The following is a 72,089-nucleotide window of genomic DNA, read 5'->3' as shown; positions in this document are numbered from 1 at the left end:
CTGTGAATTTGCCAAGCAAGTGAAGATCGCACTCTTCACAGGTATTTTGCAACAGAAACAAAGATTCAATTTCTTGGATAAATGACCTTTGTGGGTTATTCATCTAGGTCTCATCAGAGCAGGTGCTTTAGGTTTCCTGTCTTGATATTCCTCAGAAGAAATTTGCTTTGTTTTTCCTCTACCTGATTGCTATATTCCTTTAGAGGATATTTATTGTTAAGCCACGGCCTCTGTTATTTCCTCTGCTGCACGAGCTTACTCAGAACTCTGTGTTTCAGACATGCAATAAAGCCCAGTAGCAGAGGAAATAACAGTGCAATTAACCTTCTTAACATTGATAATAAATAAGCACTAATAAGATATGTACCAGGGTAGCAATTGCCTTGACATAATGAAATGCACTAGCTTAAATAAGTGGTAGCTGGTGTCATCATGCTTTTCAGTTAAGAAATCTATGCAGGCACTATATTTTCTAGGTAATTTATGTGTCAGATTTTCAGGCATCTCAGCTGCTGTTCAGACATTTAGTCCAAGTGTCCCACTTTTCATAAATTCCTGACACCGAGCAGAACCCTTTGTTTTTACAGGTGCCTATCTTGGATCTGAGCTGTTTCTTTAAAAATAATACCTCAGCTGGGGGTGCTGAGCATCCTTGGAAATCTGGTCTTTGTCTTCTCCCTCTTTGTTTAAACTGCATTTCACTGGAATAAAGCCAGCTTGATTGAGAATTTTGATTTCCAGTTGCTACAGTGACTCTTGATGGAGCATGGTATCTCTGCTATCAATTTACATCCCTGCAGATCAAATAGCACTCTTCATCTCACCCTACTGACTAGCTATCATGACAACCCTTTGGTGAATATACACACTCCAGAACAGGATGAGAGGTTTTCTATGTTGCAAAGTAGTTCTTCAGGGTGGCTTAGTGGCATATTTTGAGGGAAAGACTAAGGTTCCCTTTGCAGCAGGCCTAAATCAGGAAAATGCAAAATTCCCCCCCTCTTCCCATTCCCACCCCCATGTTGAATGCATTTCACTATCTCATACCTTGGCCACTGCGTAGAACAACTCATTGAATTTCAATACCTACAAAAAAAAAAAAAAAAAAAGACAAAAATGTAGTACTGAATAAGCAGGAGATGTTTATAAGTACCAATATTAATTAGACAACCATGGCTTATAAAAACCACATGAGGGTATGGTTTGCGAATCATAACTAAGTCTGAGTGATTGTGCTAATTTATTGTGATTTGGAAACAGAAATGTAAATTTGTAAGCCTTGTGCCTCATTATTATGGTGATTATTTTTTTTACTCCAGGGTTGTCCTGACACTTATTGTGTTACTAAAGACAGGAATAATAACACCAGAAAATGGTCATGTTTTATCTCTGTAATGTTGCTGGCAAATTGAGACAGCGTGGTAGCAAAATCATAGAGGAAGTTTTCTCTGAAGTGCCCACATCTTTGGTTTATGGAGCTTGTCAGATTTTCGTCATTGCTCGGTCGCAACAAAACATCTGTTCCTGCTTTTGGGAAATATTTGTAGCAGTTTTACAGCAGGATTTAATTACTGCCAGTGAATGGTGGTTGGGTGCTGTACAGTACTAACAGATTTTTATCTATACTCCTTTATATCTATGAAGTGTAAACGACAAATAGGAGCACTATTTAACTGTGACTTTAGTAACAAAGACTATTTGCTGAAGAACTATGTGGTGAGAGAGTTCAAACGGTAGGCAATGCTCAAAGGATTTGGTTTCAGAGTTGCTCACAAAGTAATGTGATTTGTTTCTTTTTGAGCTCCAAATCAGAACGTAGCTTGCTAAAGCCTAAAACTCCGTTAGCCATAGGAGAATCTCTACTATGAACCTTGAGTGAATCTGAGATACTGGGAACCTTCTGAGCAGCTGCAGTTATTGTTGCTTATGTTTATTTAAAGTGTTGAATTGGTTTTGGCCCTGAATGCTATGCTTCTGATGGAGCTTGTTTTTAATAAATTATTTTGTCAGGTTTTAGTCATCCATATGCTGTTTGGGAAACAACTTCTTAGACATTTATATTCTTGTGAAGATAACAGTCTGATTTTTACACTGTCCAGAAAGGGGGCTATCTTGGACAGCTAGAGATATCAACTCACAAACATGACCGATGGCATTCGATGATAACATTTTCTCTGGTGACTGGAGGGCAATACAATACCTGAGGCAGCAGTGATGCCAGCTTTGCCTCTGTCCCATTTCTCCAACAGGTTATGCCAATCTGATTTCTGGAAGCCTGCTTTCTTCCTGTTCTACTAGAAAAATAAGCCTTTTCCCACATCTGATGGCTTCCCTCATTTCACTTGAACTCCTTATCTTTGTCAATTGTATTACCTTTAGGAAGAGAACCAAAAGCAGGTCCTGCATTCTTTTACACAATGTGTATCTTCAGCTTAATAGCGAAGCGGATGGCTTTACAGGCACAAAACCAGGGGTTGTCACAGATGTTAGTGAAGCTTCAGTTTGGCCTGGGGAACCTTCCTACTGTGACTCTCTGCTATACTCACACACTGTGTTTTGCATTAGAAGGAAAGAGCCCAGCTCGGCTGGTAGGGGCAGGCCTGGGAATTTGTGGAGGAACACTTCAGTGCTTATATATGGGACATTATATATGGAAATCATGATCTTATTACAGGTTATAAGACACTTTTATATTAGGGTGGCACCCACATGTTCTGCTTTACATTTATGTATGCAAATAAATGACAAATCATTTGCAGTTTGCAACTGAGAATCTTTTTTTTCCCCTTTAATCTGAGTCCTTGTTCAGTTCCTACAGTGACCTACCTGTGGCAAAGGTTCAGACTGTGGTATTAGAAAATAGTTTCAAGCACTTTCGATGTGTTTTAGCAATACTGGCATGCTTGCACAGGCAAACAGACACAGACTTGGACCTTCTTTATACTAGCAAAAAAGTGCATTTGCTAGTTAATCTTGTCTACATTTCTGGGCTTGAAACAACCAACAGCCCTAGGGATATCTTATATGGTGTTCATATGGGGCTCTTGGTACACAAAATCAGAACCCCAGCAGACACTGTTATGCTGGCAAAAGTTTCATGTATCAACCTTTATTTTCTTTAAAAATTCTTGGAATTCAGTAAGTAGTCATCCTGTCTTTTTCCTTGCTTTTGGCTGCTAATGCTTTGCAGAAGGTTGGGTGATGGATTGGTTTGTCTGGGTGTTTGTTACACACTGACATGCAATAGTGTATGCAGGGTTAATGCTATGCGTTTCAGTGAGATGGAGAAATTCTCCTTCAGCTTTCTCCTGAGCCCTGAGAACTCATTTCACATCTCATTCATTAGACAAACTAGCTGATCTGAAAACAGCATGCAAAACATTCCAGATTACTCCGATGCAAAAGTTTAGTAGCTTGATCCCCTGAGGAGTGCCAATAATTCAAATTTAGACCTCAAAGAAAACCTGATTTTGAGGTCCCAATTTATAATGGCTTGAAAATGAATGTAGGGTAGTGTTTGTGAAGAACTGTAAGCTAAAGACAACATGCATTTTGTTAGTTTAATATGGCAGGCCTGCCCCCTCACCTGTAATCTCTGAAGATTACCGGCTCCTGCTACACTCACAACATTGACAATGTGTTGTTCATAGCGTGCTGGCCTGGGGCAGATTCATAACAACTCACATTTCTGTTCAAGGTATATAATTTTATTGCTTTGACACTGGCAATATTTGTAATAGGAAAGGGCGAGCTTTTTGCCCTATCTCAAATGAGCGACAATTCTTGTATTCCCCTCTCTTTGCTGGGCCTGTTGCTATCAATTCTAACTTGATTTTCAGTTTCACATGCATCTGTTTTCAAAGTTAAAGAGAGATTTCCTTGTATGGGTGTAGGCTACCAATGAAGAGGTTTACTAGAGCAGTATTCAGCATAAACACCCTGAATTCAGACAGTTATACAAAATGTGAGTCACTGTCAGTCTACCAAGTGGAAAGGTAATTTTTTGTATTTTGGATTTTTTATTTTCCTACTTGGTGTCTGGAACTTCACCCAGGAATTAATTCCGGATTTCTGAAGTAAGAGGAGGCCTTCTTTAATGGGTGCCTGGCATTGTGCTGGTGTGGGTCAGAGCACCCAACCAAGCAATTTTGGCATGAGGACTACCACTTCAGTTTGAGTGATACTGAATCTGAAAAGATTTGTACATGGGGAAATGTATTGGAAACATATTCAACTGTAAGCAGCTCAAAGATCTAAGTGACTGAGAAACTAAACCATTCCTCTGGTAATGTCTTCTATTCACTTAGTTTCTTTATTTAAAAATATGCATTTTAGTTATACCCTAAATTAATTGAATTACTGATTTCTAGCTATTTAATTTCTCTACTTAATTTCTCTCTCTCCCCCTTCCCCAACTGTTATTACCACTAGATGTTTTTTTTTCCTGTAAGCCCTAGCTCGGGTATGTCTATGCATGCTTCAAACTCCTACATGTTTGTAGTGTAGACAAACAGTGTTTCCTCTCTAAAGCAGCACCAATCTTGGCAAGCAAACAAGTATCAGGCAGGTGGGGATCCAGATGCAGAGAGGTTAGAGACAGCACACATGTATCTTAAAAAAGCCTGGAGCCAAACCAGGCTCTATGCTCTCACCCTGAGAGCTTTGCTTTTGCACAAGTAATTTTGATCTGTTCTAACACAGCGGTCTCTTACAGATGAGATTCCTTGCCTCTTCCTTTCTCCTCCACTATTGCCTCTGATGTTTTTTACGCATCTTTTTCTTCATTTTCTTGTCAGGTTTTTCAGGGAGTAGTCACACAAATTCCTAAATTGTGCATTTCCTCTTCTAATTAGAAAAATACATACAAAACCAAACTAAATGAGAGTTTTGCGTTCTGTTAGTCCCACCCAAAGCCCTTGTTTTCTCCAACAGACTGAAGGAAAGATATTTTAAAAGCATGGTAAGTGATGCTTTACCCCTTTGGTCCCTCAGGTTAATCAAATGCTCCTAAGATTCATAAGATTTGTAGTATTTTTGGTGCATTTGAACCAATTTTCATAAAGCAAACAATCTAAAGTTCTTGACCAAAGAGACAGATAACATTTGCCGATGTCTGTAGTATTTAACTGCCTCATCCTGCACTTGCAAGAACTAGACATTGGTAAAAATGTTTCCCTGGTTCTGTGATACAAAAGGGCACTTGTATCAATGAAGGAAGCACTTAGCCAGCTGAAGATAATGCTGTAATTGAAGGATTTTTCCCCCTGAAATTCCTGCTGTAGAAGAAAGTGCAGTAAGATAAATATGCTAGTAACACACGAAGGGGCCTCTTTGAAAGATGTCATTAGATTAAAATAACAGAACCGCACGGTGCAGTCTGTCCACTGTTACCCCTGTGTAAATCTGGTACCCTTCACCTGGTTGTACAGAGAACTATTCCAACTTTTTGCCAAGAACCATGACAGGAATTTGCCTCCTGATTTCTTAGTATTACCTAAGAAGGATTTATTTTTTTTTTTAATAACTATATATTTATTGCAAGCAACTTCTTTTTTTGTGGGCAGAATGGGAACTCATTTATTGCCTTGAGAACTGTGATTTGAAGTTAAGGCAATCAAATTCCAAGCTTTTGATTTCCATGAGTCCAGGTATAACCTAAAATCTTTGGTCTGTGGCGTGTGAATGTGAAGGAGAGAAAGCGAAGAGGGGGAGAAATGCATGTGCGTGCAAGAGATGATTAGGGGAGGAGATAGTTGTATAAATGGAGTAACCTTGCTTGATCATCACAAGAGATCAAATTCTCCAGGGTCCAAGGGATCACTCTTCCTAAAAAGGTCCAATAAAGGGGAAGGCTGAGCTACTCATAATGTCATAGCAGCTGTAATTCTGAAGCCATAATAAAACCTGGGTATGTTATTGATTCAGCTGTTCTGGTTGCTGTAGAGGTGATACTTGAGTACTGCCATTAATTCATATTTTTACCCACTGACATATTATTTCCTACAGGTATCCATTGTTTTAACCATCAAAGTGAATTAGCCTGTGGTATATTTCAAAGGTTTCCTCCCAATTAAACCAGTCCAAGGACATCTACATTGCATCAGAGCCACTAGCATTACATTAGCAAAGATAAAAACCGCAGTCAAGAGGATAGAGTATTTTTAATGGGACTTTATCACTAATACTTGAAGTTACATGTATGAGAAGCAAAATGTGCTTGGGTATTCCCACAGAGATCATGCACTCTAAAATTGCCTTAAAATGCACAATCACTAACAGCAGTATTTGTAACACTCATTGCTCATTAGTTTAGACCAGAAAATTACTTCTGAATAAATGTTGATTTGCTGCAGAAAATATATAAAGCAGTAACATGTAACTGAAAATGATCATCCAACTCCAGCATTGCTGGGACTTGGTTTCTGCACTTGTGGGTGATGAAGGGTTTTTAGTTAAAAAGAAAACGAGCATGCATAGATAGACTGGAAAAAAAGCAAAGTGGAATGAACATATTAGAACAAGCTGAGCAGGAGCTAAGCAGCCTTGGTGGACCTGAGCATGTCTGGAGTCTCAACACCATGTTCTGAAGAATACAGCACGTATATCGTTCATGTTTTTACATTATCTACCATATCCAGGCTTCCTGCTGCTCTGGATTATGGAGAACTGTGTGTGTACAGCCCTGTCACTTAATTTTTGTGTTCCATGAACAGCAGTCTAAATGTTTGATTTTTGCTTTTATTACTTGCAGAAACTGGGATGAGAGTAAATGTAAGCTTTGTATACCTAAGCTATTTGCATGTCTATCCCCAGATTCTCAGTACACCTGTGTCTCAGTCTCTTACAGTTAAAATACATTCTGTTAGTGGTGGTTTATGCAGAATATCACCTATTATTATTGTTGTAGAAATTATGGAGCAACATTTCAGAATATCGTTTCTTTTCACAGTATTAGTACCTGTTTTTACTACACTGCCATTTGCAAGAATCTGACACTGCTTATCTGCAGAATTAAGTAGTATTGGAAAACAACAGTGTGGGACGTAAAGACAGGACAGATATTTAATAGGTGTTATACCACACTGGAAAGGCATTTAAAACACAAATAGGCAACGTAGCACAGGTACTTTTAAGCTTTTACAGGGCATTGTTCCACTCCAGGGATGCTTCTGGTGTGAAGACAGAGAAAAACAACACAGGATACAAAGAGCAAGACAGATCTTTATGGGGAATTATCCCACACTAGGGAGGCTGCTATTTTGAACAGAGGAAAGAAAAACAAGGCAGGAGATGAAGATGAAACATTTTATTGGCTTTAACTTTTGCCTCTGTGATCTAAAGCAAAACTGGTAGCAGCGGATGAAGAATGCACACTGGAAACTCATCCTAAGTTCTCAGTTTGTTTTCCTGTTTGGTAATTGTGAAGGTCAAACTTAGCAATTTTTTCCCCCACAGAAGCTGTTCCATGGAAATCTTTTGTCTCAGTCTATAGGACAAAACAGCCAGTGAGGCACCAGTGAATGTGCTGAGAACAGCTCTTCAAAACCAAGGTTGTTTGGATGCTGTGAAATAGAGCTGTACAAAAAAATAAAGGCCAATGGGATTTTGCTGAAAAAGGGAGTTCAAGGAGAACAAAAATAGTTGCTGAGTTAGGGTCAAAATAAGCAAATGGTTTCAGTCAAAAGAAAGTATCATCTCAAAATGCCATTTTTGTTGTCAATTTTGATGTGAATAAGAAAGCGTGTTCTCTTAAAATCAAAATGTTTATTCTCAGCTTGACACAAAATCTTTTGATACTAAATGGAATGTTTTATTTTGTTGGTGAGAACTACAAAAGAAAAACAAGCTACGATTTCAATTTTCGGTCATTCTGAACCAATTTTTAAAAAAAATCTTTACTTGTTCAGACAGCAGTGCTAGCAAAGTCTCATTCCTCATGCAGTGCGACCCTTCAGTTTCCTACACAAGTGTCTTGTGTTGCTCTTCATTCAGTATCTGAGAAACACGAACCCTTCTCGTGGCTAGGTATTTACAAAGTTTCTGTGCATTCCCTGGTGTCTAACAAGGAGTCACCATGATGTGGCCATTCTGAGAGTCAGGTCTCCTGACATCCTTCTGTTCTCAACTTAACTGAAACCTGCAGGATTTCTTTTCAGAAATCTTTCTGCTACAGCAAGTTTAGTTGAAATGACTGGCATAAAACTAAAACAGGGGACAAAGCAGACACAGCATGTTCTTGTAGCCCTTTCTTCCAGAGCAAACCAAATAAAGGCTGATCATTGAGTCAGCTTCAGTGGGTAGCATTCCCTACGCCTCTCTCCAGTGGTCCATTACACAGTCTGTGGGGAGATGGAGGTACCTTAGGAGCCCTGTCAAAGGCTGTCTGCCAGTAGGTACACAGGCCTGGCAAATAAGGTCACTGATCCACCTCCACAAAACCCAGAGTGACAAATAGTGACCCTTGCATTCCTAACAGCTGCTGCATCCTCTTTTATGTATATAGAGCTATATCTCTGTTGGCTGTAAAACAAGGCTATTTGCTTGCTATATGCCATGTTGCATGCTACAGGTACAGCTGTAATACTGATTATAAGATGCTCAGATATTATAGGAAAGAAGGTGATATAAATTGCTTTATATTATATAGCAGACAATGTGAATGTTTTAATAAGCATTCCAGGCCATTTGTAGCATTTAATAAGCTACTGTGTCCTTGTGAGTCTACAATTAAAAAATCTCAACAAAACAACAGGATCGTACCTAAACAAACCAACCATCTAAAAAGCAGACCTCAGGTTTTTTTTGTGTTAAATTCTGTGATCTAACAAATAGCTGGTTTGGTGCAATATCATGGCTGATAAGCTAACTCTAGAAAGCTTTTCCAAAGAAAGGGTGACTGCAGAAACAACTCTTTTTGAGAGCAAGGAGGAAAAACATTAAATACATGAATGTCACAAGGGTAGGAAAAGGTAAAAGATCAAAACAAAGAGAGGTCATAGAGAAGGTGACTTCTACAAAGAAGTTGGACAAAGTCCCCAGCAGTTAAGAGAATAGTAGCAATAGGATAAAGAAATATGAAGGAGGGTGGAAATGCAAAGGAAACCTGGAATGTAGGAAACATCCAGTGGGTGTGGAAAGAACAGTTGTTATGATTTATGTGCTTTGGCTGGCACAAGCTCACCAATATGCAGTGGCTAGTTTCTAAGACTCCAGTGATGCAGTTCCTTGTTTGTTTTTTGGGGGGTTTAGGGCTGGGGAAAGCCTTAATCATATCTGCACCTTGAACAGTGAAGGGGAATGGAATATGCTATGTATAGAAATGAGCCAAGAACTATATTTCAGTATTTATTTTTATTAATATAACCCCCCTCTGCCCAAGTGTTTATATGCTCAAGAGTCTTTCTGTTTAGGCCATGTTAATGTGCATATGATTTGTTCTGCTCTAAATGGATGCTGTTTGTCTCTAAGTATTTTTTCTTCTCCTATATATATATATATTATTTTTTTTCATGCGATCCATGAATGGATCCCAGGAATGAAACATATAATCTCTTTTCCTTCATACAGACCAGTAGAACTTCCTAAAGCAGCCTAGTCCTGAGAGGTCAGCAACAAAGAGTATATGCCATTGTCCTAACTAATAAATCAGATGAAACAAGGAACTGCATCTTGCATTATACCTTGTAAGTGGTACAATTTAAGCTCTGTCAGGATTTTTCTGGGTCAAGGTCCAAGGGACTGCTATTGAAAAAGAGAAGTCTTCCTTAGCCACCCCTGGCACTGCTCGTAGTCTGGGTAAGGACAATTAGAGAATTCCCACCTGACTTGTAGCAGCTACAGGGCAGATCCTGCCTTCGACACTGATAAATCCAAACTGCTGAGAGCTTTAGCTTGAGTTCTGGAATGATACAAAATGAATTGATTGCAGAGCTTTCTCCTAACTGTTCTGTTATTTCAAGTGTAAACAAGAATTTAGTAAGTTTTGCAGCTGAGTAAGTAACTACTCTTTGAGTAGACACATTGTCCGCAGTGGGACTACTCACAAAAGCAGCTAATTAATACTCTCATGGTCATGCTCTGCGAATTACATTTGCCCACGGAAATGCCAGAGTGTCTGACAGTCTTGCCTGCCTTCATCGATATGAGAGAGAGTGAGAGGCTGTCAGCAACCTCTGGGGGCAGCTGACGGCTAACAGAGGAAAGACACCTAAAAAGCTGTGGTTGTGAAAGCCCCTACAGTTTTCTTCTGTTGCTGCACGAAGGTGCTTTATGCTAGAAAGTGTGTTTGCTAGTGACAGTGAGATGTGTATAAAACCATTTGCCACTACATAGTCATATCTTCTGTTCATGCATAACTTGTCCATACAGCAACTGGTATTACTGCGGTTCTAAAATCCATGCTCCTTCTACTTAACACAGCCAGATGAAAAACCGTCACAGTGTGACTGAAGTATACCTGATGTCCAGCACAATCTTTCTACGTCTGCAACCGGCACAAACCAAATTTTGATTTTTGTAAACCATTCACTGTAATGAGTGATAAGATTTTTTCACATGTTGTAAATTGTCAGTCTGCTGGTGTTGTCTTTCTTTGAAGCAAATGCAAGTAGTATTTAGTTCTTAAGAAAGAAAGAAAAAAAAGCAAGCAAGCAAGCAAGCAAGACAGACCGCAAAGAATGGAAGACAGATTCTTTCTTCCTTGATTCCTTCCTTCGTTCCTTTCATTCTTTCTTTCTTTCTTCCTTTTTTTTTTTTTTTTTTGTTTTTTTCTTAAGAAAGAAAGCAAGCAAGAAAGATAGATTGGAAAGAAAGGAAGAAAGATTCTTTGCTGTTCCTCTTCCTTTCCACCTGTCTTTCCACCTGTCTTTCTTCTTTTCTGACTTTCTGTATTTCTCAAGACAGAAAGAAAGAATGAAAAAAAAGGAAAACATCATTCTTTCTTTTCAAAGAAATGAAAGAAAGGAAAGAATATTTTTTAAGAAAGAAATAAAAGGATCTTGCTTCTGACAGAATGCAAAGGAAAAAGAAAAAAAAGAAAGCAAGGAAGAAATAAAAGTGTCTTAATAAAAGAAAAGAAAGAAAGGAAAGAATGTTTCTTAAGAAAGACAGGAAAGAATCTTATTTTTGAAAGAATGCAAAGAAAAAAGAAAGAAAAGAAAGAAGGAATGGAAAGAAAGTATGAAATAGAAAGTAAAGAAAGAATCTTAAAAAAGGAAAGATAGCAAGAAAGGAAATAAAAAAGAAATGAAAGAAATGAAAGAAAGAAAGGAATTAATATCAAGAAAGAAAGGAAAGAAATGAAAGAATTTTAAGAAAGAAATTAAAAAAAGGAAAATCTTTCTTTTGAAAGAAAGGAAACTAAAAAATGAAACAAAGGAAAAAGAAGGAAAGAAAGAATCGTAAGAAAGAAGACAAAGGAAGGAAAGGACAGAATCTCATAAAAAAAGAAAGAAAGTAAAGAAAGAAATGAAAGAAAAGCAAAAGGAAAGAATCTTAAAGAGAGAAAGAGAAGGAAAGAGAGAAAGACAGGAAAGAAAAGGAAGAAACAAAGAGAGAAAGAGAAGAAGGAAGGAAAGAAAGAAAGCAAACAAGCAAGTGAGAAAGACAGACAAGAAAGAAAGGGAGAAAGATTTTTGCTTCCTCGCTTGCTTCCTAGCTTGCTTTCATTCTTGTTTTCTTGCTTGCTTTCTTTTTTTTTTTTTTTTTCTTAAGAAAGAAAAGAAAGAAAAGATGAATGAAAGCAAGCAAGCAAGCAAGGCCAAAAAAAGAGATTTTCCTCTCCCTTTCTCCTTCCTCCCTCCCTCCCTCCCTTTCTTTTTCTCTTTCTTTATTCCTTTCTTTATTCTCTTCCCTTCTTTCTGTCCCTTCCTGTCTGTCTAAAGAAAGAAGGAATGGAAAAAAAATAAAGTATCATTCTTTTCAAAAGAAAGAAAGAAAGAGAGAAAGAGAGAGAGAGAGAGAGAGAGAGAGAAAGAAATAAATAAAGAAAGAAAGAAAGGAAGGAAATATTTTGTAAGAAAGATAGGAAAGATTATTACTTTTGAAAGAATGCGAATAAAAAAAGAAAGGAAAGGAAAATGAAAGAAAGGAAAGAAAGGAAGGAAGGAATCTGAAAGGAAAAAGAAAAGAATAAAGGAAAGAATGTTTCATAAGAAAGAAAGAAAGAAAGGAAATCTTACTTTTGAAAGAATGCAAAGAATAAGGGGAAGAAAGGAGGAATAAAAGAAAAGAAAGAAAGGAAAGAAACAAAAGAAGATGGAAAGAAAGAAAGGAAAGGAAGCAAAGAATCTTATGAAAAAAGAAAGAAAGGAAAGAGAGAAAGAAAAAAAGAAAGAGAAAAAAGAAAGAAAAAGAAAAATATAAAGAAATAGAAAATAATCTTTTAAAATTAAGAAAGGAACTAAGGAAAAGAAGAAAGAAAAGAAAATATTAAGAGAGGGAGAGAAGGGAAGAAAGAAGGAAAGAAAGAAAAGGAAAGAGGAAAGGAAAGAAAGAGAGAAAGAAAAGGAAAGAAGGAGAGAAAGAAAAGAGGAAAGGAAAGAAGGAGAGAAAGAAAAGGAAAAAAGGAGAGAAAGAAAAGGAAAGGAGAGAAGGAAAAAACAAAGGAAGAGAGAAATAATAGAAATTAGGAAAGAATTTTAAGAAAGAAAGAATGAAGGAAGAAAGGAAATAAGGGAGGAAGGGAGGAAGGAAAAAGAGAAAGAAAATGGAAAGAAAGAAAGAAAGAAAAAAAGGAAGAATATTTCTTTGTTTCTAAGGAAAGAAAGGAAAGTATTTCTTTCAAAAAAAGTAAAGAAAGAAAGTAAAGAAAAGAAAAAATATTTTGAAAGAAAGGAAAGACTCTTTGAAAAAAAGGAAAGAAAGGAATCTTTCTTTCAAAAGTAAAGAAAGAAAGAAAATCGGAAGGACAGGAAGGAAAGAATCTGCCTTTCTGTCTGTCTGCCTTTCTGTCTGTCTTCTTTTCTTCTTTTCTTTTTCTTTCTTTTTCTAAAGAAAGAAAGAAGAATGAAAGCAAAGAAGGAAAGACTTCTTTCAAAAGAAGGGAAAGAAAAAAAGAAAGAAAGAAGTAAAGAAAGAAGGAAGAAAGGAAAGAAAGGAAGAAAGAAAGAAGTAAAGAAGGAAGGAAGGAGAGAAAGAAAGAAAGAAGAAAAAGAAAGAAAAAGAAAGAAGGAAGGGAGGAAAGAAGGAAAGAGAGAGCAAAAGAAGGAAAGAAAGAAAGGAAGAAAGAAAGGAAAGAAGGAAGGAGAAAGAGAGAAAGAAAAGAAAGAAAGAGAATTTCCTTGATTTCCTTGCCTTCTTTCCTCTTCTTTTTTTTTGAAATGAATTAGTAATTTATGAGGTCATTACAGGAGCACATTAAATTAACTGTTATTAGTTGAGGAAATGTTAAGATTATTAAAACAATAAAACCAATTAAGGCAGGTTCTTTCTGTATAACATGGGTCTCATACAGAAAGCCTCTTATGCAGGAGGCACTGAAAATATTTATGGGATATTTCAGATAGAAGCTAGGACTTAAAGGTCTTAAGCTTTTTGCACAATTTGTGAATTATGAGCAATGTGCTCTTCGAAACACAGTGATATGATGCTAGGATTAAAAGAGTAGTTACCCCAAAAGGATTTCAGGTAGTATGTAAGAAGTTAGTCCATTAGTCTTATATACTTTGGGAGTAAGTAATGGCAGCTTGAAGAAGAATATAATTTGTTTATTTTTTCACATAATGATGGAAACAACTTTTCTGCCCATACTATAAATGTTTAGATATCATTCATGGAAAATTAAGGCATCTGATTTTCTTCTGGTTAAGTAGTAAACTAGAACTATTTCCATTGACATGGAAAGTTTAACATCACTGTAAGGATGGTGGAAAGGAGATGAGAATCACTCCCATTTGGTATCTCAATAAAGGATAACACAATTCTGTAAAATTATTTACAGTGGGTGGTGGAAGATGTCTTTAATATCAAGGCAATGCATTTTCATAGCTGTACAAGCTTCTCAGGCAGCTTGTGTTTCTGCGTTGTTTTAATTTTGTTCCTGTGGCTGTGACAAATGATTAGACTTTTATCACCACTTCAGGCACAAATTATACAAGGTCAGTAATTTCCTCATCATAACTTTATGACATCAGATACCTTATCCTCACGTCACGTTCATTTAGCTCTTTCCTGTCCCATTATCTGAGTCACCGCTACTGATTCTTGTTAGACAGTTTGGTGTGTTCAAACCTGGGTTTTTTTTTCAGATTAGTGTCAAGCTGGAGCCAATTAAGGGGACCTTTCTGACAAGTGTGTTTCCCATCTGGAACTTTATTCAGATGATTTCTCTTAATTTACTAATCCCACATGCCAGTTCTTTGTATGACAAATTTTTGTCCTCCAGAATTACCTCCATCCCACAAAGCATGGCTGTCAACCTAAATTTCACTTCATTCATCCATGTGATCTGTTGGAGATGCTCTATCTAGCTAACATGGTATGACCTTCACTCATCTCCTTCTTTAGAAAGAAGTACAAGTGTTTGTTTTGATGTGATCTATGGGCTGAAAATATTATAACTTCAGCTTTGCGCAGAAATGTATAATTGCACATCCTTTATATGTATCAGGCTGCTTGTGTGTTGTTGAAGCATTTCTATAGGACATCTCACCTAAGTGTTCTTGGAAACGAGCACATTTTTTCAAAGAGAGAAGTAAATTCCTGGTCCTCGTACAGTGTCTGTCTGCTGTGTTCTATCCCTGGACTAGACACTGTCATATTTCTCAATCTGTTGGTTTAGTGGTAGTTTTGGGGGTTGGTTGATTGGGATTTCTTCTGTTTTCTTTTTGTTTTTGCCTGCTCCTCCCAAACTTCCACAGGTTTTGTATATATCAGGGCTCTGAGTGCAACAATAAGCCTTAACTGTCCTGACCAGGCTCACTTGACCCCTCACTTGTACATCCAGGAGCTCAGACCACAGCTTTCAGTCCTGGTTTGACAGCAACAGTCCAGCCATCATGTGAAAGTAAGGCAACACGTTTGGTCTGTGATCAGTGTAGGAAGTCTAAGCAGCAGCATTTCAAGTGCAGGAATAGGAACAGAGACACCTCTGGCATAGCTCAGGCCAGGAGTAAGGGCCTAGGATGGAGTCTGGATTATATTCCTGGATGTATGGGCAGAGGGTGTGGGTGCAGGCCCTGGGCAAGGCTGGCTGAGGCAGGTGGTCTCTATTGGTGCACTTGGGGCCCCGACTGTATGTAGTTAAAATGTGTGTTCGTGTGAGTTTCTGTGGGGCTTTAAATGTTAAAAGAGCGTCTCTGTCAGTTTTAAATGCAATCTGAGTAGGTGTATTTCTAAGTTCCAGTTTTTGCAGTTTGCAGTGTCCAGTTTTATCTTTTACTTTCAGCCATAAGATTTCTGAAAAGGAAAATGATCCTGTGAGTTTCACCTGGTTTTATCTGGGAGAAAAATATTAAGTACTAAACCATTAACCAACCTTTGTTTTATTTAAAAATTGGACCAAATTCTCTTAAATGAACTAATCTTAGGCCCACTTTTGAGCAAACCGGGTCTGAGTTTCATGCTTGTAACAAAACCTGAAATGAAGCCAAGGCTCTCAGCATTTGTTTTCATTGCCGACATCTCGCAGCACACCATTACGTATCTGTGTATAGAATATCTATAGTAGTCATTAACGTGGGCTCATTACAGCCTGCCATCTGTAGTGGTGACAAAATGAGCTACATTATTGCTTCAAAATGCTGTGATCTTGAAATGATTTTGCCCTGCATCTTCCTCAAAGCATGTGCAAAGCAGTCAGGGAAATTAACAATACAAGGACATCTTCCTTCTTTGCATTTTCTGCTCTGTTCCTTTCATTCGCTCCAAAACTCGGTGTAGTTTTAAATTCCCCTCCAGGTAAATCTAAGGAGATGTGCTAATCGCTGTCTCTTCATAATTTTATTTTATTTGGAGTTTGTCTTTCATTTTGTTGGGGTTTTTTTTCTGGCTCAGGGTGACAGATTTTATTGCCATCCTTTTTTAAAGTGATGCTAAATGTTGCTGAGACTTTGAGTGAAGGGTGTACTGTATGCCTTTGGGTCAATACCACTCACAAGAGAAAATACATTGTAAACCCCTGCTCAGACACAAAAGACAATGCATTTGTTCAGAAGGGGAGAAGACATGAAAGAAAGCTAGGATAAAGATAGAGACAGTTTCTGGGCATAAACAGGTAACCCAATCTTGTAAGATTATGGAAGATTAGTGTTCTATCAAGGAGCAGAAAATTCCTTTTGGGAGAATAAAAACAATAGATTAAGCACAAAGTTACTTGTTTCTGGTTGTGCCTGGCAGCAGTGTTAAGGTTCTGCTTAACAGGGGAATTATACAAAGAGGCAGGTTACATTTTCTTAAGTTTTCCATATTTGGCAGCATTGCAAGCTTCAGCAAAACCCTGGATACCTGAGAGAAGTTTACGTCTCCACTGGTCAGGTGGGTGCCTCATTCTGTCATAGTTTTACAAAGGAAAAGTTTTCAATGCAAAATTTTCCTAAGCATTGCACAGAAATTATGAAAGAAGGAAACCCCAGGAAACTTCACCAGACCAATCAGTGCCTCAGCCTCTCGCTTCTATTTAACACCTTTCTTTCTGGGGAAAAAGAAAAATCCTAAGTTTCTTGTTTCTTCAGTTCTAGGCTTTATTTATTATTGCTATTATTAGAGTCAAAAGCCCAATTCTGTCGTCTTCCCACTGTTGTATTGTCTTGTTTGCCTTTTCTTTAAGAAGATGCCTCTTGGTCCTGGCAGCGCTGCTACTTTTCCTGAAAACTGCTCTGCACTTTGCTATCTCACTGCACTTTCTGCTTCAGACCTGACCACTAGCTATCAGCGTAATGCCCAGAGTTTTTGGTGGTACCGTGATAAATTGTAAAAAAGGTAAATTCATTTTGTTTGAGGTACACAGGAAGAGGTTACACTTTGCATTGTCACAGTCAGAAACTGGTAAAGTCCAGTTATGTTAACACATAGCCCAGTGGAAAAGTATCATATTATTATCAATGTTAAGTGGCCCTATTTACTATGGCTGCTACTTTTTTGTAGTGGAAGTTGTCCTTTGGCCATCATCTGGATACTGTAAACTCCCTGCTTCTAGAAGAAGAATATAAAAGAAGGAAAAAAAAACAGTTGAGTATTATGTTGTCTCTCATGGCTCTGCTTATGATGTGGTAACAAAGAACTGAGAACTGAATCAAAATATATCCTGAACTTATGATTACACTGCTTTCTGTGTACCTACCCTACAACTCCTGGAAAACCATTGACATACATGTGATTGCAAAATATATTGGCAAAGGAAGTACAGTAAATGTGTAAAAAGGTTGGAAGGTACCTACTTTGGATTACAATCAGATTATATCCTATTTTAACAGACTAAACTTTACTGTAGACCTTGTCAAGGTCTGTATGGAGTGGATGAATCACTACCATAATAACCTTGATTTGATAAGGATGAGTTTGATTATTATTTACGCGAGAAATAACTGGGGCTTTAGGAATGCTTCTAGTAGTTCTGAAGACAACTAGAATTACCTTCCTTGGAGCTCTTGCTTCTCTCTGTTAATTACACGCAATTTTTTTCAGAAGATGGAGGTATTGACATGAAAAGCTAACTCAGAACTGATTTTGAACCTTTTAAGAAAAGAGGGATTTACTTTAAAAATTCCCCTCACCTCCTCTCTCTGGCAGGATTATGACAACTGGAATGTATTCATCACTGTAGTTAGTGAGGGGTAACAAAGGCTTGTGTGCTTGTGGGAAAGCACTTCAATCTTGTATATGTGGTGGGAGATAAGACAATTTTCTAAACTTCAAAACAAGCTAAATGTGAATCTTTCATATGACACTGGTTCATCATGCTTTTAACAGAAGTGAGGGGTACCCCCAGCAGAGTAGTAACCAGATCCGCTGACTTTTACTGTAGTCTGGATAATTACAGTTGATTGACCATATGGTTTTAAAAGTTGTGTCTTTTGGCTGTATTGGAATGTCATTAAACCTGTTTCATTGTCTTGAATCTAGAGACAGCTATTGGCTGAATTGTTATGGGGGGATGTGATACGCTTTCAAGGCAAACACATGCAACCATGCCATCAATCTGTCTATCTTTCAGTTCAGTAGCTTTGGAACTTACTGGACATCTCCAGCCAAATTTGATAGAGGTATATTAATTTCAAAGGTATTATGCATAGGTTAGGTGCTTCAAAGGTGCATATTGGTAGCTTTGAAGAGGCCTAGAGTCCACATCCCACCCTGAAGTAGAATGATTATAACCTGACATCTTAGTCATTCCAGAAAGCAGCAGTCAGCTGGAAAGTCATCACACATGTAACTAAAGTTCTCTGGGAACTAAGAGAGAAGGTAAGAGTGGTATGAAAAGGGTGTGGAAGAGAATAGGAGCTGTTTAAGAATGGAGGACATAAATGGGTCGGAAACTTGCTTTTCGTAGTTACGGTACCCACAGGACAATTGGCTTAGCTTTTTTACTTCCAGTTGTTAAAAAAATGTGAAAAATTGCCTAGACCCTAGAAAGGGTCTGGTGTGATCTAAGAAGAAAGTAGTGCACTGAAAATGTCCTTACTGGATAGAACATCTTTAGCAGCAGAGTTTGAATAGAATAAATTGCTGTAAAACCTGAAAGGAGGGATTAAAACAAGGATTACAGTATATAATTGAGATGACACCAATATTCCCTCCTAAATTGGATAGAACAAGTGTGAAAACTACTTATGGGGCCATTGATTGGGAGTGCTTAGCCTGCTACAAATCAAGTGTACAGAACACTTTTCAGTACAATAGTGAATGGTCTCATTTGTGACAGGACACTTACTGTTTGAAGTTAAGTTGCCATAACTACAGAATGCCCAGAAACCCATAAATTTCCTTTTTATGTCAGTATTGAGGCTGGCAGATTTTATACAAAACCAAGTTTTTGCATGTTTGATCTAGGTCTTTGTGAAATGATAAACTGATGGCAAAGAGAGACGTACAGAGGGGATGTAGTGGTATTCATCTCTATTCACAGGCTTTTTGGGAACTTTCAGCTGGGTTCCAGGATGCATGTTATAGGAAATTATTGTATTTACAGACCTGCTGAACTGGTAGTAACATCTCCTTCAGTGACACAGACCATTTATTCTTTCTGCTCATTACATAAGATGTTTCTAAAGAAATACCCAATATGTTACCTTCTTGTCCATCAAAGGTGGGAAAGCAGGAGGGTGATGGGGAAGAAAGCAAATTTCTCCTGTTTCTGTGCTGTCTGGTTTTGGAAGAGATAAGAGTCCTGCCTTGCAAAGGGAGCGCTGAAATCTTACCTCTACCAGAGATCTTGTGAATACTTTGAGCAAGTTATACAGACTCTTTGTGTCTCCTGTTAGTACAGTTCAGATTATGCCACTGCTTTAGCACAGGAGGCTGGTGAGGGTAACTGCTATTAAGGGTTGCTGGATCCCCAGCTGTCTGATAGTAAGAGACAATTAATAGCTTGGAAAGTAGAACCTCTCAGCTGCTCCTGGGGAAAGTGAGGGGTAAAAGTTAGCTGTCAGGCTTTTATGGTTTTATAGGAAAATTTCTTTATATGATAGCATGGATAATATCTTCTGTAAGAAAGGATAAAGGAACTGGACTGCCATCTGGATTAACTATACATTTAGTCATGATCACTGGCTCTGCAAATCAAAGAATGCATGCCCTGGATAAAGCTATACAGAGATACCAGGAAAAAAATCAATGTCATTTCTTTCTGACTGAAACAATAGAAACTTGCTGCAAGGATAAAGTATATGAAACAGAAAGAGAAAACTAGAAACAACTTTATTTAAGCTGTCATACTACTTTGATGCTTAAGAGAAATATCTGAAGTAGATTTTTGTTTGCTGGATCTAGCCTTGTGGATATATAAAAGAGAGTGATGGATGAAGCAACCCACTTGTTGCAAGCCTCCAAGCTGACAAAAGAGAGTAGGGAATATAGTTCAGACAAAGACTCTACAGGCCTGTTCTTTCATCTGTATTATTAATGTGCTGTGTTTGATCCCTGTGGAGAGCTTAAACTGAGACAGAGACAGGATGTGCATCCAGTGAACATTTCCTATGATACTAGATTCATAAAGGTTTTTTAAATAGTCTTGAAAGTTAACTCCTCTCACCCCTTTATCTGTCTTCTCTTCCCAAGATACCCCAAATGTTTGATTTGCCTTGAATTGGTTCCAGCACCAGCCACCAAATATTTTACTTGTACTGAAAGAAGGAAGAGAAAAGCAAGGCTCAGGAGGAAAATGTAGAGGAAAATGTGAATTATTAGAGATATTGCTGGATAAAGATTTGTGAATAGTTTGGGAGTTTGTTTTGAAGAAAGAAAGGAAAAATGTAGGCTTAACGGAAAGGGACTTGGGAGTGAGTCCTCTTAAATTCTCAACTTGGTATTTTATTTTGTAATCTTGTTTCCATTTTTGCAATCCACCTTCAGTATTCAACCTTTTTTGTTAGGATAAGCTTCTAATGTTTCCAGCTTTAAAGTGATGTTTAAATGAACTTAGTGCTGACAAACCCAATGTGCTGTCTTTCTTGGAGTAATAACATCGTTGGTTTTGTGACCCTTTGGAAAACTTGAGTGATCTGAGACACTGGCCACTTGACAAGCTGAAAGTGTAATTCCAAATTGCTGTGAAGCTTGGTGTTGGATGCCAGATTCTGTAGAGACAGGGAAAGATCAGCCCTACTCCAGCCAGGAAAAGTAGCAAAGTGACAACTCTTTTCCTCTCTGGTTGGTCACACCCCATTAACACTTGTACCTCTCAATCCCACTCAGGAGTACAGTCTCTTCTAAGATCCTGCAGCCAGGATTATTTGGTTTGTATAGCCCGGAAAACTGATCAGGAGTTGGGTGCACACTTAGCTTTTGAAAATGTGGATTAGATATTAGAGAAAAAGGTAACCACTTGCACTGCATTCTTACCATATATTGGACTGAAAGACAGAGTTCAGAGGATTGTAATCAGTGGAGTAGAATCTAGTTGGAGGCCTGTCAATGGTGTTCCCCAGGGATCTATAGTGGGTCCAGTTTTATTCAATTTGTTTATCATCAACCTGGATGAAGGGCTAGTGTTGACTATAAGCCAGGTGGTTCAATAGTATGCTGGGGTGCACTTGGAGGAGTGTGGCCAGCAGGTCGAGGGAGGTGATCTTCCTGCTCTGTCCAACCCTAGTGAGGCCACATCTGGAGTGCTGTGTCCAGTTCTGGGCTCCTCAGTATAAGAAAGACAAAGGGCTACTAGAGAGGGTCCAGCAGAGGGTCACAAAGATGATTAGGGGTCTGGAGCATCTCTCTCATTGGCCTATTCAGTCTAGAGAAGGGAAGACTGGGAATGAATCTCATTAACACATATAAATATCTCCAAGGCAGGTGCCATGAGGGCCCGCCTTGCCAAACTTGCCATGCCAAACTCTTCAGTGGTGCTCAGCAACAAGATGAGGAGCAATGGCCATAAACTAAACCACAGAAAGTTTCACCTCAACATGAAGAAGAACTTTATATTGAGAGTGGCAGAACACTGAAACAGGCTGCCCAGGAGGGTCATGGAGTCTGCCTCTCTGGAGACATTCAAAAACGGCCTGGATGTGTTCCCTGTATAACCTGCTCTAGGTGACCCTGCCCCGGCAGGGGCACTGGACTAGATGATCTCCATAGAGGTCCCTTCACAGCCTAACAGTTCTGTGATTCTGTGACTTTGCATGTTTGGTTTGGTGGGGTTTTTTTTCTCCTTTTTCTGTATTGCCTTGTTGCTGCTCACCTTTGACAATCACTTCCCTTCCCTCTTTATTAATCTTTTTGCTTGTGTTGATAGGATCTAGCAACAGTGGAAAGCTTCAACCAATAAAATACTGTAGGGGTGTAAAAGGTTTTTGAAAGACCTCTGTTTGATAAAAGTCAAATCTCTTCAAACAGTACTTTGATCTTATAGACTTATGTTTCAGTATTTCTGCACTCTTATGAGTGGCTAGGTTATCTCTGTATGAAGTCTATCATATGAAGTCTGATTTATGACAACAGATTGGATCTTTCCAGTTTAATGCCAGTGCATCCTGCTTTATATGTTTTTGCTGAAGCCAACCATTACTGTACACATAGATCCTTCTCTGGCTGCAAGTAAGCTGGAAGAAGAGACCAGCCTCCAGGTGGCTGTCTGTGTCCCCCTGAAAGAATACTCTGTCTTACCATATCTAGCAGCTGAGCTGCTTGTGACATTTTCCTTAACCCTGTTGCAGTCAACATGGACTGGATTAGTGTTAGCAAAGACCTGTTATTAAGCTGTTTATGCTAATCAGATTTATTTTGGCTGAAACAAGCACTCGAAGAAGTAGCTTAGCTAGGAGGTCTGAGAGAGAGCAGTAGCCAGAGGGTGGAGGGAAGCTGTGATCAGGACACAGGCTGAGGGGACCTCTTCTGCTGACGCAGCTGAAGCTGAGAAAGAACTTGTAGTCACAGCCCCAAGCTTAATTGGAGTCTGATGAGAGTATGGCTCCACAACTGCAAACGCAGTCTGTGTTTTCATAGGGCAGTGAACTCTGTCCTCTCCTGTGTTGGAACATCCTCCTACTTAGAGAGGTGCAGTGTATTGTTTCAAATTTGCTCCTCCCAGCTTTGGCTCATCTCCTGTGTTTACTCAGCACTTTTACTTAAGGAGCAACTCAAGTGGGCAGGATACTCTCTCCACAACCAGCCTGACCCTGGGGAGATAAGGCTTGCTCTGCAGCCATCCTCAGAGAGGAACATGGTGCTCATTCTTTATCATCAGCACTAGGCAATGTTTTATAGCTGGGGAAATGATTAATTTATTAAAATGAAATTAAAGGTTGGAGAGAAAAATAGGGTGTTTAGGGTAGAGAGGATGTAGATATCCAAGTTGGAACATAGCCAGGATACTTAGATTAAATTCTGCATTCTTTCACAATATTCCTTGGGATCAGTAATGAGAAAAAATGGCCATTTATGTCTAGGTTGTCTCTTTCAGCCTGTAAAGAAGGTGAACAAAGAATCCATGTTGCGCGTGGGCTCCAGGGTTTTACTGTCCTTGGAACATTTCAGCTCAGCTCTAAAAACAAAGATCTGGCTATTCAAAAGTGCTTGCAGCTCTGATAAACTATTACTACTAACTGGTAAAAGTTAGTAATGGAGCAGCTCATTAGTCAACACTACCTCCCTCTGTATATTAAACGAAGAATGTTTTTCAAGTAACAGGAAGCACCTAACAGTATCTAATTATAGAGAGTAGTTGGTAACTATGTCACTTTTAATGGCACAATCAATTTTATGGATGAAAGTTTGAATTAAAACTTAAAGATAGTGTAGTTTTAGGCAGACAGCCAAAGCCTGAATTACTGTACTTAGTGACTTGAGGAAAAAAAAAGAAAGAATATAGACGCTTACCCACATCTATATTTTTTTTAAAGGAGCTCTTGATTGCTTTTGGTTTATGTCTCTTTGGTAACATTGACAAGAGATCAGATGATAAATAATAATAAACTAGATGGTTCAAACTCAAGTGGCCAACATTGGGAACATATGTGTATGGTCTCAGAATATATGTTAGTTAGGACTGTGGGTGGATTTTTGAATCAAACTATCATGGTTTCACGTGATAGAAACTATTCAGACCAACCTCTTAACAAGAATGATGTTTAGGGTTTTTTTTTTCTCATTTATTCTGAAATTATTTACATTTTTCTTCTATTTATTCTTTTAAGCTTTTCTGTAGCTTGAAGAGGTCATTTAGACAGGTGTGCTGTCTGGTTAATGTTTGTGTGATGAATCTGTGAAATTGTAGACACAAACCTCTTTTAACTAATACTGAGATTTTGAACTCTTATCTCTTTGAACTTGGAATTTTGTGCATGGTAAACACTAGGTCCTTCATTAATTCTTTCTGTGGGGAGTGGTAAAGTTATCACTGAGGTGTTTTATGTCAAATAGTGCTTGAGCAGATTATGAACCAAAATATTAAAACAATGTCCCATATGCTAAAATCTGTCTCTTCTCAAAGTCTTATAATTCAGAATTGGCTTTTCCAGTTGTTTTAAATATTAATTTGGGTGTGTGGTGGGGCAGGGGTGCAGAGGGGATAGAGGATGTCGTTTGCTTGCATGCAGAGGAAGTTTGTCTTTAAACAAGCTAAATGTCCAGGTACTCTACAAAGATTTGATTTTGGAAAATCCTCAAATGTCTAAATTGTTTTTGGAACAAAACCTATTTAAGGTTACATATATTTATGTAATTTATGTAATTTATATCATTGCTACCATAGGAAATGGAATAAACATTCTAAATTGAAGTTTTTTAGAAAACAGATAATTATTGCAGTACGTGGAGGAATGGACTGAGATAATTCTGTCCCCTTCCATGCACTGTGGTTCTTGGAGCTACATACATAAATAAAAGAACAAGGCTGTCTCTCTCACACTCCAAATAATTATTTTCAATTAGTCAAAGCAAAAAAGACTCAGAGAATTCCAGTTCTGCTTACTGGTCCAAGGAAATACAATTTTGAGCTGGTGGCACTTGAATTAATCTGTGCTTGTATAAATCACAGAGACTCAAAGGTTTGCATATGCATTCTATATGTGTATGCTATCAATGTAGTGACTAAAGGGTTAATACACTTTTAAACATATACTATTCCATCCCTAGTAGTTTAATAATATTTTATATTCAAAGCTTGCAAGGTGTGCATTCCAGGCTTTCTGGTAGCAGCTGGAAATCACTAATTATAGTTTATAGGTTACACATTCATCTGGCAAAATCTGTAAATAAACCCTAAAAGGCAAGAATTCCACTTCCATAGTTAAATTTGAATACTGCAGATTCAATCACCATAGAATGGGCAAATAACTCTACAATAATATTACATTTCAGTATGCAATAGGATGAAAACATCCACCTCTTGCCAGATTAAGAAGGGATTATATTTAGTGTTTATGAAATGCACAGGCTACTTGTAAAGTGAAAATATTTTAAGTACTTGGATGAATTGTACCTAATTGTTTGTTGATTTCATGACATGAATAAAAGATAAATGAAAGTAAATCGAGCTTCCACCTAACATCAGATTTGACTCTTTTTTTGTACTTGTTTCATGAAGGCTGAAATTTTCTTCATTCAAAAGACAAAGCAGTGGATCCAGAATGATTGTAGACTGGTGCAAAGACATCTGTCTTCACTGCTTCCCACCGTACAGGGGATGACATTTACTTAATTTGAGCTTAAAGGTGATCTGGGAAATGAGCAGTGGCTTGATTTCTCACTCAGGCTTGCTAGAGGACTGGTACCACTAAGGTTTCTCAGAATCCAAGCACTTAGGCCAGAAAATGTGATTAGAGAATCACATTCTAGTGAGAAGCAATAATTTAGCAACCCATTTTTTCGGTCCTTGACCGGGACTAGAGGTAAACTGATAGCTGATTACCAATCTCTTGAGCCATATACTCTCCCATACGACACTTAATTAAGAATGGTTGCAATTTTAAGGCCTAGGAATAATTTCCCAAAGCAATTATATTTCTTCTTATAGTTTTCAATTCATTCAGTTAAAGGTGGTTTGCTCAGATTTCTCAGTAGTTTTCAGAGGTAGGTGTATAAATACATAGAGCCAAGTGACATAATTGTACCATTCAGTGACAATTAAAATGGCTTAACTTGTAAGCTTCCATGGAGATAACTCACCAGTTAGAGGACTCCATGACTGTCAGTCTTTCTGCTTTTGTAGGACTTCTCTATTTGTTTGGACAAAATGCATTTAAGCAATTTATTTATACACTTAACACATTTTAAACCAAATAAACCAACCAGAAAAAATGTCATTTGCCTATGATTGTCACACATCAACCTTACTGGCATTAGTCAGTCTGTGTGTCCTGAGGCACTAGCAGATGTAATGTCTGGTAGAAAACTCTCTTACTGATTTCCTGTTCCACAAAATATAGGTCTTATTGCGGTGCACCACACGATGTTTAATTGGATATAAAGATTACTTTAGGATATTACCGTTTATAAGAGCATGCTTTAAACTGCTTTGATTTCTTCCCTTTTCTGTTGTACTTCTGGAAAAGACTGTTATCTCTTTTCTTTAGAATTTGTCTTCACTTAATGAGACTGAAAAAATTGTGCGTTCTGTCTGTATTTCTGATCTCTCCTATGCTACTGTAACTCCACTGATTACAAAGGGTGGGGAGGCCAGGGGGATGTTATGTGCTTACAACTTCTGAAACTGAAACAGTACTTATGCCTCTAAAATAGTGCATTCAACAGTTAAATCACTTGAAATTAAAACTGCTTATGGAAATACATTTCTCTCCTTAGTAAACTCATTTCTGTGCAGAGGGCCTGGACAGTATCTGTGCACTGCGGATGTCTGTCATGTGCTTGCTCAAGTATGAATGCATTACCTATTTTGAAAAACAAAATCCATATTTATGATGTCTCCTTTTGTCTCCTGTCATTAAGGACTTGCATTTTCAAAGACAGTCTGATTTTCCTGTGTGAAAATATTGCATGGACCCTTGGTAATCACTGATTACAGCAGGGAACATGGGTGGCTGGCTTGGCTAAGTTGAGGCTAGCAATAAGGAAAAAACCCATATTCCCAGACCCCAGTATGGAGCATGACTTTGCAGCCTATGGAACTCAGCTGGCTGCAGAGATGTCTTGACCAATAGAGATGCAGAAATTTCTGGTGTATATATAGACCTAAGAGCCCTATAAACTGTCCAGGCTGCTTTTTAAAGGTTAATTTCCTTTCCATAGCTTTGAGGTTTTGTTTTTTTTTTCATGCAGCACACTGATGTTGTGTATGTTCAGCACAGCATTCTAACCAGACACAGTGAAGAAGAATGGAGTTCAAGTTCACATGGTAGGAGAACAGTATATTCAGAATACTTAACCTTGTTAGTGCCTAGTATACAGGTTGGTTGATGTCTCTGCACTCCTCGTAGTGAATGGGAATGTGATTCAAACCTGTTGTAGGTAGTATAAATGTGTGAAGCTAATCAATATGGTCCACTCTGTATTTATCTGCCTATTCTCTGGGGCACGTATTCTGCTGGTATAGACTCCATATCGGTCAAGTTGTCTGAACTTCTGGTTATCCTTCTTATAACTACCAACACTAGGCTGCAAACCTCAGTCTGCGTGTTAAAATAGTCTAACGAAATCCCACCAAAGGTGCATGCAGAGGTATTTACAACACAGAACTCCTGCGGACAGCTCTCTGCCATGATGGTACCCTCCTTGCCTCACAGCCATGGACCAGACTGCAGTCATTATTTTCCCAGTTAAACCCATAGCACTAGTGGATTAAGAGGTCATCCCAAAACCTGAATAACCTTTCTGGAGAGGAGGAAGGGTGTTTACTGCTGCCTTGAACTGTGCATAAGAGAAATATTGCAATAGAGAATGAGGGTTTACTTCATTCTGTCAATCACCTTCACGCATTTGCGATTTATACATACAGAATTACATCCTGCTATATTAGCCTTATCCAATGGAATGAAAGCCAACATCTTCAACCCCTGCTTTTTGTCATTTACTGTTTCACATTTGTTGTGTCTGGGTCACAAACAAGTAAGTGCAACCATTCCAAATAGTAGGGTGAACAGTGTTTGTGCTTTACATGTATGTGCTTTTAACTATTTTATTGCCCATCATGTATCACACACATTACACAAAATTAGGAACAGTAAATTTTTATTTTTTTTTTACAGTAGAGTGTTTCTTATACATATTCATACTGAATGGAAATTTCTCAATGTGTTGTGGTCAGTTTTTGTTCAGTATATTGAAATGTGCCTTGCTGTGTGCAACCCATTTGCTGTAATTTGTTTTTTTTGCTATAAGGGATTTACTGAGTAATCAAGACGAATGAGAGAAAGGTGGCATTTAATTATTCTGTGCTGAAGGGATGCTTTATCACAGGACAAAGGTATATGCCCACATAAGGAGAACAGGTGTATTATGTGAAAGCACATAAGAAAGTTCTGTAAGGCAGAGGAGAAATGATTTTGTGAGTGGAATTTATTAGCAAATGCACAAAAGCCTCTAAACCCCTTTAATTTATAGCTGTAAAACTAGTTTACAAGTGAAGGTACTGAAGACATACAGTTTTAGTGCATGCCACTTAATGCTTTTGTGTTTTTGAGCCAAACATTTCCACACACACAGAGAAAATCAAAGCAATACAGTTTGTAGCACACTCTCTGGTGTACAGTAAGCTGTGGAGGCCTTTCTAGTTGGCACTTGATAAGAGTCATTCCCATGAAACAGGCATATTCTGTTAATTATTTATAGAGTTACAGGAGAAGTAATGAATTGGCAAATACTGCTTGCTTTAGGAAAGCGACCCACCTGTGTCTCCTAGGTAATAACCCTGATGCCGATTTTGTGTTGCTTATGCTTGTGCAAGTTCAAAAAGTATTCAACAGAGAATTGCATAGAATACTGAAACCCCCAAACAGAAAAGTTACACTTCTGTTAGAGAATACCTTTAAAGGAAACTGGGTTTTGCTGGTTTTGTTTTTCACTCTGTACGCAAGTTTCAACAACCTCTGACACTAGCAAAGTAAATTGGAATGAGGAGAGCTGGGACGTGCAATCTCTGAGCAAATACATATAAAAATGTCCTTAAGTATCAGGGCTAGTAGCTAACTCTCTCTTATACTGGCGTACACCAGTGCCCCCAAAACCCAACAAACAAACTGATTTCAGTGCAAGTCCTATATTTGTGCAGGACTTTAAATAATATTGTTATTCTTTGGGGATGTGTGTTAAAAAGTATTAAGATCCTTGGATATTGTTATACATAGTCTTTAATCTTTTAAATAATTCATTTTAATACCTGCTTTTTACATGACCATGTGCAACTAAACTGAGAATGTGAAGAATTGCTGTGCTATAGAGACAGTAATTTTTCTTCAGGAGTCTAAAAGTGCTGAAAGAAGCAGAGAGGGTATAGATACATTTAATTCTTCTTCCTCTCCTAGCAAGAAATGCTGTCTCGAGCTAAATTGCTTTAATCTAAATGTAGTTTAAACTGGAAGAAATTGTAACTTTCTCTAAACTTAAGAGCTCACATCCTTATGGCTTTATAACTTATTTTCTGAAACAGAGGTGCACATGAATCCAGCCTCTGCCATTGTCCAGGCTTTCCTCTGGTTCTATGGGATATCCTTATTGCCATTCAACTGGAGAGGTATATATCTGAAGAGGTTTAAATGTAAATTGCCTGTTAATATCACTGCTCTATGGGGAAAGGAGGATGTCAATTTCTATCTGCAGCATTAATGAAAAATACCCCAAAACATTTACATGTACACAAAATTTACATGAGCACATACATGGGTGTAGCTTCAGCATTACGAATGAAAGGTATCTGTTGTTGAAAGGGAATTCTTCAAAGTGCTGTGGGGGTGTAAATGTTCAGCTGATCAGGATAGAAATGAGAATTTCACTGTTTCAGCTTAGGTCTAGCAAATAAACAAAGTTATTTTTGAGCATGGAGGTGATTTATTCCAGTCTGATTTCCTACCCAAACAATCCTGTTACAGGCAAGAAATAGGCCTGTCTCTTTTGTTACAAAGATGTGCTTTCAATCCTTAAAACTGAGACTCGTCAATTATTTTTTTTCAGTGTTTTTTTTTCTAGTTTGTTTTTTATTTTCCCTTTTTTCCTTTTTTTTTTTAAATCTGAAAACAAAGCAAAGCATAGTGATTCTTAGTGGTGTGTTGTAAATGATAAGTCATTAAAAAAAGCCCTTGGTGTGTTGTAAATGATAAGTCATTAAAAAAAGCCCTTGGATTACCTGTTCTGTGGTGAAGCAGGGTCAGGACTGATGAAAGCTCATTTCCCTGTTGTCCTTTCATACCAAGGCTGTTAAATTCCCCATCTAGCATGCTTCTGGAGGTGTTGGTTGCACAAGAAATGGCAGAATATTCTGATCAACATAGACATGATTATATTTTATTTTCAGCACCCAATGGACAGTCAACACAGTGGAATGTTCACAAGAAAATAAATGAACCTTTTTAAAAAAAGTATATATTCACATGGTATTTCTACTAAATTATTCTGGATTTCTATTCTTTATATTCTGCATTTTTATTCTTCCTTTTCTATGTCGCAACTTTTGAATCAAAGTATTGTCACACCAATGAGGCAATATGGTGCCACACCAGATAGCAGTCTGGGGCAAAGAATTTCCCCAGCTTTGAAATTTTAAATTCACCTCACATGTTAATGAAACAAATTTGTAAAATTTGAAGGTTTGTTTCTTCCTGTTTTTTTTTTTTTTTTTTTTTTTTTTGGTATAGATATGTGTGGAAACCTGGTTAGAAGATGTGTTTGCTAAATAGACAGGGACTGTCCCCTTCTTGCAACCCATACGTATGCTAACTTATTGGGTGCTTCACAGAGAGAGTTGAGCACTTTTAGGAGGTGATTCAGCCTACTGCAATCTGGCTCTTCTTCCATAGGCATCTCTTGAAAGTGTTACAACTGATTAGACTCCTAAATTGAGCTCCGGTTAGTTTTGGATTCATCACTCCTCATTTTAGATCTTTGTGTGTGTACAGCACCTAATGCCATGGAGTCTTGCTCTCGTTTATACACTTTTTTATAGTCTTGTGTTGTACAAATTTGCACAGTGTTAACTCTGAGACAGAATTTCTCCTGGTCTTCTATACAGTATTTGAGTGCAAAACCAAACGCCTGGAATTTGGGCTAAGATTGCTAACAATCTACCAACTGTGCTAGTACAAATATAGGTTGTGTAAACACCTGCATTTCTAAGTAACTGTTAGGAAATTCGTTCATTTTATGTAGGCTACCAAGCAAACTTCAAATAAGAATTATTTTTAGCCAGACTGGTATTGTCAGGTTTTGATATGGCTTTGTGCCATGTGTTCGATTATAAACTTGCAACTTAAGTACCCATATCTTGTTTCTGAACGCCTGAGCTATGCAAAAAGCTGGCTTTATTTTAAACTTAATCATTTTGCAAAGCTCTGTAGCAGACTATTCACACATCAGAAATGATGCAACCTGACAGACATAAAGTGGAATTAAAGTAAAATGCATGTACTGGTTGAAACAAAATCATCTATGCCATGAATGAGAAAAACAAAACAGATGGAACTATGTCCTTGGTCATGGATCAGAAGATTTTCAGACTCTTCTAATATGGTATAATTTAATAAAAGGAGAAACCTTTCAATATTCAAAATGTAATAAAGTGAAAAGTGTGATTTTGTAATCACATTGGAATTTAGTATCAATAACTACAAAATAAGGAGTGCATTGATGAAATGACATTAGAACTTAGGCAGAACATACATGTTGATTTATGAATGATTAAAATGATATATCCTTCAGTTGTTCTGTCACCAGCATGCTGACAAAGTGGCTTTACATTATCATACACCATGGTAAAAAGAAGATTATATTTCTTAGCGAGTAGAATTGTGGTTTAAAGAAAGGGAAATGTCACAAGAACTTTGAATAGCCTGTTAGCTCCATCTGCAAAACCTCTCAGTGCTCAAAAATGGTTCCAAACATGCAGTTTTCACACATACTTTATCCTCTAACACCACAAAAGATAAAGCAGTTTGGTATAATGATTTTTCTGGTGTGAGCTTGAGACACAGGGAAGTCAGCAGTTTTCATTTTTGGAATGCAAAACCTTGAGGTCACCAGGAAAACCTTATCCTGCCAGAGGCTGCGAGAGGTGCACATGTACAACAATACTGTTTTGTAACTGGATGTGGAGAATGTACATAAAAATTCTTTCACTGTGAAGTGCAGATTAATCAAGGTAAGGTTATAGGCTTTATATGTGTAACAAATGGTGCTGAGTTTCAGATAGTTTGCACAGAGATGATTGTATTTGACAGCACCTACTTGTAGGTGATTATAGAATCTGACTTTGTGCTCTGTATAGTTTGCCTTATTACATTGCTTTGCTGGGTAGTGAAAGCTTACACTGTGTGCAGTATATCAGTACGCCTTTCAGATCAGAATAACAAAGCAGTATATAGAGGCGATAAACACCTCTGAACTTAGAATAAAGTTTGCAGAGTCACTTCAGACCCATCAGTGGCAATATTATCCAACATTTAGTATACAAACATTTTTGTGCTCTTTTCCTCTTATAAACACAAATAGCAACAATATTTTCTGTAACAGACAGTTTAATCACAGTAATGTGCTCAGGATCCAGGAAGAGGTCTTAGGCACCAGAAGTCCTTGGGGACTTTTATTAGTGGAAATGGGATCCTTGCCAAAATCTGCAAACTATCTTTATAGAAAAGACAAGATAAATTGATTCTTAGTATGGGATTGTGCCAGACTTTTAATTTTCAGGAATCTTTTTTATTTTATTTTTTTTTAATTTCAACCTAGCACAGGGTCAACATAATTTGTGAATTTACTGAAAAAATGAAGAAAGGAGGGGGACGGGTAAAATAGGCGACATTTTAAGCTATAGGAGCCTCTGCAGAAAAAAAATTTATCTTGGCAATCAAGATAACTTAACAACCATAAACAGGTTGTCAGGGGGAAAAATTACATTTTGCTGTAACACAGATCATATATAGATGACTGATTTCTCTTTCAAGTTCAAGCACAAAAGGGTTGTTTATATATATTCAGCATCTGACCTAGCTCTTGAAGAGATGAGGAATGGTGGTTAAAGGGCTCTCAAAATGTTTCTTGGCAAGGAGTATGGGATAACAATCAGCGTAAGTATAAATAGCTCAGAATGTTGATAACAAAAGTGAAGTTGTTCCTTCAGATAATTTGTAATGCTTGGCCTCTTAGATGCAATCAGAAAGTTTTTGTTACAGTACATTATATGTCAGCTGTGAAGCTGTTTTGGATACCCACTACTTTCCTATACGTGGGATGTGCTAGACATACCCGTGCCTATAGAAATCTAGAAACTGCATGTTTGCATAAATAAAGAATGTCCTGCAATTTGGGCTTAGTTTCTTTAATGCATCAGATCCTTGTGCAGATAACTGTCCTCTGTAAATGGTCTGGAAATCATGCTGATGTAAACAAAAGCTTCAGAATGTGATGTGTTAGTTTACATAGCTTCTTCTGAATCTAGAGACCATAAGCAAAAAGTATCTCCACTTATTCTCCTATTAATTAGTATAGATGTGACCAAAGGGACTCTTTCAGTATACTCAGTTTCAGTGATTTAGTGCTCAACTGTGGCAACTCAGTTTGCACTTTCATTACCTACCATTCCCAGGTGGTTTGTATCCTGTACTGCATTTGTCTTGAGTTGTTTAACTTTCCAGATCATACAAAATCTTGATGTGTTCAACATAGTACAATTTATACTAAGAGGAAAGTAATTATGTGAAATGTATAAGGCGATCCTCCTACCATTGTTTTCCCTGAGGCCTTGTACTTTCAGTGGTGCTGCACTGACATTTCCCTAGCTTTGACTTTCCTTTTGAGTCTCCTTTTAGTTGTGTTATGTGCTAGACTAATGTAATGTGCTGCCTTAAATGGACTTCCCCATTTAATTTTAATGAGTGGAAAAAAGACTGTTGTCCTTGATCTGTCCTGCTACTGCTCATCCTGCTTGCTTTGCAGGATTGTAGGTTTCTTGGAGAGTCCTATATAGATGAAACCCATAATAAAGGAAATGGCATTTGTGAGAATTTGACCTGTCTCCTGCAGAAGGGTCTTAACTGATGGGTTCTTTTGGTCTAAAATTAGTATTGTAATATTACTTTAACCTTGTTATAACTCCATGATTTGGTACAAGCGTTATGGACCATATGGATGTGTGACTACTAATATTACTCAGCTGCATGTAAAAAATGTATAATTAGAGATTTAACATATCTTGATTTATCGATTTATTTCTTTATTTATTTTAATTGGGAAATCTGAATTCTACTTTCTACTTTTTATCTATAGATAATGTTTTTAAAGTAGCATAATTCAGTGATCTAGTCTTCCCGGTTACTTCATGCTTCATTCATCTTATAGAGCTAAGAAGATGACAGACTAAACTTTGAAAAGTGTAGCACGGTCTGTAAACTTACTGTAGTATCCAAGTGGGAGGAACAGATATGCAACAGCTAAGGAATATGCAGCACTGTAAACATTCTTTGTCTCAGCTGAGTAGTTGTTCATTTGACTGTTTTGGGGTGGTTTTTTTAGTGTGTATTTAATATTATATGATTAAGGACCGTAAGACTTATTTAGTTGTTGCCAGCACTTTAAAAGCAAGCTTGTGATTTGCTAGCACCTTGATCAAATTATGTGACTTCATGTGTTTCTGTCAGCTACACTGCAATAACCATGACACTCTCTTTGCAAAAAAGAAAAAAAACCCACAAGAAATTTGACATCTTGAAAAATACAGCTTTTCAGAACATCTGTAGAATGCTCTGTGAAGGTTGTCTTTCAAGGTGAATACTGGAAAATTCAGCTTTTCTTCATAGACAGCTGAAACGCACATGGGAAGAGAGCTTATTTGTGTCCCCTTGGAAAATATTACTTTTAAGAGTTGAGCAATGTAATGTTCATTGTGTTTCTGAAGAAAGGTCAAAACAAGAAGGTTTCTGAGCTTCACAGAGTTAATCTGCATGCACTTCTGAAGATCTGCATTTTTAATGCAACTCTGTTTTGTAAAATATACTACAAACAAACAATTTTGAAGGTTAAGGCAGACACAACTGGGCTTCTTTCTACAGACTACTTCCTAACATATTTTCTGTTAAGAATACTTACACTTCGGTTTTAGTTTAGAAGAATGTTCTCTGCTGAGCACTTAATAATTAAATGCAGGTTTTCCCTGTATCTTCAGGTTGGTTTTACTATTATTTAATACTATGTCTACTGGTGATTTTTTTTACTAGAGACAGAAGATTGAACAACACCTCAAAAACTGGTAAAGTTTGTCACAGCTTATCATGACACTGAAGTAATTTTTTTTACTGCATATGTGTTTCATCCTATTCATCAGTACATATTAGAAAAATTTCCTGTGTACCACCAGTAATTTCCTTGTTTTTTTAGACTTTCACAATTTCAGAGTGGTCTTGTCTGAAAAAGAAGTCTCAAGTCTGTGACATGAGGAACGTTACGTAGACATTAGAAACCTTAAGAACCTGTTAAGCTGCTTGTGTCAGTGCAGGATTTCACCATTTATGAATTGATCAGTGCAGTGGCAGATGAGTCAGCTACAGATTTCTAATGAATAAAAAGTGAAGGAACCCACTTTATTGATAAGACAAAGAATTAAACCCAACAGCAATAGCAGCTGAGAGAACTTAAAAGCAAGAGTGAGTTAAATGAACGTGTAATATAGTCTTGCTGATGAGACGTAAAACCAAGTGTCTAATTGCTTATGGTTATTAACAGTCCAATGGCTCTTTTTGTTGGATAGGGCATAGCAGCTCCAGTGTCCTGGCCTAATTCCAAATATGCATTCATTCTCTTTCAAATCTCCCTGAAGTATCAATTAGATATGGTATTCTCTTTATTTCCTCTCATAAATGAACTAGTACTGGGGCTACTGCTTCCCAGTCCAGAAGCAGAACTTGGGGATTTGTCATAAACCTGTTATATAAATATTAAGGGAATTATAGTTATTATGTTGTAAGTTAAACACATTTTTCAGTGAAAAATGAGACCAATTCAGCCGTTCCTAAAACACATTTTCTTTGCATCTATGTGAGAAAATGTAATTGCTTCAGTGTTTGTCTCATATATTCTCAAGATACAGGTGAAGGTTGATTGGTTTTGAATCACACCCTTTTGCTTGTTCTTCCTACCCTTTCTTGGCAGATAGACTTATGAACTTCTTATGGCCACTCTTTAATTCAGCGCAAAATACTTCATTTGTGTGTAGTGACATCCCTCCCTCCTTTGTTGTTGTACAGATACTCATTATTAATGAAAACCCTGTACCACTCTTTTAAACATGGAGATTTGTATGTATAATTTTAGGGTCTATCTCATGCCTTGAGATGCAAACCAACTTTTTACCTTGGTGTCTGTTTTCTCCTTGGGATGCAGGCAAACATCTGTCTTGGTGTCTATCTCTTCCCTGAGATGCAAGTTTTCTCTGTAGCAGGCCAGTCACATTTTTGTCAGCCATAACTAATGCTGTGAGAGGTGAGAGAAGGAGAAACCCTTCAAGGAATACATGAAATTTAAAAGAGTAAAAAAAGTGGGAAGTTGAGAATAGAAGCAAACAGCTCTATAACAATAGTTTCAGTGACTTCCTATGGGAAGGCCTATATTGCAGGGGACAATACAGAGTATCTGTCAGGTTGCTCTCTCCAGTCCTGATCCACCATCTAGTTCAGCTCTGATGCTTAAGCACACTGGGTCTGCACGTGACATTTGCTTTGGTTGATGCTGTGTGCTGTTGAATTTGATCAGAAACAGAAGGAGAACATGGTTCACTCTCTTTGTTCAATAATGGTGGAGTGGCCTCTTCAGTTTGCAGATAAGAGAGGAAAGATGGTGCAACCTGAAAATGACTGCAGTAAACAGAGAACCTGATTCAGTATCCTTAAATATGCATAATAGCAAAAAAATCTGTGCATTACCTTCAGAATCCTAATGCTGCATTTTTCTGCCAAAGTGGTGAAGTTTCTACTTGTACTCAGATCTAAATCAGTCCTGCTGAACTGAATGACCCCTAAGTAGACATGTTACTGCCTTATGAACTATTTAGAAAGTAATGGATGACTAGTCTATGTATAGATTTGTTGCAACAACTAATTTTTAAATTTAGCTTTAAAATAATATTATATATTCTATAAGCATTAGTCAACTCCTTGGAAAAAAAATCTGATTTTTAATTCCTTCAATTGAACTTGGTCTTGCTTTAGTTTTTTATGATTCCAGCTTTGATGTAATGAAATATCATTGCAGTTTCAAATGTCATCATCCTGGATAGCAAGCATTAGTTGACTCTGAAAAACTGTTCCATTGTTCTTCCTAAACTGAGTTTCTGCCCTGATAACAAGACTATTTTCTTGACTAATTTCCCCAGGAGACTCAATACAGCCATCATTTTTAGCACAAACTGAAAAAGAGACTTAGTCTGGCTTCTAGACATGCAGAAAACTCAGATTGTATTAAAATGAGAGCAATCTGGAAAAGTATCCCACTCTAGTTAAAGTGAACATCTCCTTTTCACAAGCTAACAATGTGATAAGACTTCTTAAGAACTTCTGCTCATCACTTTCTTTAGTAGTAAACTTTGTCCTGAGGAAGGCACAGAACTTCCAGAAGAGAATCTTGCCCCCTGCAAATTGACCTTTTAGGAAATATGCCCTACAAAATGCTTTGGAAAAGAGGTCTATACATTTTTTTTACCTGTATAATATGGGATGTGGTCTTTGATATATAGTCTTTGTGAGACTTGACAGCATAGCTGAACAGAAAGGTTGATTCCTTTTAAATGTCCATCTTAATGAAAAATATTTTTATACAATGATATATATGTTATATAAATATCTTAATGTATATTTTTCTGTTAGGAATGCCATCTTGTCTGTTGGGTTGGAGCTGTCAGCACATGTGTACAACAGTATCTGTATAACGCACTATCAAAATGGGACATCCAGTGAGAAACAACTTGGGCTCAGCTCAGTGATCTAAAAGTAGTGTTTAATGCCATTTGTGATGTCCCAGTCCTCCAGAGATTACCCATAAGGCTCGCAGGTACTATAGGAGGACCTACAGGAAACTCAAGCACTCCTAGAATGTCAGTTGGAGAGAGGTGGAATCCCTCAGGGCATCTGGCATGCCACTAGCATCTACAGTTAAGTCTTCTGTATCACTCATGTCAGCGGCAAAAGTTTTACTGACTTCTTGGGACCCTGATTTTATTTATAATTAGACTTAAATAGTAACAAATTAAATCTCACAATTTTTGCATAGCAGCTCCTGAAAACTCATTATCCTGGGATAATTTCTAGGTACTGCTGAAAAGAGTTGCATTAGAAGAGGTGTATGAGAAACCCCATGAACCTTTCAGTATTTTCACTATTTGTTTGTTTGGTTTTTAATATAATAACCTAAGTTCAACATTTTATCAAAAAAATAGATAAAATAATCTTTGCGTAATGGAAATATTGCAACACTCCTATGTTTCTTGTTTCTAATGGCTGAGAAAATGTATTACTGGACTTTGTGAATTGCTATACTTAGTAAGAAGCAAACACAATTAAAGCCAGAATATACTGCATCACAACATGTACTAAATTAATTTACCTCGACAAGTTTCATTTAGTTTAAATAATTCATAGTGTACTTTTATTAAAATCTGAAAGGAAAAGTAATGAATACTTGGTTGCATGGTATCTTACTGTAGAACTCTTACATTATTAAAATTATAAATGTAATCACTTGAAACTATTGCCTTTTTGAAAAAAAAAAGCTGGTTGAGGTGACTTTTTGTAATGAATGATCTTATGAGAAGAGCTGGGATTAAAGGGATCTGCTTAAATATGATATTGCTAATTATTTGTTGACCATACTTTGCTCTTTATAAACCTCAATGCAGTTCACAAGGATATTTACTATTGTCTCTACTGCGTACAAACCAGGGAGTGGAGATATGTAGAGGGGTGAAAGAACTTGCACACAACCCTCCGAGGAGCCAGTGCCACAACCGGAAACGAATCTGAAAACTGTTTAAAGGCAAATTCTCTCTTTCTTCCCTGCCTCTGCACACCTACATTTCAGTAAACTGCTTTTGTCAGTACATTACATTTTCTTCATGGCTTTGCCTCCAGTAGCTTTGTTGACCACCATTGTTCCTGTCTGTGATGAATGTCTTAATCCTGCTTTGTAATCTACAAACTGAGAATGTAGCATTCAGTGACTGAAACTTTAGTTTCTAGCAGTGTGCAACAGATAAAGCTGCTCATGTGTTTGGATTCTTCCCCAGTTCAGGGCTTTGGACATGCTCAACCTGAGCACTATTTTTAAACCAAAAAGAAAGTTTCATGATACTGCTGATTAATGCAAGCTGCAAAGCAGGACCATCAGACCGTTTCTCTTCTAACTGCTGATTGTGTATTCTCACAAAGGTGACAAGTGTGTATTTGACATGGCACTGATTGTCAGGGCAGGGAAAGGAGGAAAAAACCCTTACTTTACTTTGTTTATACCATGCAGTACTCTCATTCTTCCTTTTATTTCTTCTAGTATTTTTCTTTTTTTTTTCTTCTGACTTTCTAAATGACTTTGCCCTCACTGTATTTCCTTTCACTATGTCCCAGTTACCCTTTGCATTCCTCCCATTTAGTTTAGAGGTGTTGATTTTAGCCTTGCTACAAAACCATTGCAGGATCCAGTGTCATTGGCAGGAATTCAAGAAAGGCTTCACAATGCAATAGTTGGCCATTTGCAGAGGACAAGTCTCATAAAGAGATGTTTCCCCAAAGACCAGTGGGTTCTAGCCTTCTTAATAGCCTGTTCATTTTCATGGACACCAAATTCACATGCATTTATGTACTGTTAAAACTATAGTAATAATGTACATGTAAATCATTACTGAAAGATGTGTACACTGTAAATGCTGCAGACTCCACATCTAACATGAACGAGCTGTGCTGTAGCTGTCCGCTAAAATATAAAATGTAGTTTAAGTATTTTACCCTAATATGGAAGACTCTTTGTAGGATTGGCCTATAAATATGTGAGAAATTTTTCTTCCCTTCAGGTGTCCCCTTTAGAGATTGACATCCACAAAAATCAAAGTTTGACCCTAAAAATAAGCTGGTATGTATGCTACTGCCAGTAACAGGACATTCTGATGAGCCAAAACCTCACATCTGCAAGAGCTGACAAGCACTTGCAGACCTTGCAAGGTTTTGGGTAAGCTGAAAAACTTAGAAAAGCTTTTGTTCTTATTAAGAAAGAAACCCAGTTAAAAAATCTCCTTTGTCTATCCTAAGGTGCTTGGTTGCATGCACACATAGAGAAATACAAGTGTTACTCCAAAAAGCAATTAAAGAATAGGGATTCAGGTTTTTACGTCTGCTGTTGTTACTGTTTAAATGCTATAGTGCTGAGGATTTAGCTACATCAGCAGGCTGGCAGAAATGAGACAGTAATACCTTTGGAGAAGGCAAAATTGAATAAATCAAGAAGAATGGGGGAGTTTTCATTTTCCTTTTTTTTTTTTACCCAAACATCTCTCAAAATTCACTGTATTTAACATTTATTTTTCTTAATGGCCTGAGGAGTTATAGTCTCTATGCCATCTGTAGTGAAATGACTGATCTCTGATCTTCCAAGTATCTCACCACTGACATAGACAACTCCAGGAGACAACCTGAGATTGCTGTTTAGGTTCCATAGATATTGTAATGTAGCAGCTTGACAGGATGAACAGTTTCTTTTCAAGGTTGTGTATTGGTGATGGTATCTCTAGTCTGGTAATTTCCATCACATCCATTTTTGTGATGCTGGCTCATTTCTGACTACTAATCAGTCTCATCAACTTGCTATTTTTTTTTCTTCAGATGCTTGGCACAGTGCCCTTCTCCCAAATTTGGGTTTTGTTTTTTACTTAAATTCTCCATTAATTTTCTTATATATAGTTTTAGAAATGTTCAAGTCATACCATGAGTATGCCTTTGAGCTACAGCTCATCCTTGAGAGTCCTTGTGCCCTCAGAAATGTCCATGTGTTTTGCAACATATGGACTAGGTAATGATTTTCCTTTGAGAATGTAGATACCATAATTCTTTGGGATGCATATTTCTTAAATTTGCCACTGATCTGTTCATTTTCTTTTTAGCTTTTTGGACAAACAAAGAATGAAGAATCCTTTTATTCACTGTGGACAGAAACACGTTACAGTTAAAGCTGTATTCATATTGCTTTCTTGGTTGGACTGAAAACCGAATCCCCATTGTATCAGTCAGCAAGCCGCATTTGACCTTAAGCACTTCACACAAGAAAAATCACTGACTTAGTGAAGTATTTGAGTTAGTCATGCATCAGTTTTTAACTGTAGACATTTGTAAGCATGGCTTGGGCAAGTTCATCAGAACTGATTTACAGCTAACTTGGTTATTACAGTTTGTAATCCCAAATGCTGAAGATCTGAAGTGTGGGGATACACAATCCAAAAAAATTTTGTTGGTCTGTTGGTTGAACTATTTCAGTTCAGTTCTCCAAATAGCATGCTTATGTTAACCTATGTTTGTCTCAAGTTAAAAATGAAGTAAAATGAAATATTACGTATTTATTTATGAAATCACTTTACACAAATAAGTGATAAATGCTCCATCCCTGGCAGTGTTCAAGGCCAGGTTGGACAGAGTCTTAGGTGACATGGTCTAGTGTGTGGTGTCCCTATCCAGTACAAGGGGACTGGAACTAGATGATCTTAAGGTCCTTTCCAAACCTAACTATTCTACGATTCTATGAAATCTCTTTTTTATTTATCCCTAATGGACTTTCTAAAGTGTGTCACCAATGTGTAGGGATTTGATCTTCTCTTACAAGTGGAATTCATTCTGATCTGCAAACAGTAACACCTAGCAACAATATCAGCCTCATAACTGCTAATACTTTAGGGTGTTTTGGAACACTGTTAGAAAACCTGGTTAAATGTGAAAATAAATTAAAACACTTTAGTCATCCTTAATAGAATAGATATATTTTCCTACTCTACTGTGGTATGGAAACTGTTTCAGAACAAATAACTTGTTCAAATGTTTGCCCAACTGCAGGTTCTTCATGGCTGTGAATCACACTATACATAATGTAGATAAAAGCAGTAGAGTTAGCAGGAGTTTTTTCCAAAGTTCCTCTGGCTTTTAGTCAACAATTTTTTGAAGAGGTAATTCCATTCAAACATTCCTGGTTGTGATTAGCTTCTTCCCACATATTTTCCAGCAACATTTTTCTAGTTAGAAACTAAGTGATGCATTTTGATAAACTGTTATATGATTTTGAAGTACCTGTCTCTGACAAGAAGGGTAAAAACTGATATTCAGTTTTTCTGTTTCAGCAGCAAATGAATGCATTTTGTAACATAGATTGGTTTTCCAGAAATAATATGGAGAGAAACCCACTGTGTGTACCACAGTGTACCTAGTAAGGAGTACCTATCAGAAGTATTCATTACGTTTTTCAAAAGCAACTACGACCTCTTGGTATGTGTGTATTAGAAAAGTTAAACTGAAACTTTATCCATTGGAATTCAATGTGGATTGCCTAAATGACATCATTTCCTTTTCCCAGTCCTCATTCAAAATTAAGATGGCTTTAATTTAGGGTAGACATGGAAATAAATTAAAATGTATTCGGCTTAGTATATATTAATTATAAAGGAGAGCTTCTACATGGTAGTTTAACCTAATTAATTTGGAAAAATACTTTCAAAAATGAAAACATGACAAAACCCAAAGAATTTGATTTACTCTGCTTCACGATTTAACAAAGCACATGTGTGTACTCTTCGTTTTCTGTTAGAAAAAATTAAACAAGCAAACTTGAATGACATTCATGCTTCATTTAGCTAAAAAAGTTGGCTTTTTTTTCAAAAAACATCAGATTTTTGTTGCTGATGATCTAAACAGATAAATTTGACAGTCCTCTTGCAGATAAAACCAGAAAGGCATTGTTATGAAAAAGAATTATGACAACATCTGCTACTGCAAAAGTTAAGAGTGAGCTGAGAGTCAAACATCACCTGAGCTATTGTTTCCCATATCAAACATGTCACCAAGGTGCAGGCATGTAGGCAGCTGTTTTGGAGGAGGAAAACAATCTACATGGTAACAGATGGAAAACTGGTATACTGCATTGGTGCACATTATTCATATGCTATCCTTGATCAACATGAAGTTTTTTATATTAAAGAATCACTTCTCTGAATAGGAGTGAATCTCGTCCTCAGTGGTGATGGTTATTATCTTGCCTAAGTCACATAACAGTGCTCATCATATGCAAGAGTTAGAAGCAGTACAGATCCATCCCTGACATTATATCTCCATGTAATTTGCAACTCAATATTGAAGTAATAAATAACTGCAGGGGACAAGTATTTTGTTGTTGGTTTGTTTGTTTTTTTTTTTTCTTGAGGCCAGATTATGTACATAGCCTGTGTATAGCTAAATTGAGATAGAAACAGATATTTTTAATAGTTATGATTTTCCAAATGTTGTCTGATCTGAAAAGAACAGGCTATGGATTTGCAAATTGGGATTCATTTGTCTTGATAATGTAGACACAAAAAAGCAGCTAAGAAAGCCAGCTTAGAAACTTTCGCTATACGTTGTCAAAAAGAAAATGGCACTTAAGGTAGACTTTTTTGCATTCTCACTAAATTTAGTGAATAGAAAAAATAATCCTGCTGGATAGGCTTAGCTGAAGGTCAGCTAGGCCACTAAACTCTTCTTCCAGTGGTAGCCTCTAACAGATTCCCCTATTTACTCTGCGGATTATATTTGCCCTGTTTATATACTAGGCCTTGGTAACACTCTGTTCTCTATGCTTTTTGCTTTTTTCTTTTTTCTTTAAGTTGCCTGTGACTTCGGCACACAACACACAAAATCCTGTAGCAAGGAATTCAACAATTACATTATGCATTGTTTGAAAAAGGACTTCCTTTTGTTTGTTTTAAACCTGCTGCTTGATAATTTCATTTGGCGCCTGCTGGTGTTTTTATACTTAAAGAATTAGTGAATAGGAAGTCTGAAGCTTCACAGAAACCTAGCATAAAAAAAGACATTAAAGATTATTGATATGACCTGTGCATAGCTGGCTTCCAAATTCACTCTCAATGACATAGTTTTGCAATAAAACTTATATGATATATAATTCTTATTTTTATAAAAGTCTGTTGTGTTTGGTACTGTCCAATGTAATAAGGTAATATCTGACTTCAAGGTCACTAATGTGGAGCCTTTTTTATGTCCTTTTTTTGCATTTTCTTTTTAATTTAGAGTATATTTGAGTTGCACATTTTCTGCATCTTAAGAGAAAGAGCAGACCTACTTTTTCTTCAGGATGATTATAAAGCATCTATTGTATCACATTTGTAGTTTTAAACGAACACAAGTAGTAAACTTAAAACAATGTATTTGAAAATTCTAAGGTTGTAGGAGTTTATTTGCATTTCTAGTAGCTATTAGAGTTAGGAACCAAACTTGCATAGTTATGTTTTGCAGTGGTCTGAAAAACTCTGTCTTTCTTGGCTTACTGTTAGATGCACATAGGCAGAGGAGAGTATATGGATATATGAGTGAAACAGGAGATTAATTTTGAGTCCTGTGCTGATCCTTGCTCTGCAAAATTTATTGGGCATTATGCCAAGACAGTTCTCAAGTATACTATGCTCCTGCATCATGGACGATTTGGTATAGAGGTACAGAGGAGCTCTGAATGTATTCTTTTACTTTAAAAGATGCAGGCCTCAAAATGCACATCCAGCCATTAATTGCAAATTGTATCAATATCTTGTTTAGTTGTTTTCTTAACAAATCACTTCTCTGTATGTAAAATCTTTTTATTCATAGCTTTCATCTAAAGACTGTCATCAGCAGTCTTCAAGCTGAGGCCCAAATACAGTAATGTGATCTGTGCAATAGCTAGACTGGCCACAAACCTGACTGTGTCATATATGGTCAGGATAAAGTACGTTGCAGAGAGAGGGCCTCTGCAGACAATACTTGTCCAGGCTTCACCTTTGGACCCTTTAGGGTCCTGAGGGCAACGTAGTGGTTGCAATTTTTGCCTCTGTACTTGCGGTTTTGATAGGTATATCACTAGCTTGAGCTGAACTCGAACAGATTATGACCCTTCGAGTAATGTAATACTGATTTTGGTTAATTAGTCAAAGCAGCTTGAAGATGGGTAGTTTCTGAATAAAAACTGGAGCTGACTGCTTAGCCAAACATTTCGAGCTTAAGAAAGTGCTGTGCTTAAAAGGCTTACAGCGAGCTTTCATTTAGTATTGCATGCAGTGTTAATATTATTTCAATTCCAAAAATTAAGAGATGCGTGCAATTTCCATTAACTTTAATTGGTCATGGGAGTCCTGCCTATGATATTTAGGCATACAAATATGTGTTTGTGGAAATTAACCAACAAATGATAGGCTTCAATGTAAGAATGCTGCTTCTAATTTTACTTTGTCATAAATCTACCCCTGGAAAGCAGGAATTCCTCACTTGTTAGTATGATAAATAGAGGCTATTACTCCTCAGTTAGTTAAATATTTTAGTAAAGCATAGTAACAATTGTCAAGGTCTGACAACATGTTTCCTGAGATGTAAAGCCTCTCCCATGATGGTTTTAATGTGCAAAAGCAATACTTACAAGCAACTTGTAAGATCTGTACTTTGTCCTTTTGTTATATCACTGCGTACTTATCAGAAACAGAGCAGTGGCTTGACAGACAAAGCACATAGTAGTAACACATAATTCAGCCTGAAATTTTCATGTTCATAAAACATAAGACACACATTCCCTACCATTATAGACCCAGTAGAAGGTTTAGGTTTTTCCTCTCTACTCTTTTGTGAGGAAATGCAAGCAACGGTGTTGGAGTAGAACTCTTCTGAAGACTTGAGCTGGAAATCATGTCAGTGGCTCATGGCTAGCACAGCAGGCTTGTCTTCAGGGAAGCATGTACTAATATTTTTTTGCGTGCAGCCAGATGGTGTTGATATGTACACCTTTACCAAAGAACTGGAAAACTTGTAAAAGGAAGTGCAGTAAGGTTCAAGGGGAGTGAAGATCAAAGAAATAAATAATAATGAGTAAAAGGCCTGCTGGTTCCCTGTGAGCAGGGTGGAAATAAGAGAAATTGGTATTTTAGTGGCATGGGTTGTGCAGATAGGAATCATTTTGCTGCTGCAGTACTTAACTCTTTATTGGCCAGAGTTTTCTCAGAATAATACATAAAGTTGAGTTTGTGTTTCATGATTTTAGAAGTAGTTGCAGAAGATCCTATAATTCTAGCTGCTAGCTCTAAATTTGTTTAGGATTGGATTTTGAAGGATTTTTTGATATTTTCAGTTCTTAATCTCAAGATTAAGGAATAACATGTTGGAGTGACTAAGGCCACAGACCATCTATTCAACTATGTTTTCTTAGTACAAAAGCATTTCTAGACTGCAGCATCTATTAGCCATATCTAGAAAGGTAGCAAAGACATGCATTGTTGTTTTAGCCATAGTATTTTTTAAAATGTTAGAGTCGCAAAATTTCTTTTGAAAATATGGAAGTAATTTCAAGTGAGAGTACGTTATTTTATTCAAACTATTTCATCTTCATTAAAAATGATGAAGTTGGTGCATGAAAAAACTTTCTACTGCGATAGTTTGAAGCATGAGGATAACTTCAACATATTTAAAAATGTCACTGGAATCATGATAGAATGCCTTTTTAAGTCTCTTAGACAGGAATTGTTCCTTCAGAGTAGTAAAAAAATGACTTATGAGCACTAAAACTACTTTTATATAACTGGGAATAAAATTTGTCACATAACTATTTCTCACAGAATTTGAGAAAATCCTCTTTATTGTGGAAAGTGCTGTAGCAGCTTGCTAAATACAATCAGAATTTTAATACGCATTCACAAAATATACCATGTTGGTACTGGAAGGCTAAACCAGGACTGACTGACAGCAACTTCCTCTATTTTTTCATGAGTCCTGGTATTACCTGGCTAATACCAGTGAAGTATTCAACAGAACCAAATTTTTATGTCAGGGCCATATTTGTGACTGAAGGGAGTTCTTAGAAAAGTGGTAATTCCAGAGTGTGAACAGCTTTTTTATAGTAATTTCTGAGGGCTTTTCCAACATTTTATTCTTCACAGAAAAAGCCTGCAGAGTTGAATAAAGTATCATAAATAGTTACTGATATTTCTGAAACATCGTGGGAACTGTGGCTTCAGTTCTAGTAACAGGAGCTTTGTTGTCAACTTTAATTGGCCTTCATTCCTCCTATAGAATATTTCCTTAAAATTAATAATGTTAGAATAAAATGAAATAAATAATTCTCAATTGAATTACTATATTTTGGAGGGTAATTTTTATAGATCCCTCTTAAAATCTAGGGAGCATTTCAATGATGGAAGTTTATCTCGTTTTTCAATAATATTAGACATAAAACAATAAATAATTCTTACTCGGTCCTGGTTCCATAAGAAGGAGGAGTATAACAGGAAAGCATGTAATTAACTTGGATGCTGCCATACTCTTCTAGCAGTAGAGTTAATGTGTCTTTTTTTGGTTGAACTGTGTAAACAATCCAGCTCGTACAGAGCTAGGTGAGGCATTTCTAGGAAGGCATCATATTGTGCAATACAGAAATGTCCTGAAATCTTGCCAGTAGCTCTTTTCATGGAATCCTACTGGGAAGAATGGAGGATGATACAGTAAGAATGCCAATTCTCAAGCACTGTTGTTTTAATAGGCATACTACTGAATCACCAGCCTGTTTAATTAGACCTATAAAAGTTATTTAGTAAGGTGTGCACTGGGGCTTGGGAGAGGAATATCAGGAGCACAGCATGTCTGGAAAAGTGTCTATAAAAATCCATCTATAAAAGTCTCTTACTATGTGGTCTAATTAAGGTCTGGGTAGAGCACATACATTACTTACAAAACAAACAGGTTAGTTTCTGTTTGCTGCACTTTATTTTTATAACCTGATTACAAACTGAAAGGGTTTGTTAATTTAGTCTTAGTTTAGGTATACAGCAGAAAGCAGTGCTTGTCACTGGTTTAGATCAACCCTACTCAGGGCATTCTTTGGAAATAAACAGAACTGAATCAAGTTGTATCACATAACTGCTTTTTCAAATCACTAATTTACTTGTTGGTAGAGGGTTAGATTATAAACACATCAATGATATCATGTTTTTGCCTAAGGGAAGTCAGCACATGCCCATGTCTGGAAGAGGGAAAATAAATTCTAAAATGTGTAAAACTGAACTGTAGAAGCTTGATGGTCAAACAATCTCAAGTATATTTTGTGTTGCTTCTGCATTGAATTGTGGGATGGTCTAACAGAATGGAAGAATGGTAACACCACAGTTACTGCTACAGCACTAATTGCTACTACATTACTACACTTAGCATGAGCTTGCCACAACTGTTGTGTTTGTGTTCAGTTGCAACAAGCCAAATGTAAAATAATCCTGAAGTCATGCTATTGCCATCACTTACAAGTAGAGTCTTTATTATATATCATGAAATTATTCGAACTTTTTAACATGGTTTGCTCTGTTTTGGGTCCTCTTGTCACTGGGATATTTCTTAAGAATGCCCATAAGAAATGTTTGTTTTTCACGATGAGGATGTTCAAACACTGGAACAGGGCCCTAAAAGCCTGTTGAATCACCATTCTTGGAGCCATTCAGAACTCAGTTGGACAAGGCCCTGAGCAATCTAACTCTGAAGTTAGTTTTGTTTTAAGGAAGATGTGGAATTTTAAGACCCTTTCCAACTTAAATTTTGTATCATTTCACGTTATAGAGCCAGTGTACGTGGCCAGCCTACCAGACATAAGATGTACTTCGTTGGCTGATAAAAAGACATAGTACAGAGCAGCACTGATTTCTTCTATGTAGAGGTGGTGGCTGCAGCCAATTCCAAATAGAAAAGGAAGCCTCTGGAGCTGTTCTGACATTGCCATCCTTGTTCAGTAACCTTCAAGGGTCATGAGGTTACAGTGGACACACTGTCCGAGCTTGGCTTCCCAAATGAGTAACCAGCTGCTTGTATTGAAGGTAAACTGTCTGGTGTGTGTCTAGTGTACAGAGTGTAAATAGCATCTCAAATGCCATGAAATGTCAATATTAATGCCTGATGGTATTGCAGAAATTCATTTTAAGTCAAGCAAGTCTTAATCTAACACAACTGATTTGTTTATATACTGCAGCACTAAGGAACAGGTTGTACCTTAGATCTTCCCTAGACTTGTTTGCGTGCGATCTTTCCTTTATCTCATATATGCACCTCCTTTGCTGCACTGTTTTTACCTGCTACAGTAAAGTCTAAACCAAATATCTCAGTAAGATACCAGCTGTCTCAGCAGCTTCTCAAAGAGAATGAGCAATGTGTTATGCAGGTACGACATAGTACTTCTGCTTCATGGAACAGAGACAAAGAAGGAGGAATTGTAACTAAATCTATTTGTAACAAGGTTCGTAAATAATGGGGATCAGAGGGTGGTAGGTTACTGGGTGAGAACAAGTTTATGGCCTAGGGAAAAATAATCCTAGTGGGATATAGTAGGATTAATGAAAATTACAAGATACAAGGTTTTGCTGGATATTTTTTCACTATAGTAAATGCTGTTTCTGGTTAAAAATATTGTCTATCTGGCTCTATATCAAAAGCTTGAGCTTTGCTGTTTGTAAACTTGTAAAATTCAAAGAGGAAGAAGAAAAATCAAGAAAAAATATGTCATTTATTCTATTTGCCTCTCTTCCCTCACTCTTCCAGCTTCCCCCACCAACTTAATGGTTTGCAGTGGTCTGTTCTTTAGAACAAAACTGCTTTACACCGGTCAAATTCCTAAATCCAAACAAGCAAAATTTTCATCAGTCTTTTCTAGCACTTGCCATGTTACTTTTCTCCTTGTGTTCAAGAGATAGCTGGCAAAGCTTTGTAAAAGTGAACTAATGCTGTTGCCACATGATATTGTGAATGCCCCGGTGGGCTACCAAAGATAAGTGTAACTTAAATTCTGACTGATGTCGGTGCTGGCATTTGGGACTGTTAAAGAAGAGTTTAATGGAGCTGTGCTGATTTATATCCGTCACTACAGGGCCTTTCAGATGCCTAGCTTCTGCTGGTTTATAGCTACTTTTTATTTTATTGCTGACCAGCAACCAAAATGAAGTCTTTTCATCTTTTTCTGGACAAAGTTGGAGACCAGTGTTGCATGTCCTAGGAGAGGAGCATGCATACTGTCACTTGATAAAAAAGCCCTAAGGGCCATGGTAGGGGCATGTGTAATTTCTAGTAAAGCCATATACAGGAAGCAATGGGCTCTCTGGGTGTTGTATGGCAGCCCTTGTTGAGAAAGCCTGTCTATCAGAGTGATGAATGGCTGAGCAGATTGAGCAGCTGCGTGTGGTACCGTGTTGTGGGTCATGGGGAGAGGTTGCAGCGCTTAGCTTAGACTGAGTTTCATAGGGGTGGTAATGCTTACCCTGGATGTGGTGGGAGGCTTCCCAGATCTCTCTCACTCTGGTTTTGACCTATCTTAACTCTCTTGGATCCCACAGAGACTACTTCTGCTGCTGAAAGAAGTGGCTGAAGAATTGGGTCTCTTTTGGCTTCACCATTTTCAATCTTATTTTCTTTTATTTTTCCAGTCTTCTGCTTAACCCTCGTTGTCAAACACACTCTTTAGTAAGTAGCAAACTAACTGGCCAGAGGAGGTGTCATCAAAAATTCATCTCGAATAATTAGACATTGAGCTGTCATTATCCTTGAGGTTCAGATCATTTTTGTTCTCATCAGTTGTGTAGTTTCCCCGTGGTAGATATTTCTGATAATTTCTTGACACTGAGGGGGTCATGAGTCCTGTCATTCTCTCAGACGTGCTCATTTTACATGTCCTTGCTTACCTAACAGGAGCTGGGGGGAAGAGCTGTATTAGTCATGCTGCATACTCACAATTTTATGTTATATAGGGCATCTTACATAAGAAACAGAGGTTTCACTGAAGTTTGTTAGATAGCTGGCAAATTCAGTGCCACATTGTATGTGAAGGAGCATTTCTGTTTTTCCAGTGTTTTCAGAGAAACATCATTTCAAGCAGTTATTAGTAGCAGTAAGAAATTCCATTTGCATTTGGTATAATTCTAATTGCATAGTAATTAATATACGATACAATGGCAGATTAATATTAGAATGACGTCCTTGAGATTTTGGTGCTTTATGTGAAGCATCACTCTCTTCATTATGAGTCCTTACATGTAAAAAGAATATAATCAAGTTTCTGCCAGCAGACCCTTAGCACTTTTAAATATTTTAATACAACAGTGAGATTTGGAGAAAAAAAAGAAAAAGAGGCAATTTCATAGTGAGGAATAATCTGCCTTTGTCTATAATTTACTTTTTTTTTTCCCAAGCTGCTGTTCTATTGTTATAGTAATAAACAATTCTGAGTATTAGAGTCAGCAACACATGGAATTTGATTTGGTTTTGTTTTTGTTGTTTAAATCCTGCTATTTGGGAATTTGTTTTCATTCTTAATGAAAATCCAGACACAAGAAAATATTTCACCAAAATATATACCTAAAAATTTTTCTTGTATCAACTATAATAGTTATGGCAAAAGCCATTTTGAAAAGAAAGCTGAAATGTTTCGTATGATTGGAACAAAGTTAATTCTTAGAAGTTGCTGAAAATTAATATTTTAATTTTAAATTTTATTTTTAAATCTATTTTTGATAATTTTAATTTTAAATCAATATTTTAAGTGAAAGGGTAATTTCACTGTAAGTATTAGTTATATTTTATTATATACATGATATCCTGGAAGTGTAACACTATTTAACCACATTTACATGTTTAAAATGTAAAAATATTTTGCATGCATTTAAAAAATGCATTCATATTTGCTAAACGCCTGCATATTCAGCCTTTTATAAGGTGCAGAAAATTATGTTACTTGTTACCTGTGTTTAGAAAGTTAGAATAATCAATCAACAGTAATTATTAGCCCTGATGCTATTGATTAAAATGTTTCATGGCTTTTCTCTCTGGCTGTTGATTACTTCCTGCTAGCAGAGGAGCCATGGTGCTCTTCATACCTTAGAGATGTGGAAATTGCTTGCAGATAGCAGTTGATTTAAAGCTCATTTGTCCTGTATACATACCTCTTATAAATTCAGCGTTGTCTTCAAAAAGCAACGGCACACAAGTAAGTTGTGATCAGGTTTCACCCTGTACTTGTCATGAATAGCTCACATTTTGAATTCACTAGGAAGGCTGTATGATTGCAAAGTTAGAGTAAACAAAAGTAACTCTAGAGTTCCTGTTTCTACTTAATCAAATTTGGTTTAGTTTCTTAGGCAGAGATCTGTAATTTAGTTTTACACAAACATTTTGATGAACAGGGAGCTGGTAGGAAAGATAGGTGGGATCATTAAAAACAAATCCAGCTCATCATCATTGAGATGAACACATCTCAAGTTCATCCCGTCTTCAGCTAACCTCTATTGAGCTTAGTACTAGGCTTCTGTTGGCACACTTGTTGCCTTTGACTTCAGTGCAAATCTGCTGATGCGCAGCAGCCGGAAATATGGCTAGGGAAGCTGGTAGCTTTCTAAAGATGTCTCTATTAAGATTACTTATCTTCCTGTTGTCTCTGGCTTTTACTTCTGAGTTATGAGCAAAAAAGCCATACACTGTATAGGCACCGAGATTTCCCAGTGGTTTCATTTCACATTTTTCAAGAATATCTTTTTTTTTTTTTTCTAAAATTTGTAGGCTGTCTTCTCCATGACATACTGCTTAATCACATCCCCCACTGAGTTGCCCTTAGTGTGTTCTTCTGTACACTACAACTGTATGGAAAGATGATAAGTACCACTGTATTTCCCCCTTAGTTAAGGAAGCAGAATTCCCCTTTTACTGGTAATTTGAACCTAGTTGAAATTTCATTCTAGTGTATTAGCAGGTAGGGTGATAATTTGGAATGTCACATTCTGCCATTGGTATTAGCATCTACTTTTGCAAGCCAGCTAATAGTATGAAAATATTTTAAGGAACACCAAAAGAAAGTAGTGTGAAGGTTGTATATTTTCATTGTAATTTTGAAACCAGGATGAAATTAATAAAAATATATAGCCATCACCAAATAAATAACATCTCTACTTTTAAAATGTTGTGTCTGCTTTGTATCTTGTGATCAATGCAGTTAATAGAGTGAAACAATGCTGAAGAATTCGTGGGCATGTTCTGTGTTAAATAACATGGTAGAAGGATATTCTGACCTTCATCTTTCTTTGATAAAGTATTTTTAAAATGAGCATCTTATCAAATCAGAAAAGCTGGTAATATTGGCAGATCAGCACAACTCAGTCATGTCAACCTGACATTTGATCATAAGGAATATATTTTTGGTAAGAGAGAAAGTCAAAGTGAAGGACAACAGAACTTTCAGATGCAGTGTTCCAAATTCAGAAAGATGGTATTTTAATATTTTCACTTCCCAATTCAAGTACCAATCCTATTTGTAGATCACCATAAAAGGAATTTTATACTTGCCTCAACCAGTTTTCTAGATCTAGACATTAGACTCTGTATCTGCTAGCTCAGGAGTTATAGAACAAGAAAAGTTTGTCTCTTTTTTAGGTTCTTGCTGTAAAGAATGTATCTAAGCTGCAGATTTAGTTGACTGCAAAACTTTTATTAGTTCATTATCCTGGTGAACTGAAATTTAATTTTTTTGAATGAATAATTGTCTTTGAGGGTCTTGCTGTAATAAGTTAAACTTTCATGTCTGATATCAATACGTGTTGATTGATAAATGAGTGAACCCCTTCCCAGGTATTAATCTCACTATTGTTTTCTTACATTAAAATCAAGTTTCCTAACCTGATACTCCTCAGAGCTTGTTAGAAAATAATCCTTTTAAGGGTGTTACCTATGTAAGATATACAGTATATCACATAGGGACTTTTTCTGTCCCTACTTATATCTATCCTATGGGATGTAGGTCAGCTAAAAAGCAAGTACTTCTATAGTAGAATAGATTAGACATAAGCTAATATAAGGGAAAACAGTTTGGCTCTACTAATTGTAGCTAATCAGTGGCTAATTTATGATTTCTGGTTTCTGGCTGGCTTGCAGCATAGGTAAGGCAAGCCTGCATTTATCCACAGTATCCATTGTAGACCTGCTTTAATTAAGATGAAGTGCTGTGGGTGAGGTCAGTATAAATTTTTTCACAGAGATTTTTACTGAAAAGGTAGTATTTTGTCAGAAAAAATAAACCTCTGCCCTTTAACTAAGGGCCAGTTTACATATGCTGCATCCACAAGTATTCATAATGAGCTCATTTATTAATATACCTTGAATACAATGAGTATATACATGGTTTTATCAATTACAAAGAAAATGTACAGATATCTGCTGGTAAGACCAATCCATTAGCTAACATTCTTACTTCAATGGTAATGACTTGATTGGCTTTTAAAACAATTATACACATAAATCTTGCTCAGACACAGTCTAGAAGCCCTGTGAAATAAAGCTCCCTAGGAGGTTTCTGCTTCTATTTGTGAAAAATTGTCTTTTTATCATATTTGCTTCAGGATGAAAACACTAAGAATGCAAACATGGACTTGTATTATTTTCAACTGACATTGTTAATGTTGTTGGGGTCTTTTTTGGTGTTCTGCATTAAGGTGAATGCATTTGTATATGGAGCCTTTGAAAACGAGCGCAACAGCAAGCAACAAAGGAGCTAGACTTTATAAATTCTTGTATTAATATAGTTATCCAATACCAATCTGAATTTCAAACTCATCAACAACATCTCTGCCTCTTTAAGAGGTCATCCATTTGTGAAATGAGTGTTTCCTTTGGTTATTTCTCAAGTTTTTGGGGCCAGTGAATGGATTGCCCTTGTGGTATACAAGATCCGTCATTGCTCTCTGTTGTGCTCTCTCTCAAAGAGAAATACAGAAGTCCTCATGACTGGCTTCTAAGTTACATGCTTGAGCATTTTGCTGAGCTGACTTAAGATGATCTGAAAGTTGCAGGCTCTTCCTAAGATCACTAAGTAGTTTGTTACAAATGGACTGTTAAAAAGCAAAACCAGCAAGTACTGTGGGAAGAATAAGTATTTGTCTTTACCAAAATACATAAAATGTAGTTGAAAATGGTAATAACTGCCTAGGAAATTTTTTAAAGTACTCTTGTGTATCATCTTAACCAGGAAAAGATACAGTGCTTAATCGGATAAAATGTGTTTATTTTCAAAAGGCAGAAAAACGAGTATGGGATCAAACGTCTGCGATGTTCAGTGATCGCAAGGTGTAGGGCAGGATGGGTTTCAAATATTCATATCAGGGCACTTTCTGAAGGCTGTTGGGAACCTTTAGCTGCAAATCTGGTGCTACTTCTCAATAAGATGGAAGTACACACAGAGAATAGCATAAAAATTGGCATTTGGTTTGGATTTGCACACCCCCCCCCCCCCCCCCTTTTAAAAAGAAGGATAATCTGCCCTTTGCTGTAGAGCTCAAATGTTTCCCTGATCATTGCTTGACCATCTGGTATGATGTAGTAACAGGCAGTAACAGATCAGCTTCTCCAAATACTGACATTGAAACCAAAGGAGTAATTTTTCAAGGATTAGGCCATTGTCATCCAAGTATACAATATCAGCAGAAGACTAGGGTAATATTTATTATTGGGAGCAATTCTACTGCTATGTACTAAACCAGCCAAGTAATTTAAGGTGTATTCCATCATTCTTACCAACGGTTTTTATTATGTGCTAATTACTTTATAGTTATACCTACCTTAGGAATTGTATTCTTCTAAATAAAGGTTGTTGGGGCATTTATCCTAGTTGACATTTTTAGCGAGACAAGTATGGGTATAGTTTTCTTGGCTGATATTTTGGGTTTCTGCTGTTATCTCCTCTTTTGTCTGTCTTCTAGGCACAGTCTACTGCTTCTCTGCAGTTAGCAGTTACTTCCTCTCCTTTCAGCCATATGGCCTGGAGACACAAGAAGTGCCTTTCCCCATGACCATGGTGGGAAGGGGGAAGTCAATTAACCATAACTGTAAAGAGGTAGAAAGATTTCCATGTTTTCCTTAGTGGTATTAAGGAAAGAGAGAAACTTTGCCACCAAGTTTCCTTTAAGAAAGACTAAACTGTCTGAATCAAATGAAATGAAAATTCAGAGTCAGTTTGGTCCTGCTGGATAAAGACCCATATTTATTCAAGTAACAATAAAACTCCTTCAAAAATCAGACCAGCAAGCAGATGTGACAGAAACAAGGTTAAGATGTGACAGAAGGTAAGCAGTAGACATAAAAAAAATATTTGAACTCTAGCTATGTTGAAATCTTAGTTTAGGTATATCAGAAGCTTTTGGTTTAAAAGTCAGGAGCTAACATATTTAGTGTAAGTGGGAGCTTGCTCTACCTACTGTAGATCAAAATAAAAATTGTTTGTTTTGTGGATGTATTTACTGTATTTGTCAGAATAACAAATATTTAATTCAACAGTAGGTTTTAAAATGGAAAAAAGAGAACATTATATCCCTTTCTCTTACAAAAGTGGTATATCTTTATACATTTTCTAGTTGTACCAGTGAGGTCCTTATATACAAATCAAATGATGTTATGGCCATAATTATACTACCACTGACTTCAACTTTTGGCCCAATATAATTTTGTAAATATAGTTTCTCTCTATTGCTGTTTATCACAATGTATGCTTGTCCTGAGCTAGATCACACTAATTTGCTAGACCTTATCCCATGTTTGCATGTTTGCAGTCATCCATTTATAGTTCAGCATTCCTAAAGTCTGCCTCTGCTGTTTTTCAGTTCCTGGCATTAAAACATGTGCTCAAAAATATAATGATTCCACAAACTACTGTATTCTATACGTGCATTCTCTCTTTATGAATCGTCCAATTAATTTTAAGATAAAATAGGATTGGCAAGAAATTGTTTTTCTTGTTTCTACATCTAATTTCTTTTCTGGTTTGGATAGATTCTTTTACGGAACAGATGGATTCATTTGATAAGTAACATGGAAGACTGAGAAAGATTATTTCTAAACCCAAAGGCAATATATATATATATTTATTTATTTTTTTTGTAATACAGACAGCCCTGGATATGAAATTAGTCAGATTTGAAATAAAGAGAAAGAAAACATTAATATGCAATTAGTGAGATGAACAATTTGTCAGTTATTTTTATTTATTATTGCATCTTTCAAATGACCACTGGATAATGATTCTTATAATTCTTGTTATTCAAAAATGAAAGAATGAATCTCAGGTGTGTGTTAAAATGTTTCTAAAAACACTCTAAAGGTGTATTGTGGGGAAGGATGGTGGTAGTTTGATTTTTTTTGTCCAGTCTAATGATAAATGCAAATACTATTTTTAAAGAACGCTGGAGTCATTCCTATTCAGTAATATAGCAGTGTTTTCAATTTTGTTTCTTTTCTCAACCTACAGTTTGCTCTTTATAAGGCATATTTAAGAGAAGTGTTGTTTCCATTCTTTTTAGAGGACATTAAACCTGCTAATTAGAAAGGACTCTTGCTAGGATAAAGGGAACTCAGAGGTACTAACTTCTTTTTGACTATGTGCAGTCAGGAAAACCCATCCTACAAACCAACTCCAATCTACTATGCAGCCTAGTGTTGCAAAATGCAGGATGATCCTGCACGGATCTATAGCACATCTCAGCAGGATGTGAAGTTGCTCAGCACCCAGAATGATGTTGGGCTTCCTGTTGTTGAAGCCCTTAGCTTACAGCGCACAAAGCTGTAAATAGTTCCAGTGCTTTTAAAGTGCCTACTCCATTGTTTGCAGTACAGCACAGCTGTTTCTTTTGGATGGCTGTGAGTATTTGACTTGGCCCTAGAAGTCTTAATCATCACTTCCTTGGATATCAGGTTATTATAAGGAGAAAACGTATCCTGCAGAGTAATCAACTAATATAATCCCTTGGTGTAAAATCATAACAATGCTTTCAATTGAAATGATCAAATATAATGTATGTGTTGAGGATTTTTTTCTATTAAAAACTAATGGGGAATGCGAATACAAAATATTACTTGTCACTTGCACCAGTAATTAATTTAATAATCACAGACTGAGCTGCCTTCAAATAGCTAGTTCTAAATAAACTGGGTTGATATGATGTCAGCTTGAAAAATCAGCCAGATTTGAAATGGATGTCAAGGATGCTTTCAAAAAGTCTATTGCAGTAGTAACTGTGTAAGATAGAACCAGGTGGATGCATTAATATTTGAGCTGTCAGATTTACTATACAATTTACATGTCAAGTGTCAACCTGATGGGCTATCTTGATAAATGCCTACAAACTACACTGATACTTAGCGCAAAAACTTTCTTGCTTGACAGTCAGATATAGAAACTTCTAGCTAGCTCTTTTTCCTTTGAAAATAAACACAAGGCAACGTCTTGTGGCATGAAAAAGTACTCTTTATGCTTATGGATGGACTCTGGCAGTTAATAGCTGAATTGTAATGTATGGTAATATTGCACTAGTCAGGGATCTGGGCCAAGGGAGGAAGTGCAATGACACTGAGTATCCTGTGGTATGAACCTCTTGCTTCTTTTAAGATTATTATGTCTTTTATTACATGAATTGGCTTTAATGGGAAATTTTTCTATCACCTTCAATAATCGCACAGGCCCCTAGGAAAGATGGGTGTGGGTTTTAAAATATTTTGCTTAGCAGTAAATTAGTATTTAGCTCTTTAATCATCAAGTATAAGTGTCTCAGGTGTTTCCCCTTTGCAGAGAAAATTCTATCCAAATTCTTGTATTGTTGCAGGGAAACAAATTTTTTGTCATCATACCGAACAAAGTCTAAGAGGTTACATATACCTCTCCATTGGTTGAAACCGCAAGCACATTAGTAATATTTTGCTATTATTCAGTTCATATTACCAGCAATATGAAGGACAACTCTGTGTTCTAGATCAAAAGACCATGGCTATACTTTCTTTATGTCACAAGGTATAGTTCTGTCAGACTATAAAAGCTGAAATACTGCATCTTTTATTTACAAAATTATTCTTTTTTTAATGTGACATCCTTGCTAAATATTAAGCTTCAAATATAAACATCTTCTAAATATGCTGCTGTGATGGTTAAAGAGGTGTAAAAAAGAAAAAAAAGGCTATGTTTTAATGGTTAGTATGGGTTCTTTTTTTTGGGGGGGACATGACTAATATTTTGGAATATCAAATAAACGGCTAGGGAAGGCTTATTATTTTAGGAATGAATTATAAGCAGAATGAAAACAAAAAGAAAGGGAAAATAGGAGAGAGAAAAAAAAAAAAGGAAAATTATCTAGGCACTGAAAGTGGAACCTGACATCTTAATCCTGATGAAATCCACAAGTTAGTTTAAATCCCCCTATTCTCCATATATGCCTCTAGCCATAAAAACGATTCCACTTCACTGAAATCCTGCAGGCTCTGACAATTCCTGCTTTTGTGCATGACCATGACTGCCTTGCTTTTGCAAGCATCTTAGAAACCTCCTGTGCTTAAGGCAGATCAGGAGCTTCATTCTAAACAATTGTCTACCTGTGCCCCCTAAGGAGCTTGTTGTGTTTGCAACATGTAACAAATAGCCCAGGACTGGGGACCACACAAAAGACAGTGACAATGATCCCTTCCATACAAAGATATTGCCAGAGCATGAGTTAGATGTAACTTTTAGGTATTTTAAATGCTTGCTGTGTTTTAGAATGCAAAATGATTTAGAAAAGAGTGTGGAGGCAAGATACAGTATGGTATTCTGGCTTACTCTTCTTCAAAGGAAAAGGAGATAGGGATTGGAGTTCTTTTGAGAGGACAGAACTGAGCTGTCGTCTGTAATGTTCAGGTGAGTGCATTAACTCCAAAAACACTGCAGTGACCTCTTGTTACTGTTCCAATAATGATGATAAAGTGATAGCTGATTGTGTGATAGGGCTCTGTCTGCAGTTACATCTAGAGAGAATTTATGCCTGCAGAGACAAGGGGGACTGCGGAACTGTTTTAACTTTAACTGTACCAAGTTGGGCACAGACTCTTCCTCTACAGGGGATAAGATAGCTCGTCAGCCACTATATTACTTCAGTGTCTGCATGTGCCAGCTGGTTTTAAGAACTATGAGAGATAATGGCATATCCTTAATATTCTTCGAAAGTACAATATTTTTACTTAGGTTGTCTATTCCAGAATGATGCTGCTCTGATAGAATGGCCAGTCAATCTCACAGCATGATAGAAAACAGATGTAAGATTAAGATGCAAAGTAGTTTTCCAGATACTTGGTCCCAGCATGCTGTACAACCCAGCCCTAGAGTTAACCAGCCAAGCGCTGACACATGTCTTATAGCAAAATATCACTCACAGCCACAGTTCAAAGGCCTTGCTACCCTCCAGGGCAATTAATACAGCATCACGTTCAATGGTGCTTGAACCAAATCCATTGAGCTCTCTGGAGAGGAATAACGAAGCAATCTCAGAGCTCTGACATCAGCAGCATGCTGCTGCAGCTGAAGTTTCCAGCCCTAAGAACACAATCTTTCCTTAAGAATGCTTGTGTGACAATGCATTATAAAAAGTAGATTCTTCTGCCATTAAAATTTCTGACAACACTCTCATTAGTGTCATTAAATAAAAGTTCAGACTCTAGATGTGGATCTCCACTTCTTAAACTATTTCTCACAAAGGCAGCTCCAAATGTCTTTCCCTAAGTATTTGGAAGTTGGATTTTGAATGAGAATTTTAAAGGCCGTTTGGAACAAATAAATGAAAGTTTCTACTGCATATGTAATTTTTTATATTAAGTTGTACATATACATTCAGTGATTGTGTTAGTAATACTAATAGCTAACCACAATATCTTTTGCTTCAAGTGGGCACCCAAAGGGACCGCATTTCATTTTAGAAATTGTGGGCAGATTTGAATGCTAATGCTTGCGTTATGCAGCATTTATTCAACTAATGGTGCTGTTGACAGTACTGAGGCATCTTATAGTATAATTTAGTACTTGGTGAGAAAACAATTCAATAGCCACCTCATACCTGGGACATCTGAAATTAACTATGTCTATTACATAAATGCATTACACTACAGAGTGCAGTGCTTTTAACTCCTGATTTCACTTCAGCAGTTTCCACTTCAATTTCTATTTATTAGTGTATGAATGATGGGCTCCCACTGATCTTTCTATTGTGATTATGATAGTTCAGAACAAAATAAAAGCTATGTGTAGATGTGCTTTACACTGCTGAATTGAATATTGAATTTTCTTATTCAGGCAATTCTTGGGAATTCCCAGGCTGGTCATATCCAGCAGAAACCACAAATTTGTCCAACTTCTGTTGTCATTAAAAGTAGCTTATGAAAATGTACAAATAAAAGAGTAAAATTTAGTGGTTTTACTGTTTAAGAAAATAAATATTTTAATGGTAGCTCCATGCCCTATATACTTTAAGGAGAAACTGATCAATTCTTAGGAAGGCATGTTTGCATCCTATCCCACAGGTAAGTGCATATGGCAGTCAGTGTATAGCTAACCTGCATGTCTGCATTTATTTTTTGTCTACTTATATATATATTTAATAGGTAAAATGTATAGATAAGAAAGATGAATCTCATCAATCCTCTTTTTCTTGTTTCAGATCTGCGTGGTCAGTTCCATGTCAGATTCCCCATGCCATTTTTCCTTCTCTATTAATTTCTCTCAGGTGTGCATGTTTTAAAACTCTCTTGTAACCATGCTTGATTTCTCACACTTGCATGTAGATGTCATAGATGTAGACAAAGATGTCTGTTTCAGACCTCTCTTTATAGCATAGGGTCTGGGATTTCAGAAACCAAATTCAATGATACATATAACATTACTTAGTCTTGATAGGAATGAAATGATGGTGATGTGAAAACATAGATAAGATGACAGGGTTTTCTTTTAGACCACTTTAATTAACCCATTGAATACATACTGGTCATTAAGATCTGTCTTTATATTTGTAGATATGCTAGGAGAATTGTACATAAATTATTGTTTTGGTTGCTGTAAGTACTGTAAAGTGTCTTGTCTAGTGAGTGTAGTCAAGGTTGCTGGATAAAACTCCTTCTAAATAAACCATATTTTGTTCTTCTTCTCTTTTCTTTTTTTTTTTTCTTTCCTCCAGTAAGATATTTTCTGGCTGGTTTGGGTTTTTTCTTTTGTGTTGTGTGGGGTCATTTTTGAAGACACTAGGTTATAAGAAAGATATGCATGCTTACTGATGCTGTCCTGATATAAAAATGTATAACGATTGAAGATGCAATGTAAACTTACTTTTTAGATCATTATTAAAAATTTATTTTAAGTTGTCTTTTTAATTCAGACTTTAGGAAAAAAAATGAAAATAACAGAACAAGTCAAAATGCAGAGTAAAATACTGAAGCATTCTGCTTCAATATTTTGAAAATTTGCTGTAAATTTCAAAACAGAATTTTCCTATTTTGAAATGGAAAAACTTGTGAAACAAAAGAATCCCTTATCAAATGTGCAAACACAACATTCCTGGGTGCTTTTAAGCTTCCTTTGGCCTTTTGCTACTTCAGCTTAATAGTGACTGAAATGGCATTTGTCCCATGTGAGGAGACGTGAATTTTGCATATTTTCTAGCTCTTTCATCCAAAAGCCTGTACATTGCTTTGTTTGTCTCATCTCTCATAGTACTTCCCCCAGATCAGTGTGGGAGTACTGTAGAGAAGCAGTTTGGGGAAGATAAGGTGCTGGTTGCCATCTGTAGTGCATCTTTCCTATAAATTATTATTTTGATCATCTGTGCTGTCAGTTAAGCAGATTTGTCTCTGTCTGCTTACTCGAAAACAATACTTTTAGGATCTGTAGTCAAGTACTTATTTATCTTTCACTATCAAATGTTAAAAACAAAGCAATGCAAAAATAATATCTTTAATGACTGGTTGAGAACAAGTAGAATGACTAGTAGAGCAAGGGCTTGAGACTGCTGGGTAAGTGTGAAGTATCTAAACATATTGAAATAGATTGTATAGTAAGGTCTATAAGCAGTTAAAAATAGTCTAGGAAATCACTGTTTTTTCTAAAAAAACTAGCCTGAAATTATAAAAAAAAAAAAAAGTAAAAATTGCGCTTTTTTCCCCCTTTTCTCATGTATTGTCCTTCATTCACTGTAACTGATTGTGTTTAACGGGCCTCCAATGCCTCCCTTTTATATGATTTTCCTTTCATACCTCATATTACTTTTATTGCCTCTCTCCAGATCAAAGGCATAGGAAGAAGAAAAAAAAAAGGTGAAAAAAAAGGTGACTAAGAATGATGCCTGCAATCTTCCACATTTTACCATTATTTTTCTAAATATTCTTACCTTGATTTAATGCAACTTTGCTCATTAGGATTCTAGGAGTCACTAGGTAATTCTTCACCATCCCAGGTAACCCAGGCTTTCATACATTTCTAGAGGTTAGTGCTTAGCCAGCCCTAGTGATAAAAATTCAAGTCCAATATAATTAGAGATTCTAAATACATTTCAGTTGCTTTCTTTAAATTTTATTTGCCATCTGGCTATATGAGCTAGTATAGCTGATATTTTCTTCGATTTTCTTTTGAATCTTTGAAAGTTGAAGGCATGACTGTTTTTCTAAAAGAATGCCAAACTATCACATGGATACAGGCACTGACTATTTTACAAAACCACTGAACATTCAGAGGAAATAGTAGCCACTTCCATGTATTTATACACTGAAATTCAGAAGCCTAGTGCTTGGTGTCTGTTTGCCTGGGATGAGATTTAATGCCTGGACATTGTGGGGATTTTTATTTTATAAGCACTTAAATCTACTCTCTGAATTTTATTCACTATTTTTGGGAAAAGTTTATTACCTTTAGATGTAGAGTTGTAGAGGTAAGCAACATATGTATATTTGCAGAAATTAATCTCTCAGATTGTACAATTTTTGACAGGGTACGATAACTAAGAGAAACTGACAGAGCTCCTGCCTTCTATATGGATTCCACAGACTGCTGGTAGTTGTGGCTGCAGTTCTCACAAGGAGCGGCTTTATTTTGTTGTAGGTTCTAGTATGAACTTCTCCATGGTGCTGTGATATCTTTGTCTTCCCTCTCTTGCCATGCCAAGCCTTTCCCTCATCCACAGGTTTGGCCTCTTTCAATAGTGATATCCTTACTAGTGCAGCGTTAGACTTTTGATGGTATAACTCTTTTTTGTAATGGCTACATAGCTGAGTATCATCTGCCGGTAGTTACCTTCATGTTTAGAAATAATAATAATAAGAAAAGATATTTAAAAGTTGGATGAGCCTGGAAGATGCAATTTTAAAGTGAAATTGTACAGCACCTAAATTCTGTTTGAAGGTACAAACTCTATAGACTAAAGGGCAAATGGTCAATGGGAGACTTGGTTTAGATTTTATAAAATCATGAAAAACATGGCTGTTGTGCTTTCCTCTAATTTTCAGCATACACATTGTCACAGGTACTTGTATCAGCAAAAAGTGGATCAATTTATGTAATTCTACAGCCCTGCATAATTCTCAAAGAAATGTGAGAAACTTTCAGAAGTGTAATTTCAAAACAGCAGTTCATTTTTGTAATTAGTCAGACCTATGAAAAGTCATGGATTTTGATGTCTGGAAACAGCCTGAGTTATCTTCTAACTAAATAAAGCAAACTGTTTCAGGCTTGACCTAATTTTCATATATACATTAGGAAAGCCAGTGATTGTAAACACAGATGGTCTAACACATCATGTCATGCTGCTGCCCTTGTGTTGGAACAGGGCTAAATCTTGCATTGAGAATGAGGATTTTTATGTCAAACAAAGTACTTAATTAAGAACAGATTTCAATATTTAATGACTACACAGTAGCCTATTAAAATATTTGCACTAGTGTTTACAATGTTTGGTAAATTAAATACCAATATACTTGTTAACTATAGAACAACGTTTATTGCTATTGCATCAAATCCAAGCCTTATCCCCATGATGCCACAGTGTCCCTAGCCTAGAAAAACAGATTTAAGGAGAATCTGAGTGGACAATTTGGTAGTCTTTCTTGTAGGACTGCTGCATCCCTAAACTGGAAACAACTGGGTAAAATCTCTTTGTTTCCAGCCTAGCAGAGCATCTTCTTCACTATTTAGCATTTGGAAGGTTAAAGGCATCTGTAGGGATTCCCACAGCCAAAGTAGGACATATGTACGTTCGCAATCTACCCCAAGTTATTCCCTGAAATAATAGATTGAAACCATGGGTGGTTTCTTTTCCTGAGTTTAAGGTATGAAGCTTATGATGTCTGTTGCATTTCAAACTAGAAGTGCACAGTTGCAATTTGAATAGATGGATTTGCAATTTAAATAGTTGACTTTTTAACTTGGGCCCTTGAAAAACTCACCAACTCTCTCCCATTTTTAAATTGCAAGCAGGAGAGCCGTTTCCTTCTCCTGCAGCACATACATTGTCTGGGTGTATGGTGAAGATCCCTTTCTGTTTTCACACCATTGGCTTGTTAAATGATAATAATAGTAAGCCACAATGTCTTTTATCTTTCCCGGATGAAAATGTCTCAACATTTCTCTTATTTTCTAGCAGCTCATTTAAAAATGATAAGCAAAACATCTCATCACTCTTTTCTTTTGGGACCTTTTCCTCCAGATGAAAGAAAAAAATTCACCATTCAGTTCCCTAAATGGTGCTTTTTCTGAGGAAGTCATTGTGGCTTCAAACTCTTATATATGTTATTGTACGTACATACTTATAGCTATGGTCCTGTGAGAGATGTTAGCAATTTATACCTCCATATGCAATAAGTTATGGCCACCTGCATCAGCTCAACCATGCTGTTAATGTGTAAGCCCTCCTTCATTCCTGGTACCTTCCCAGATTATCATTTATGGAGGGAGCCTAGTTCCTTTAGAGATTAAAGTGAGGCGGTTACTTATTACCTTCCATGAGAAATGTGGTTAACCAAGGGTGCCATCCACCGCAGCAGAATGGGTGGGTTAACCTTTGGGGGAAAAATGTGATCTCTTGCTGATTAATTTGAAAAGAAGAAGCATCAATGTTTGTAGTCTGAATGACTTTATACAGGGTATTCAGAGAGCTCTGCACAATATCATGGTTCCTTTTGTACTGTAGGTTTTTGTACTCTCTGGTGGTAGAGCTGCTAGATGGGGCCTCTATCAACAAACTTATAGCAATCACTTGTCATGCATATTCCTAATTAAATCTAAATTAAATTTTCATTTGAAAGAATTTTAAATGAGGTTTCAGCTTTTTGCCACCATATGTTAACATATCAACAAATATATATTTTAAATTTCTACAGCAAGGAATTAAAAATTTGATGGAATGATGGTTTTCAACAGCAAAATTTCATAATTTAATTAATGAATGTTTATTTAAACACTCCTTAAAGTATTACACTCTTTAGAGTGTAAATTTTCTCAGTTTCTGTTTTCTGGAGTTATATCTGGCTCTGTATATTTGACTTTTCCTTCGGTCTCATATTCAAAGGACTAAAAGACGTTGTTGCTGCTCAGTGCAAAATCTTATTTCTTGCATTTCCACTATGTCTTCCATACAAGAATCTCAAAGACCTTTGATATCAGTTATGCACTTTTGCAGCATCCTTAGAGACAGGCAAACATCTTGATTGGTATCTGACAATAAGAGAAGGCAGGCAAAGAGAATTTGAATAAGTTAACTGAGGAGACAAACAAGTTTCTGGCATAGACAGGGAGAGAATGCGAAGCTATTCTTTCCAGAGGATAATTGTTAATTCTTTTATTTTATTTTTCCCCAGCAAATAATTCCCCAAGCAATGTAACTTCAATCATTCTGAACTGATTTGTGAGTTGAACTGATTGAATTCGTGCAACAGTTTTATCTAAAAGTTGGGAAAAAAATTGAGCTTGATTGCTAACTGCTGAAATGAACATTTTTACTCTCTTATTTAGAATTATTTTCATCATGCCCACCTCTGAGGAGGTAAGGCCTCTTCATGTAAGCAGGAGACAAGGAGAGCTGTGGAATCTTGTATGCAGTACCTGTGAAGGGCGCATGCCTGCAGGGCTGCAAGGTTCCAGGCCTCTCAAGCAAGCAGAACAAATGACTCTTCCTATTCAGATTTGTACTATCATGCAAAAGTGCAAAAAGAGATTTGTTGTTGTTGGTGGTGGTGGTGGTTGTTTGCTGCTTTCATTTTCTAAGAAGACTTCAAGTCCGGATTGGCTGGCTATGAAATGTCACTAATAAAGTATTTAGACTAAGCTGGGAGAGAAGCGTTTAAACTCTGTCAGGCAGAGGAGAAAAAGAAATATAGCTGTTTGGCTGATCAAACGATTACAATGATTTTGTTAACTGAATGAAATTTTCAGTTTGTTTGCTTAGAAAAAAAAAAAAAAGTTTCCACAGTTTTGCTCCTAGGCTTTAGTCATATGTATTTTCCTTTATGAAAATGCTGGGTTTCTTTACAGCTTTGCCCAGTTGCATTATCCTCAGAAGCATATGCTGGGGTTCAGTGAGTTGGTTTTGTTATTGTTTCCTAAAAAACAGTAAATTTTTTGACTTACATCACCTCATTGGTCCAGATTATTCTGCAAAAGTGTAAGTCGCTGCTGTTTCAGGGTACATCTGGAGGGATGAGACAGGTCTTACACTTCGCCTGCAGCTGGGCTGATATTTCTTCACTGGCTTGGAATCTTGAATCATTTTTCAAAACCAGCACTGTGGATAATTCTTTGTGGATAACCTAAGCCAAGATATTTGTGAAATTGATTTGACTCTGTTAAAAGGAGTGAGAGAAAGGCATGTTTGTTCTATTGTCCTGTAAATATTTGGTGTATTATTGGCTGTTGCACAAGTGGAAGCAAACTCATGAAGTTCACTGTCCATTTATCCCTAATGGTATAGCTAATCATTATAGTCATTAAATATTTTCTCTATTTATACCAGTCCTGTTGTGAGAACTCAGCTTGATTTCTAGACCTTGCAGATTAGTACAAGGTTACTGAGGTATGTATGAATTACTTTGGAAGTCTAATTATTTTTCCTGCTCTAATAGTCGAACATGCTGCAGTGCTGAAATGGGGGAGCATTTCACAGCAGATAATTACACAGATTTTTATCCTTTTCCCTGTGCTAATATTTTTACCCTCTTTCTTTTTTCTGCAATTTACTTGCCTATTTTTTCATATTATGTAGCTATTTCTGTGTGAAAAAGTTCAGGCCAGCTGATTTTTAACAATCTGCTCCATGTAGATCACTTCCGTATTGTTGGTTCATCTTTTCTATACCAAGACTGTCTGGCAATCTGCCCTTTTCTAATTCTAATGCAGCAATGTAAATGCTTTAGTACAGGGTCTTTGTTCTCTCAGGCTAAGGGAGAAAGAATGACAGAAAGAAAAAGTAGAAGTTTAGTTCAACTTGGGAGTTTGGCATTAAGATTTCTCCTTGGCCCTGTCATAAGAAAAGGCACTGGATATACGGACCCAGTCTTCAAAATTTCTTAATCCTTTTCTGAGCCATGGAGGAAGATACAATTTAGGCTTGCTAGCTTTCAGGAAACTTGAGATCTCTTTCTCTGTTATCATGTATTATATCTGATTGCATGTGTGCTCATTCACACGATCTTGTTTGGAAGATTTGCCAGATCTCTGTCTGGTTTATTTAATTCCCCTGAGCTTTGAATGTGGGTATAATTTTGTTAATGTCTGTAACCCCAGATCAGCAGCACAAGACATTTCAGATAAATGCCTTTTTGAATGCTGCTTTCTTGAAAACAACTACATCTTTTTAAAATGTCTCTTTCCCATTTCAGAATGAATAAAACTGCTCTCTTGGGCTTATGAGCAATCTGAAATGAATTCACTAACCTTCCTATTTGTAGACTGGAATGTAGTGCTTGTATATGGCAGAACAGTTCTTTCTTCAATGCTTATGAGAATATTTGCACTCTCCTTTTTTTGAGGGGACCATTCTTATGAAAGTTTAAAATGGCCAGCACTAAGGAGAGAAATAAGGCAGAGTGGGTACCAGTAGTATTTTGGCTAAGGAGTTTTAAGACAACCTAAATCTTAAATTATGTCTGAGGGCTACTTTTCTTAGCAAGGTGGTGCTTGACAAAGGAACACTGGGGAAAATACATATGTCACCAATTCCATGCTGTGGTTCTGAAGACTTTTGTGGTTTAGAAGTTCATAGGTTGAGAAATAACTCAGGAAAAGTTTTTTGGAGAGTTTCACTAAGATTCTCTTTTGGTGTGGACAGAATCCCAATATTTTTGGACTAGCCCACAGAAACTAGATCAGTAGTGAGAAGAAAAAAGAAAAAGGATGAGTACTATGTTTCTACCACTTTTAAACAGCAATAATTGTTTATCATGTCTCAAGTGGCCTGCAATTTAAATACACACTATCCAAAAAAGGTTTGTTTCAGTTTTGTAGAGCAGAAAGAGATGTTTATAATGAGAGGATTTGCATTTAAAGTTCATGCAGAAAAGTGGTGGCACAGCTGGGAACTGAACTCTGAGCTCCTCATTCGTACACTAGAGTCTTAACTGAAAGACTACTCTCCCTGTGTTTACAGATCCTTCACTGATGCAGATAAATGTTATGGTGTGAAACACAATTCAGCTGATTTACATCAATAGGGAAGTGACCTTTTATAAGAAGACAACAAAACTTCAGAGTTTTATTATTCACTTGAAATCTGTTTTGATTTTTTAATACAAGTACTGTAATCCAGAAGAGAGCATGTCTATTGCAGATTAAAATTCATCATGCTTCATTCTATATCTGTTCTGTCTTGTAATAATGGTATACAGAGAGAGGGCTACTTTTTATTTGTGTAGTCATATAACAGGCTGTTGGGTATTTGGATTCCGTGCCTGTGATGTGTAATACTGGCATCTATTAACCCTGCTAAGCTTATTTCTTGCAGAAAGACACACTATATATGATTGTGGGCTATGGGAAGAAAACGAACAAAAGCACTGCAAAATTAATTGCAGAACTATGCTTACTGAATAGAATTGATAATGAAAAAATTTGACATGGAAAGAAAACTTAATGAAGAGAAGGATGGTGGCAGAATGACATTTAAGAAAAGGTGATATTTAGATTTGATCTTTGTGGTTAAGAACCAGTTGCTGTTACTATTTATGATTCAATAATACTGAGGTTCAGCTATATAAGGGAGGTTCCTCATTTTTCCATATCTTTGAAAACACCATAAATAAAACCTGAACTACGGGGACCACTGTATGTATTTTGGAATCTTTTGTAATGTATATGATTTATCATTTAGAGTAGCAGCCAGAAAAATATCTGACTGAATTGTAAGGTGGGAGAAGACCTTTCTTTTCTTCTTTTCTTTATTCTCACCCCCCCTCCCCCTTTATTTTTCTTTTTTCCCTTTTTGGTTGTTAATCATAATCACCAGCCATATGCAATTGCTGGTGAACTCTTGATTCTTTCTCTTCTGGGAGCAATATTTTTTGTGACATTTTGACATGTTTAGCTGATTCTTCACCCAACATTTCATTAACTCATTGGTCTTGATTTTTCCCTTACAGGGATGAAAACTGAGAGCAGCATATTGGTGCACAGCTAGTGTGAATGAGACCAGGTTTGAATTCAGTGACAGAATCCTCCCTCCCACCAACCTACTGCTCAAAACATGCTAATGTGTCTTTTGGGATTCTGAGACTGCAGCTAGAATTTGGCTAATAATACAACCCATGTAGTCCTCACCCTTGTGTTAACAACTGCCATTCTAGCACAAGCTCTTGCACAACAAAACGATGAACCTGATTGGGGAATTCATTTGGCTTAAAAAGAAACTGGCAAACACCCCTACTTTATTTTTCAGCTAAATAATTTTCTGTTCTGGCTTGTTGGATGGCTGCCAAATGCTTATAATGCTCTGGTACAATGGGTAAGAGTTGGCAGCAGGGATGTGAGATTGTCATTATTTTACCCTAGCATTGCTGTGGAAAAGTTATTGTGAAAAGGGAGGAGATGCATTGAGATATTTTGCCTGTACTGCTGCTGCTAGGTGCCAGAGTTTAGTATTCTTTAAGCTAAGTGGAGAATGCTTTCATGGTCTGGAAACCACAGACATTTTCCTCCCTTCCAATATTGAAATAATAAAAAAAAAAAATCAAACCCCAAACCCCAAACAACTTGATTTTTTTTTCTAATGTTATGCACTTTTGTAATTACATCCCAAGTCAATTTTTTCTCTGAATTTCTTTGTTTGCCTTCTCTGAGATTTTGCAGATGCCTTTTAACACATGATACACTCAGGGAACATGAAGAGATTCTTTGTTTTATAGGAAAACAGTGCACCTGGCAATAATATTATATATTTCATGGACTATCTAAGTAGGTCAATCCTGACTGGGGTGGCAAGAATAAACTCAGTTTCAGGTGAGAGGGAAAAAAGAATCCCCTTCTGAGTGATACATAATAGACTGGAAAATAGCAAAGTTATTTTGCTGTCCTTGGTACCTACTGACAGGAAATTTAGTATGATCCCCTTTTTCTCCAGTGTTGGGCTAGAATAGTTGACTGCTGATGAATGCAACAGTAACATAAAATTGGAATACATCATGGAGAGGGACACTCTGATTTTTTTGAAGTTCTTTTATTCTTTTTCGTTGCATGCTGCTGACCGGGGCAAGGTGAATTGCATCTATCTACAACTTGAGCTGTGGGTGATTTCCAGTTGGTACAGTCAATCTCTAATCCAAATGCAGATTTCATGTTTTGACTTATATTAGCAATAGATGAATATTTTCATTTTTGATGGTCATACTAAGTCCTATAAGTATATATTTTTAAAGCCTCCCGTAAAGAATACTGGCTTTGGCCTGGATTCTGACATTGCCTTAAAATGGATGTTACGCAGTTAAGATGGGGGTGCCAGTGTTTGGCAATACCACAAAATTGGAAAGCACTTAAATAAGACTGAAAGCTATCAAGATTTCTGGCTCTGTTCAGAATAAGGCAGAATTTTCCTCACTGCAAATTACTTCACACTTAGACATGCTGCCAGCAGACAAAATTGGATTTTTTTTTTACAGCCGCCAAAGTATTGTATTTACATTATCTGAGTGCATAATTAAGCCATTAAGCTGAAAGTTTCCGGGTTTGAGCATACAAGAAGAACATTTGAAAAGAGTTAGAGGGATTGTATAGGGCTAAGGCACTCTAGACTGTCTGATGGG

The sequence above is a fragment of the Neopsephotus bourkii genome, unplaced genomic scaffold (genome assembly GCF_033783945.1).
Source record: "Neopsephotus bourkii isolate Nb327-2 ecotype Australia unplaced genomic scaffold, CSIRO-AGI_Nbou_v1 NB_1279, whole genome shotgun sequence".
Lineage (NCBI taxonomy): Eukaryota > Metazoa > Chordata > Aves > Psittaciformes > Psittacidae > Neopsephotus > Neopsephotus bourkii.
This window is presented reverse-complemented; position numbering follows the sequence as displayed.